The 72,089-nt window shown below is 43.8% G+C and overlaps 2 protein-coding genes across 4 annotated transcripts in view; one reads left to right on the top strand and one right to left on the bottom strand.

The window, feature by feature from the left end:
- The window catches only part of LOC111974855 (endoplasmic reticulum mannosyl-oligosaccharide 1,2-alpha-mannosidase), a 26,889-nt gene extending 23,793 nt beyond the window's left edge, over positions 1-3,096 (top strand). Inside the window, 5 exon segments of the mRNA XM_070446875.1 lie at positions 488-678; positions 1,710-1,830; positions 2,139-2,333; positions 2,501-2,632; positions 2,890-3,096. Of these exon segments, the coding sequence (XP_070302976.1) occupies positions 488-678; positions 1,710-1,830; positions 2,139-2,333; positions 2,501-2,632; positions 2,890-3,096 (846 nt within the window).
- A 9,777-nt stretch (positions 3,097-12,873) lies between these two features.
- Positions 12,874-62,462, bottom strand: notch1b (notch receptor 1b). 3 transcript variants are annotated; one of them, XM_070446958.1, is made up of 35 exons: positions 62,205-62,461; positions 57,942-58,023; positions 45,998-46,260; positions 45,432-45,770; positions 38,708-38,830; positions 38,195-38,428; positions 37,767-37,922; positions 37,017-37,202; positions 36,715-36,828; positions 34,811-34,924; positions 34,237-34,470; positions 33,984-34,094; positions 33,037-33,229; positions 32,711-32,856; positions 32,483-32,596; positions 31,434-31,553; positions 31,115-31,267; positions 30,599-30,827; positions 30,104-30,305; positions 29,686-29,839; positions 28,574-28,758; positions 28,004-28,136; positions 27,187-27,444; positions 26,532-26,644; positions 25,797-26,368; positions 25,109-25,540; positions 24,673-24,821; positions 23,387-23,600; positions 22,926-23,016; positions 22,756-22,761; positions 18,905-19,070; positions 17,288-17,586; positions 17,001-17,148; positions 16,624-16,721; positions 12,874-15,733 (listed from the first exon to the last, which is right to left on the bottom strand). In XM_070446958.1, the coding sequence occupies exons 1-35, from the start codon at positions 62,260-62,262 to the stop codon at positions 14,345-14,347; spliced, it is 7,578 nt and encodes a 2,525-aa protein (XP_070303059.1). In that variant the 5' UTR covers positions 62,263-62,461; the 3' UTR covers positions 12,874-14,344. The 3 variants fall into 3 exon arrangements, with proteins under 3 accessions (XP_070303059.1, XP_023858654.1, XP_070303060.1); XM_024002886.2 differs by lacking the exons at positions 17,288-17,586; positions 18,905-19,070; positions 22,756-22,761 and adding exons at positions 20,729-21,027; positions 22,343-22,505 and having other exon boundaries at positions 62,205-62,462; XM_070446959.1 differs by lacking the exons at positions 17,288-17,586; positions 18,905-19,070; positions 22,756-22,761 and adding exons at positions 20,729-21,027; positions 22,343-22,508.
- Positions 62,463-72,089: the final 9,627 nt, after the last annotated feature.

Raw genomic sequence — 72,089 nt, 5'->3', positions numbered from 1 at the left:
ATTCATAAGCAATGTTCTAGTGAAAGGACTCGATTAATGTCAGCCTTTTGGACAACGTTTGATTCCACAGCACTTTATCAATAATCTCTGACAACACTTTAAGCTAGAATCCTTAGTTGCTACATAAATTTCTGGATTTATAGATTAATGATGTATACCTAATTTGATTATTGAAAAAGATAACTTATAAATGCCTCATGAGCTTAGTTCAGCTGTCTTAAATTACTCCATCAGAACCCCAAATATAAGCTTGTTTTACTCCAATGTTTGTACATAAAGAAAATGTAAACAAACGCTGTATATCCTCAACATGATTAAAACAATAATTCTCCTTGCATCCATAGCTCTGTCTATGAATTTGAGTGGTTACATTTCCCCAGGTGCATTCCTCAGCTTTGTACCAAAACAGAAGCAGGGTGACTGCTTTGTTAGTGTTTCATTTACTAGCTTTAACTTACATATCCCCCCCACCTCCTTTCTCATCCAGGCTGCAGTGGATGAGGTCATGCAAAAAGTCCACAAGCTGGAAGGGAAGCAGGACGGCCTCGTCCCCATGTTCATCAATACCAACAGCGGCCAGTTCACCCATCTGGGGGTCTTCACCCTGGGCGCACGAGCAGATAGCTACTACGAATACCTCCTTAAACAGTGGATACAGGGAGGCCAGAAGGAGACAGAGTGAGTTGGAGTGGGTTTTCTAAACACTTTTCCTGTCTACTTTTCTCAAGGCTGTCATGAGGTTGAGGCTGACACTAATTCACAGAGTCAGGTCTAGCCACTCGATTCCTACCCATCTTGTCTAGGCTCCCTGCTAAGTACTGGAGGCAGGCAGCAGAGTTGTCGCTGTTCTAGCTTGCTGTCATGTTTGACAGTCCTAAGCTTGATCTCCTCAGCTCCCTTGATGTAACTGACACGACTTAAACAGCCCGTCTCTCTGTTACCTGCAATTCTGTGTGGATGTGGCTGAATGGCTGTGTGCCATATCAGGCTGTGCACAAGACTATTCATGACTGTCTGGTAATATTTGCTTAACTTAATGCACAACTAGGTCTTTAGAGCTACTTTATAAAACATTTATCCTCAGTTGGAACAGCTCTCACAGACCCAGCGCAGCTTGAGGACTTTGATGCTTGAGGACAGATTTGGTTCTTGTGCTATTTTTAAAGTACTTGTTTGAAATTGTATTTTGATTTAATTGGCTCAGTGCTCTATCAGTTGGCGTTGACACTAGATTCTATGGGACACTTATCAAACAATAATAGTAAAAGTACCATTCAGCTGATGTTTCTCAGTATTTGTACAGTTATTAGCCATATTCCTTTGTCAAGCCAGTAGTGTTTTTATACAGAGCAGTACACATGGTGGAGGTACTGTTCTCCAGTGTTTGGCTGTAACGCTGTGTCTGCACGTGTGTGTTTGGCTGTAATGCTGTGTCTGTACGTGTGTTTGGCTGTAATGCTGTGTCTGCACGTGTGTGTTTGGCTGTAATGCTGTGTCTGTACGTGTGTTTGGCTGTAATGCTGTGTCTGTACGTGTGTTCTCCAGTGTTTGGCTGTAATGCTGTGTCTGTACGTGTGTTTGGCTGTAATGTTGTGTCTGTACGTGTGTTTGGCTGTAATGCTGTGTCTGTACGTGTGTTTGGCTGTAATGTTGTGTCTGTACGTGTGTTCTCCAGTGCTTGGCTGTAAAGCTGTGACTGTGTTCTTCAGATTGCTGGACGATTACCTGCAGGCCCTAGAGGGAGTGAAGAAGAACCTGCTTAAGAAGTCTTCTCCTAACAGCCTGACCTTCGTAGGGGAGCTGTCCCATGGTCAGTTCAGCCCCAAAATGGTTAGTATACGAACTATGCACACCAGATGAGTGTGGGTGAAAGAGCTGATGTTTTCTCTAAATCAAAGGAAGCTCAAGATTTTCTTTGAGGGAGGTTTGCACCCTGTTTAAGGTTGGGCATTTGAAGCCCAGTTTCACCCAATACTTAAATGTTTCCAATATCTCATGTATTGCTTTGATGAGTCAGACAAGGGTGTCAACCCCTAACCAGCTGTAGTTCCAGTCTTTTCCATTAAAAGATTGTGCTCTCTATTCTGCAACATGGACATTCTATTGCTCCAATGACTCCCCAACCCTCTGTCTGTCAGGACCACCTGGTGTGTTTCCTCCCTGGGACCCTGGCTCTAGGGGCCCACCACGGCCTGCCAGCCGAACACATGGAGCTGGCCAAGCAGCTGATGGAGACCTGCTACCAGATGTATGCCCAGATGGAGACTGGCCTGAGCCCTGAGATTGTCCACTTTAACATGCACGAGGGCAGCATCGGAGATGTAGACGTGAAGGTAGGGATGTGCTCTGAACAACACTCACAGCAGAGATATGGTTGTGATCAATACCCAACTGAAGTGCTATTTGGTTCCTGACTATTTATTTCACTGTTGTGAAGTGTATGTGTTTTTTTTTCATGCAATTGATATGATTGTTTCTCGTGTGTGTGTCATTGCTTCAGCTTGCAGACAGACACAACCTCCTGCGCCCTGAGACGGTGGAGAGCTTGTTCTATCTGTACAGGTTCACTAAAGACCGGAAGTACAGGGACTGGGGCTGGGAGATCCTCCAGAACTTTAACAAGTATACCAAGGTGAGCGAGCACAGTCACTAACTAACCAGTCTAGGCTACTGTAAATACTGTAAGTAAATGAACCCGCCTGGTCCCAGATCTGTTTGGCATGACAATAGGAGTCATCTGGAACCAGGCTACTGAGAAATGCATTGTTAAAGTGAGTGATGAATCCGTATGTGTTAAGTGAGTTAGTATTCCTCAGACGTTACGCATCCTTCTTATAATAACGTGTGATAACAACATGTGATAACATAATAACATGTGTGTCTCACCAGGTTTCTACTGGTGGCTACACGTCCATCAACAACGTCCGGGACCCAGAGTACCCCAGCCCCCGGGACAAGATGGAGAGTTTCTTCCTGGGGGAGACTCTCAAATACTTCTACCTGCTGTTCTCAGATGACCCGGAGCTGCTCAGTCTGGACAAGTATGTGTTCAACACAGAGGCTCACCCCCTGCCCATCTGGCCCACTGCACAGTGAGAGATACACAGGGCAAGTCAACATGAAGCACACATACAGTAATACATCACAGCTCAGGGCTTGGCTATCACCAATATATCTTGTTATACCTTATTGTATATCTCAGTGACTCAAATTTGGGTTGGTTTACCCTCTCCTAAATTGAAAACTCTGGGAGAAATGCCTATTTTTAAAAGCCAGAATTCATTGTTTCTTTAAAAAGTGAGGGGGGGGGGGTAGCAGCAGTGTTGGGGTGAGATTGAAGCATAGTAGCTTTGATATATATTTTGTTATCTTTGTCTGTTCTCGCCACATTGCTGCTGAGGGGGCCTGTCTATCCTCTGATAATGACAGTTGTTTACTCTGAAGGAAGAGTGGAAAACATGAGGCAGCCAAGCTATGTCCTTGGCTCATCATGGTCATTTTGTACACCAACACTAGAGAAAGATATGAGCGTGACTGGACTCCAAGCTGTGCCTAAATTGGAGGCAGCAGCAGCCTGAGAGGAAGTGCTAGTTTGACAGAATACAGCACTGAGTGACAAGTGACACCCCCTATCATGGACTTCCCACATGAAGAAAGTCTATAGTATACTATGGTATAAATCACTGTAGTGTATACTGTAGTATTTACAGTTAACTATATTATAAACACTGCAGTAAAGGAGAACAGTAGTATTTACTAGAACATTCTATAGTAAGTACTACACATAGTTGAGGGATACTACAGTGTATAGTATACTACCGCTTACTATGGAATTCTATAGTACGTACTGTAGTATTCATAAAAAATTTAAAAAAATGTATGTGGGTTTACAGTAAATGACCAAGTATTGTGATAAAACATTCTGTGTCCCTGGATCCTCTCACTCTCCGGTCTCTTGATCGCATTCTTAAGAAATGGTTTATACCGTCATGTCAGGCATAGAATAGTCTGATTTTAATTGCATACTGTGAACCTTTTTGTGTATGGGGACTGCAAGCACTTATTGTTTAATTTCCTTGTGTTTTGAATTTGACTGACTCAGCTGCTATTATATTTAATGAATGTTACGTTTTACTTATTTGTCATGCTTTCCTTTGTTGTGGGGTCAAACTAGTGTAAGTTGGAGTGGACATTTAGGTAGTTTTAGTTATACAAATGTTTGTGAGATTTAAGATGAATTTTGTTAGTATCATTTGAATTAATTTGTAGTGTATTGTGGTATACTACAGTGCCTTCAGAAAGTATTCATACCACTTGACTTATTCCACAATTTGTTGTTGCAGTCTGAATTCAAAATTAAATAAATGTATTCTCTCACCCATCTACACAAAATACCTCATAATGACAAAGTGAAAACCATGTTTTTAGCAAATTTATAAAGAAATGTAATACGTAAGTATTCACACCCCTGAGTCAATACATGTTAGAATCACCTTTAGCAGCGATTACAGCTGTGAGTCTTTCTGGTTAAGTCTTTAAGAGCTTTGCACACCTGGGTTGTACAATATTTGCACATTATTATTTTCAAAATTCTTCAAGCTCTCAAGTTGGTTGTTGAACATTGCTAGACATCCATTTTCAAGTCTTGCCATAGACTTTCAAGCTGATTTTAAGTCAAAACTGTAACTTGGCCACTCAGGAACATTCAATGTAATCTTGCTAAGCAACTCCAGTGTGTATTTAGCTACACTTGCAATAACATCTGCTGAACACATGTATGTGACCAATAAAATTTGATTTATTTGGCCTTGTTTTAGGTTATTGTCCTGCTTAAAGGTGAATTTGTCTCCCAGTGTCTGTTAGAAAGCAGACTGAACCAGGTTTTCCACTAGGATTTTGCCTGTGTTAGCTCTATTCTGTTTTTTTGATCATTAACTCCCTAGTTCTTGCCAATGACAAGCATACCCATAACATGACGCAGCCACCATCATGCTTGAAAATATGAAGTGTATCTTTGTTTTGACTGGGTGTTTTTGTATACCATTTATAGTGTAATCACTTCACCATGCTCAAAGAGATATTCAATGTCTGTTTTTTTACCCATCTATCAATAGGTGCCCTTCTTTGCACAGCATTGGAAAACCTCTAGTCTTTGTGGTTGAATCTGTTTGAAATTCACTGTTCCACTGAGGGACCTTACAGATAATTGCATGTGTGGGGTACAGAGATGAGGTAATCATGTTAAACAATTATTGCACACAAAGTGAGTCCATGCAACTTATGTGACTTGTTAAGCAAATGTTTACCCCTGAACTTATTCAGGCTTGCCATAACAAAGGGGTTGAATACTTGACTCGACATTTTAAACTGTAAACCAACAAAATGTGGGGAAAGTCGGAGTGTGACTACTTTCTGAAGGCACTGTATATCTGGATAGGCTGTAACTCCCATACTTCACCATCATTCCTGTAAATATCTATTGGGAATGTAATATGAATGTAATCGTGATTCTATTTGTAGTGGTATTTTATTTAAACGTTTTTGAGACGCAATTCAACATCCTAGGTGTATAGTGTGAGATTTTAGTTTTCTTCCCAATTTGATTGTTCAGCGCTCTCCTCCTTCACTGTTGTTTCACTTGTGCCTTCAACGTTGCTCTGGTTAACCTTATGAAACTATTTTGACATCATTCATAAATTGCTGTTTTGTTATGGAAATGTGGGTAGATTTTGTTTTACATATTCATGGTGTGGAATAAGGAATGTCATTTTCCAACAGTCTTTCAACCATTTGCTGGATGAACTTCCGTAACTTTCAAACTGCATGCACTTATAGTACATAGCACGGATAAGGGCTCTGCTTGCTATCCCTCTTTCACATTTCTGATCAGTTGATATACTGCTGGTTGGATTTCAGATTCCTTTTTTAGAACTGTTATGTTTCTCAAAATGGATTCTAAACTTTTATAAACCAAAGATATCCTGGTTATTACAATATCTGGAATGAATCTACACATCATTCTGTGAGGATTGACAAAATAAGCCATTTCCCTAAGCCATGTTTTATAACAATGTAAACTAAGGACTATTGGAGTTTTTGATACAGCATCTGAAGTCAGCTGCTGCCTGCTGACAGCTGTTAGCTAACCAAGGTCAACAGCATTTTAATACTGTCTTTGTTAATCACGTCTGCTGCTGTTCTGATTCCCTCAAGCTGTGGAGGACCATTTTATTTCAAACTGCTAATGCCATATACCCACCTGGGACCTCAAGGCAAAATAAGAAATATAAGTTATTGTATTTTTCTTGCATATTGTAAACATTTGCAGTCAATGTTACACATTGGTCAGAATCTCTCCATTTCAATTCAACTATGCGCCTATGACATTTGCAACACTGTATTTTAGAACAGCCCGTGTGATGAGACTGCAACACCAGTGACTCAGATGGAAAGTAGTACACCCATGTCTTGATTTACATCTCTTTCAACTTGGGCATGAACATGCTAAACCAAGGGCTGGGAGCTAATGGGAGCAGTGTTTCTGGGTCTGTGAACGGTTTTTAAGTCATGACCTTTCAAAATGTGTTATGAACCATGTCACTTAGTTTTATTAAACCATGGACCAGCTTTAATTTTGTATAAATGTCAACATTAAAACACTTTATAGAACATGTGTCACAATTCTGTCACTTGATCATTACAATCCATGTCGAAGTCATTTCATCAGTATCTCTCCCCCCTCCATTTTCACCCACTGGGCGATGGTATCTGACTCCATCTTACAGGCCTTTATAACAGATGCCGGATCAGCGTCATTGGCCTCTCTGGGAAGTAAGATCGCATGGGATAATATTAGCATTGAATTGAAACCATGCCAGTGGTGGTAGCTTATAAGATACTAAATTAATATTCTAGAGTAAATAATTGTATACTGTTTGAATTTACAGTAGTTGATTGTGGAATGGAAGAAATTTTGAATGATTTTGAATGACAAGTTCTCTCACCTCAAATCCAAATGAGCCCCCTCTGCAATCAGTGATGAGCTTAAGGACTTTCTCACCTTTCTCATTCATATCGTACCATTCCATTTGCCCATGGGTCCAGATCTCCATTGGAGAAAATAATGTTGCTGGCTGTGGAGAGGGCTGATCAAGGCATCAAAGAACAGAAACATAAAGAACAAAACATCACTGAAGAAACCATACTATGGAAAAATCAAGCAGACTAGGGTGACATTACAGCCAAGTGTTCTAGAAGCAAGCCATGTGTACTGCATGGGAATTTCAGAAGATGTTGAAATGAGCAAGGCAGCAGGGTCATTCCACCAAACAGTTGCCATCTCAAGAATTTAAAAAAGACTATAGTAAGTGCCTATTATGTGCCAAATAAAGTAACAGGGTTGATGACTTAAAATGCTCAGTCTGATCGTGTGGGCGTGCTGATACAAATTTAAATAGATTTACATACACAGCTCGGATTAGCGGATAGGATCGTCTAAGCTCTATAGCCTACCCTGCTTACTCATTTAAAGAAGGAGGTTACATATGCAAATAAAAGATAAGTGGTCATTGGTCAGAATAATCAGATTGTGATGTCATGCTGTGGGCCAGAAAATCCATCCCACCTGAACAGGCTGAAATTCCAGGGGGGGTTTTTTCTTCAAAAAGGGTGTTATCATTTTCACAATTTCAGAGTGTTAATTCAACCTCATAGTGTGGAAATATATATATTTTTAAAGAACTAACATCCCATTTTTGACTGCACTGCCCCTTTAAAACGAGGGACAGGGTTTTTGGACCTTAAATTGATTACTAATCTCATCAAATAAATAATGATCTTCAGAAATGACGTTGTCAAAGCAACAAAATAACCAAAGCTTTAAAATGGTGAAAACTTGGAGAATAGTTGGGATTTTGTGGGTTAAAATCTTCCTAGAAGTCACAGAGGATGCTTAGAGAGAGGATAATAGTGAACATATCACAACTATGAAATAACATATGGAATCTTAAAAAGTGTTAAACAAATCAAAATATATTTAATATTTGAGAGTCTTCAAAGTAGCCACCTTTTGCCTTGATAACAGCTTTGCACAGTCTTGGCATTCTCTCTCAACCAGCTTCACCTGGAATGCTTTTCCAACAGTTTTGAAGGAGTTCCCACATATGCTGAATGCTTGTTGGCTCCTTTTCCTTCACTCTGCGGTCGAACTCCTCCCAAACCACTCAATTGGGTTGAGGTTGGGTGATTGGGTGATTGTGGCGGCCAGGGGCCTCATTTATAAAAATACTAGAACTTAGTTGTGAGATCATTTCCGACAGTGTGCTTACGTTCGATTTATAAAAGATACTGAGCATAAAAAACCTTGCTTACACAGGTTATAAGAAGCCCATTTGTAACTTACGCACCTGTGATCATATAAATCTCAAATTAACTTGAAATTGACGGCACCTGAACGTACCTTACAGTCAGCGATTTCCCCTTATAGAATGCTAGCACAAATGAGGATTTAGTCAGGAATAGCCATGGACCAAAAGAGAAAAGCAAACTTTTTGGAAGACGAGACCACGGCGATGGTAGAGGAGATTGAAGACAGGCAACATGTATTTTTCAGTGAATTAAATAGTGGGTTAACAAAGAAAGCCAAAACAGGTAGCTTGGGAGTGTGTCGCCGCTGCAGTGAACGAGGTGGGGCAGCACGACAGAACTGTAGCTGATGTGAAAAATAAATGGTCTGACCTTAAACTGCAAGGGAAAAAAAGAATAGCCATACATAACCAGCAGGAAAATCACTCACGTCAGGTCGAGACTTGGCATAGAGATAAGATCGTTTCCACGTCAAAGTAATGTTTTATAAATAACTACCTATACGTAGTTTTCTGCGTAAGTCATACTTAAGATCAAAATGGATCGTAAGTCAGTTTTATAAATGAGGCCCTAGGTCATCTGATGCAGCACTCCATCACTCGCCTTCTTAGTCAAATAGTCCTTACACAGCCTGGAAGTGCGTTGGGTCAATATCCTGATGAAAAACAAATGATAGTCACACTAAGGGCAAACCAGATGGGATGGAGTATTGCTGCAGAATGCTGTGGTAGCCATGCTGCGTAACTGTGCCTTGAATTCTAAATAAATCACAGACAGTGTCACCAGCAAAGCACCATCACACCTCCTCCTCCATGCTTCACAGAAGGAACCACACATGCGGAGATCATCCGTTCACCTACTCTGCGTCTCACAAAGACACGGCGGTTGGAACCAAAAATCTCACATTTGGACTCATCAGACCAAAGGACAGATTTCCACCGGTCTATTGATCATTGCTCATGTTTCTTGGCCCAAGCAAGTCTCTTTTTCTTATTGGTGTTCTTTAGTAGTGGTTTCTTTGCAGCAATTCGACCATGAAGGCCTGATTCCCGCAGTATCCTCTGAACAGTTGAAGTTGAGATGTGTCTGTTACTTGTGAACTCTGTGAAGCATTTATTTGGGCTGCAATCTGAGGTGCAGTTAACTCTAATGAACTTATCCTCTGCAGCAGAGGTAACTCTGAGGTCTTCCTCTCCTGTGGCGGTCCTCATGAGAGCCAGTTTCATCATATCGCTTGATGGTTTTTGCGACTGCACTTGAAGAAACTTTCAAAGATCTTGAAATGTTCCGGATTGACTGACCTTCATGTCTTATTGTAATGATGGACTGTCGTTTCTCTTTGCTTATTTGAGCTGTTCTTGCCATAATATGGACTTGGTCTATGGACCATAATATGGACTCAGAAGTACGAGATGGGGACTGGGGTAGGTTGACCTCAGATCTCCCCACTGGAAGCCCAAGGTAGGGGGTGCGGGGGAATCTATCAAATAGCACACCTCTAACTTTGTACAGTACTAATGCAATTAGTAAAATCAGTCACACTACGAAATTCTACCAAATAAACCACAATTCATTCATAATACTGTGAATACAGTTGAAGTCGGAAGTTTAAATACACCTTAGCCAAATACATTTAAACTCAGGTTTTCACAATTCCTGACATTTAATCATAGTAAAGAATTCCCTGTCTTAGGTCAGTTAGGGTCACCACTTTATTTTAAGAAGGGTGAAATGTCAGAATAATAGTAGAGAGAATGATTTATTTCAGCTTTTATTTCTTTCAGTGGGTCAGAAGTTTACATACACTCAATTAGTTTTTATTAGCATTGCCTTTAAATTGTTTAACTTGGGTCAAACGTTTCGGGTAGCCTTCCACAAGCTTCCCACAATACATTGGGTGAATTTTGGCCCATTCCTCCTGACGGAGCTGGTGTAACTGAGTCAGGTTTGTAGGCCTTGCTCGCACACGCTTTTTCAGTTCTGCCCACAAATTTTCTATAGGATTGAGGTCAGGGCTTTGGGAATGCCACTCCAATACCTTGACTTTGTTGTCCATAAGCCATTTTGCCACAACTTTGGAAGTATGCTTGGGGTCATTGTCCATTTGGAAGGCCCATTTGCCACCAAGCTTTAACTTCCTGACTGATGTCTTGAGATGTTGCTTCAATATATCCACATAATTGTCATTCCTCATGATGCCATCTATTTTGTGAAGTGCACCAGTCCCTCCTGCAGCAAAGCACCCCCAGAACATGATGCTGCTACCCCCGTGCTTCATAGTTGGGATGGTGTTCTTCGGCTTGTAAGCCTCCCCCTTTTTCCTCCAAACATAACGTTGGTCATTATGGCCAAACAGTTCTATTGTTGTTTCATCAGACCAGAGGCTTCTTCCTTGCTGAGCGGCCTTTCAGCTTATGTCGATATAGGACTCATTTTACTGTGGCTATAGATACTTTTGTACCTATTTCCTCCAGCATCTTCACAAGGTCCATTGCTGTTGTTTTGGGATTGATTTACACTTTTCACACCCAAGTACGTTCATCTCTAGGAGACAGAATGCGTCTCCTTCTTGAGCGGTATGATGGCTGCGTGGTCCCATGGTGTTTATACTTGCATACTATTGTTTGTACAGATGAACGTGGTACCTTCATTTGGAAATTGCTCCCAAGGATGAACCAGACTTGTGGAGGTCTACAATTTTGGGGAGCTGATTTCTTTTGATTTTCCCAAAAGGCACTGAGTTTGAAGGTACACCTCCAATTGACTCAAATTATGTCAATTAGCCAGAAGCTTCTAAAGCCATGATATCATTTTCTGAAGTTTTTCAAGCTGTTTAAAGGCACAGTCAACTTAGTGTTTGTAAACTTCCGACCCACTGGAATTATGATACAGTGAATTATAAGTGAAATAATCTGTCTGTAAATAATTGTTGGAAAAATAACTTGTGTCGTGCACAAAGTAGATGTTCTAACCGACTTGCCAAAACTATAGTTTGTTAACAAGAAATTTGTGGTTGAAAACCGAGTTTTAATGATTCCAACGTAAGAGTCACAGACATATTGTTGCATTTTTTTCTGGTTTGTGCGAAATTGTTATGAATAATATAAAACCAGTCTGCACACCACCAAGGTGAAATGGTTTAGTCTTGACTCTTGGTTGACAGTGTTTGGGGATGGGTAATGTATTGATGCTCGAGTGCCAAATCAACACAAATTTGTTTCCATTTGTCTTATTTTTGTATATATTTTTATATTTATATAGTTTTAAATGTTGTGATTATTTATTTTTGTTGTTCCAAATGTCTGAATAAAAATGTGTTAGTGCAGAATGGTCCCAGATGTCTCCCTCGTTGCCAGTGTAGAGGAAGATGTGTCCATAGCTTCTCTTCCAGTACTCATCTAGGACATAGAGCATGACAATAGTCAAGTGGGCATGCAGGTTGGACAGAATAAGATAGGCCAGTACAAAGTGTACGAAATGTCAATTGATGGATGCTCATTGCTCACCTGTGAGTAGGTACCGCTGCTCATAGATGCCATTGCCCATGCTGTTGAAGTGGTCCAGTATTTGGGGAAAGTATTTATCTTTAAATTGGGGTTTTGGGTCAGTGCTGTGCTCATGATTCTTGACCTAATAAGTATGAGATATTCAGAGGAACAAATCTAATGTCTTACCTGAAAACGCCTGTACCTGAAAACGCATGTACCTGAAAACGCCCCTTGCGTCTTGGAGTAAAGGGAGAGCAAAACAATAATGTTAATAAAACAGAGTTGGCATCTTGAAAGGCCTGTTGGTGAAAGCCTCAGCAAATCATTCTTTTTATGAAATGTTCATTGTCTGAATCATATAACATAGGTGTGTTTATTGACCTCTGAACCCAGGCAACATATTGGGGCCTATGCATAGTGGGAGTTGTAGTTCTTTCAATCGACTCAGCTGTGAAGTCCTAAAAGGCCCTTTCACAAGGGAGACACTACTAAATATTGCCCCACTAAGGTATCCCATTATGGCAGCTACAGCATCCGCCTCATGCAGGAATAAATTACTTTTCAATACTTGACTAATTTGTCCAGATACTGTCAATAGATATCAATAAGATGTGAATGTTGGTGGGAAAAAAGTGTAGTCTCTGAAGACAATGTTAAAATCTCTGTCAATAAATAAAAAACGTAATTCATTAGAGATTGCTGTTGAGTGTGAAACCTCTACTAATAACATTAAGTATCAATTTGGAGAGGCATGTCTCTCGCTCACTGTCACTTTCTGTTTTTCTGTATCAGTATTATCAATTGAGTTTGATTGTGCTTGCATGGTTGCCGAGTCCATATCGGTAAACTACATTGAGTACTTGGTATATTTTACAAGGAGGAGTTATTACCTCCAGTCAATTGATCTTCAGAACGCAAAGATCAAAGACGCAATGATGTCTTTTATTATACGATTTTTTGTATATCTTTTTTTTTTTTTAAAGTCAGGTAGAGGAAGAAAAATACTTTTTATGCAAATTGCAACTTTGCAGGAAGGTAACATTTTATTGCAGATACTACAGCCTTTAATTAATAAAATTGAGAACGTATACCATTCAGAGTGTCTCACAAATTATCAGGGAAGGACACACTATAGAAACCAGACACCTCAGTCTTCCTTTTTACATAGAGTAAAAATTCATCCAACATTTGTCCAAATAGTAATCAGTGAATAATTTTGCATCACAGAAACAGTCAATAAATAAGTCCTCAATATTTCTGTTATTCTTTATCTGTAAGGGCTTAAAATATCTATATTTATGTTGTTTGCATACATCTTTCAGACCTCTTTTCCTCAGTGATACTGAGTCAAATATATGTTCTGTATGTATATATATTTTTTAATTACTGTGGATCATTGTGAAACCTCTTGTCCGAATGGCATGCTTAAGATTTTTGAAACAAAATCCTGTTTATAAGGGAAATGCATATTCATATTTACATTGAAACACCCTGCCACAGGCTCAAACAGTTGGAGGGCGAGGGTAAGTTAATTTCCAAATGATCCCTCAGAATAACATCTGAAACATTTTGACAACCCGGCCATTTCTTGAACGACTACAAGTAACAAGGGACACAGACTTACAGAGACTCGAGCCCAGTCTATTGACTGCCAATCTCAAAGCTTGGGTTATGCTGTACATTACCCCACCCTGCTCCCTACCCCCGACACATACACGCTCCACACACATACAAACAATCCAATCTAGAGGCTTACGCTCCATTGATCCAAGAACTACCTACACCTACTAGCACCTAATTTAGCTGATTCTTGGTTTTGGTCAGATGACCTGTTTGAAATGTTAACATGGAAACCAGCTAATGTAGTATATATAATATTCATACATACAGCATCCCTGACCACAGATGGGAAAAATAAGACTGACTTTTATGAATGTCGACAAATAAATGCAGTTCTTGAATTCGCAAGAGTATTTAACAAAACTCAAACACATTGAAATAACACTGGATTTAAGAATGTGCTCTATAGAATGACTTAAATCACGGTTGTTTTTACAAGATTATACCAACAAAACAAAAAAATCAACTATAAACAAGATTTTGATGAAAGATATTATGAAAATTATAAGGCAAAAGTTCTACAAAAATAAATACCCAGTGTACGTCAGAATAACTTGGTATACTGCAGACAAAAGCACTACATAAAAAAAATAAGCAAAGCTACAGTATGTCTATAAGTTTCACTTTCCCCTGACTATGGCCTGACACCTTGGATCCAACATTTCTGTAAGCACATGAAAAAAAGGTATAAATAAGACATTAATAAATAAAAACAGAATGAATAAAACATAGGTAATTCTTACTGTTAGTATAAAAGCATTTAAAAAGATCCTTCGGTCAAATCAGTTCATAGCTCTGTCTTTTTGTTCTGTTTTCTCAAGAGTGCCTTTTCATACAAAAATATCAAAATCAGTCCATCTTGTCATAACTCTCTACTTGAACTGGTCGGGGATATGTCCGATCTGAGACTGCATGCTGCTGGTTGGTGGACTCGAGATGCCCTCTGACCAGTCGGACATGTTAGAATGTGGGGAGGAGCTAGACCATTGGTCGGGAGACCCGGGGGAGGGGGTCAGAAAGGGGTGGTCGGGGACCTGTAGCTGGTGGTTCGGGGTGTTGTCCATGGGTCCGGAGTAGCTGTGCTGGGAGGGAGGGGTGAGGTACTGGGTGCTGGGCAGGTTCTGGCTCATGATCTGGGTCTCTTGGGGTAGGATGGTGTGGATAGGCATGGAGCCCTGGTTCCCTGTGCCCTGCTGGAGCTCTGAGCCACTCAGCTCGCTGCTGATGAAGTTCTGGCTGATGGAATGGCCACTGGTGCCAGTGTTAGAGTTCTGGTGCTGCAGCTGGATGCTCTGTTGCTGTTGCTGCTGCTGGAGCTGCTGCTGCAGGTTCTGTTGGTGCTGCATCTGCTGCTGCATCTGCTGCTGGGCCTGCTGCAGAAGGTGGGGCTGCGAGGCCAGCCGGGTGTTCTGCAGGCCCTGGTAGCTCATCATCTGGGACAGGCTGGTGGTGGGGAGCCCGTTGTGGAGGATCATGCCTTGCTGCCCGCCCCCCTGGTGCAGACCGCCCTGCCCACCGACAGGACCAACCCTCATGGGATTGAACTGGCTGGGCTGGCCCATGCTGGCGTGCATCCTGGAGAGCCAATCACACTGGCCATTCATGCCCCCCGAGCCGTTGGAACCTGACACAGGAAGGTGGGTGAGACGGGGCGGGAGTGGGTCGAACTGCATGTGTGCCAGCTCCTGCTTGTTGGGCATGCCCATGTGGTTGACCCCCATGTGGGGGTCGGACATCCCCTGGAGGTGGTTGAGCGACATGGACGGGGACTGCTGGAAGGGGGACGTCATCATGGGAGGGGATGCCACGTCAGAGATATACCCGTGTGGAGACTCCAGGGAGTCCACCGGGGACAGAACAGCTGAGCTATCCAGCACACTCCCTCCCTTCCCATCCTGGGAGGCTTTCTTCTTGTTCTTCATGTCCTTGCCATCCTTGCAGCCGATGCCCTTGGCGCTGGGCTTGCGGGCCTTCTTGCCCTGGACCTTCATGCTGCCCAGGTAGCCATTGGGGGAGCAGAGAGGGGGGGACAAGGTCGTGCCCATGGAGCCTCCATGGCCATGGCTGTGCACGGGTGCACTGCGGACCAGGTTGTACTCATCCATGAGACGGACAATGTCGTGGTGCATCCTCTCTTGCGCAATGTCTCGGGGCAGCCGGTCCATGTGATCAGTTATCTCGCGGTTAGCAAAGTGCTCCAGCAGAACCTTGGCGGTCTCGTAGCTTCCTTCCCTGGCAGCAAGGAACAGAGGGGTCTCCTCCTGAGGAAGACACACAGTGAGAAACATGTTTACAGTGGGTCACAGACAGACAGCTCTCTCGCAAAATTGATTGTATCTCAGTAACCACGTTTATATCCTTAGTTTTTATGCGCGCAAAGTCACCATATTTTTAAGAAATCACGACAGCTGTGATGGAAGTTTCAGGACAATTTGATAAACGCTGACAGATAATTTATTCGTTCGACATGGTGGGATGTTTTTGTGTCGGTAAAAGTAATTATGCGAGAAATGGCGGTGGAAACACCAGAATAACCCTTATATAGAAGTAAACTCGTAGTCACGCGATGATATGGTTTATGGTCCTCCCACTACGACCCGGGAAAGCCTGCAGTTTATTAGGCTACAGATGAAATCAGTTCTGATGAACTTTACAGGGTGGTGAACGTGCACGGTGATGAGCTTGATGCTCCTTTCCAATATTCTCACTCTTATCCATAATAATCTCATCGTGTAGACTAGCCTACCCACACTGCATCTGTGAGCTGTTGGCTAGAGCACATGTGCCAAAACCAGATTAGGCACACTTGCTATTTAACGCAACAGTTTTTGTGACAGAACTATCGGTAGAGTTGAAAATGCAATGGAAACACACTGAACTTCCGATTTGTATCCGGTAGATGAAGAAGTACTGTACATTTGTGTGCACTACGTCATCACGCACAGATTTGGAAACACACCACTGGTGGGAAAACGCGCATCTTTTTTTTTTAAAGCATTTAAAAAATATATTTGCATGAAAATGTCACCAATTGGATGGAAACCTAGCTACTGAGAATAACCTGCATGAATAACGGTTCAATAAAAAAGCAATGTAGCTTATGGAGACAGCTTATCCTATGGTGTTTTATCAGGCGGCAGAGATGCCTTACCTTGTTGTTCTGCATGTCCTTGTTGGCGCCGTTCTTCAGTAGTACGATAGCTGCTTCCACGTTGTTCACTGCTGCTGCCCAGTGCAGAGCAGATTTGCCTGGTGAAAGAGAGCGGGAGAGACAAACGTTCAGGACACATCAAGCCATGCCTGTCTAAACTGACCTAAAGAAACCTGACTATCATTTATTTCCAAACCCCACATTATTTCAACATTTTGTAAAATAACATTTTTTATTTTATTCTGCCCATTTCCAATGACAAATGTAACGTTTGATTAAATTCATGGATCGAAAGTGCTCCACTTATAGCTCTGGTTGAAAGAGTACGATGAGGCCAAGGAGCCGATAGAGATACAACATTGACATAAGAGCCCTACCGAAGTCATCGATAGCGTTGACGTCAGCGTGGCAGTTGATGAGCTCCTCCACCATGCCCTCCACTGCCAGGCGGGCTGCCAGGATCAGAGGGGTGGTGCCATCGTGCATGCGGGCATCCAGGTCTGTGGCACGATTCCTGATCAAAATCTACAGGAAGACACGAGCTGGTTAACCTTGTATGAGATTATCTATAGAGATACTAAGGAAGAAAGGTCACATTGCCAATCCAATACAGTAGATCTCTTTGCTACTCAAAACCACAAATGAGTCTGCATTTGACCCCAACCTGGAAGACGCCCTGAGCGTCGGCAGCCACGGCAGCATGTAGCGGGGTCTTGCCCATGTTGTCCTGGATGTTGGCATCCGCACTGGCCTCCAGCAGACGCTTGGCAGCGTCGGATCGGGCGTAGCGGGCAGCGAGATGGAGGGCGGTCTCCCCCGTGCGGTCCGTCTGACTGTGGAGTTTGGCACCCTGGTAGATGAAATCATTGATCACGTTGGCAGAGGCATCTTCCTCCTCCTCGCTGTTGCCGGTTTCCAGACCTCCACCACTGCAGGAGGCGATCATCAGGGGGGTGAAGCCATCTGGGCAGAGGGAGGGAGGGAGAGACCATACTTTAGGACCAGGGGAGTTGACTATACCTCAGCATTGGCAGTCAGTGCACTAGTGCAGGGTCAGCATGAGACGGAGCCCAGTTCCTGGTACAAACGGTAAGAGTCAGTACTTCAAAGCACGGGGAAGATCAAAACAAAACAACAAACAAATCGAATGTGGATTTGATGCGTTTGCCTGGGTGAATCATCACAGCTCTTTTCGATAACGGATTCTGATCAAGCCCAGCATTGGGGAGCTTGGGGAAACGGGCCAGGCTATGTGAAACCTAGGCAGCTGGAAAACTGAGCATTATCATCTCTGAGGGGAGGCTCAGCCAGTCGACCTGGATGGGTTTCTCCTCTTCAAAAGAATAGCGAGCCCCAGATCTCACAGATTCAATTCAGGCTCATTGATCGGTTAGGGAGAGAAAACGTGTGTGTGCTGTGCTTTAGTTCGAGGAGCATGTTACTGTTGATTTTCTTAAAACACCCTTCAGGGGGTTTGACACTTAATAAAAGGGTGTTCTTGTATATTGGCCCGTTATTGGTTTGATTAATAAAGCATATGAAGAGATAGGCCTATTAGTGGTCCAATGATGAATGTAAGCAGGAATCAGGAAGGGAGTTTTCCCCTGGGCTCAGGGCTTCTAGCCGCATGCTTTGATCTGGATCCCCTTACCCTGAGGACACAGGGCTTTAGCTACTCCTACACACACACACACACACACACACACACATCTGAGGCAGAAAAATACCTTAAAATATGACCATAAGTTTAGTTTGACGTCTATACAAAGCAAGATTTTAAGGTAATATAATTCAGTTGAATAGGAATACATATTTTGTGAGTAATACAAATTATTAGAATGATCATATTTAAATACTTTGTTATTTTTTTCTTCAATATTTGTATCCACATTTTTCCTGCCACTTCTGTTGACATCATTATGAAGACCTCTCATCTCTCCTTTTCTAACACCAGTACTGACAACTGAAATGTGACTCAAAAAAACTACTTGGTACATGACCTCTGCACCGTAAATATAAGAGTAGCTGGGGCAAAATACAACAATTCCATACAACAGTATTACTGAAGTCCTACACACCTGATACACACCAAATTAAATACATACATTCTATATTCACCAAAAAAATTATACAATTTCATGAAATGTAATAATCAACTCAATCCTTGTCAGTAGACATTGAGGTAAAAAAAAGAAGAAAAAATCTCCCCAAAATCAGTCAAATCCACAGCTAAAATCTGTCTTAATTTCCCTAACGATGAAACAAGTGACTGTGAACACACCTGGTCCCCGTACGTTGACGTCCATGCAGTCGTTCTCGATCTCCCCCTGAGGGGGTGTGGGGGCGATGGAGGGGATACGGAGATCAGCCGCATCCAGGTGCTGCTGGGTCCACTGGCGGTGGTCCGTCTGGTCATCCAGGTCCAGCATCACCTGCTCCTCAAACTGCTGGAACCAGACCAAGGGGTGGACGGACAATCAATTAGCTCACACCGCATCCAAAGCATTTCATCTCAAACCTATTTGAAAACTAAGGTTTAAATAACCGACTTTTATATATTAAAATGCTGACATTCTGGACAATAAAACCAAAAGCCAATAGAAATGAGACTACATTTTCAATATCTTAATATTAAATTAAAGCTAATTAAATTCAATAGCTTATGTAAATGTATACATCTTGAAACGAAACTGAAATCAAGGGATATTTGAAGGCTATTATCAATGATGAAAAAGAGAAAATCCCTGACTGAAGATATTTTCTTTAGGTATTTCTTAAGAAGTCCACGTTCTACTCGTATTCCTGTCTTTCTCTCCAACAGTAGGTCCCAATGCCAGTATGTGGTGTCCTTAGACTTCTTACCCTAAAGCGCTTGGCGTCTGAAGGCTCTTCTTCTCCCCATTCATTCTGCTTGTTGTCCATCAGTGATATGTCCAAGGAATTTTTCAGTGGCCTGTGGTCAGACAGAAATCCCATTGAAAATCCGGATGCAGCACGTGAGCTAGCCAACTATCCCAGCTGAGCCCTCTTCCTCAGTGGCAGTGCACCAACACCGAAACAAAAGCATTGATTGAGCCCCCCCACCCTGTCCCGTCCCACCACTATCGCCCAGACAAGTCAATTAATACGCCCGTTACCTAAACCTGCTGCAACATTATCATTAATGATCCGAGCGAACACCGTTCCCCCCTCTTTCTAATTGCCAACTACACCCCTCAGCCCCAAAAACTCTCGTTACCGCTCCACACCCTGCTACGACCAAATCCACGAAAAAACAAACTGTGACCCATGGTGGGAAAACAATGTGGTGCCGCATGGAAACCCGGGAAACTTACTTCAATCCCACCGAATCCTCCCCGACGGGCTCTCTCCTCTTCTTCTTGTTGGGCTCACTGGTCTTGAAGCCCTCCGGCAACCACAATTGGCCGTGCTCGCGACGACGCTTCCGTGAGGCGACCATCCCCACACCCACAAAAGCCAGGAGGGCCAGCCCGGCCAAAACGTAACACAAAAGGAGGAACTAAAATGGCAGTTGATGAGCTCCTCCACCATGCCCTCCACTGCCAGGCGGGCTGCCAGGATCAGAGGGGTGGTGCCATCGTGCATGCGGGCATCCAGGTCTGTGGCACGATTCCTGATCAAAATCTACAGAAAGATACAATGAGTTGGTTAACCTTGTATGACAGGATTACCCAACTTGAGGCCCGCTGTGGTTTTATTTGGACCAACAGGTTATCTGAGCAACAAAAAAAAAGTCTGTAAAAACACCAGGAAATCAGTGATTTTAATTTTGGAAATCTGTTCCCAAGTATTCCCATGCATAATAGAGATAAACATGATCGTATACAAATGCAAGGAAATCTTGAAATTATTATGTTTTATTCAAATAATGTATCTGTTTGGGCTTCTTGCGGTCAATTTGCAATCCACAAATGATTAGGAATTATGTTCCGGCCCCCCGACTGCTCCAGAAATCTAGTTGATGATCCCTGTCGTATGAGATTATCTTTAGAGATACTAAGGAAGCAAGGGCACATTACCAATCCAATACAGTAGATCTCTTTGCTACACAAGAACAAAAATGTATCTGCATTTGACCCCCTACCTGGAAGACGCCCTGCGCATCAGCGGCCACGGCAGCGTGTAACGGGGTCTTGCCCATGTTGTCCTGGATGTTGGCATCTGCACTGGCCTCCAGAAGACGCTTGGCAGCATCAGAGCGGGCGTAGCGGGCAGCGAGATGAAGGGCGGTCTCCCCTGTGCGGTCTGTCTGACTGTGGAGGTTAGCACCCTGGTAAATGAAATCACTGATCACGTTGGCAGAGGCGTCTTCCTCCTCCTCGCTGTTTCCTGTTTCCAGACCTCCACCGCTACAGGAGGCGATCATCAGGGGGGTGAAGCCATCTGGATGGAGAGGAGGGAGGGAGGGAGAGACCATACTTTATTACCAGGGGAGTTGACCACACCTCAGCATTGACAGTCCAGTGCACTAGCGCAGGGTCAGCATAAGACTAAACAAAGCAACAAACAAATCTAATGAGAATTTGATGCTTTTGTCTGGGTGAATCATCACAGCTCTCTTTTCGATAACGGATTCTGATCAAGCTAGGCATTGGGGAGCTGCAGGAAGACACAGAGCTTTGGTAAACCTAGGCAGATGGAAAACTGAGCATTATCATCTCTGAGAGGAGGCTCAGACAGTCGACTTGGATGGGTTTCTCCTCTTCAAAAGAATAGCAAGCCCCCAGATCTCACAGATTTGGTTGATTCAGGCTCATTGATTGGTGAAGGAGAGAAACAGTCTGTGTGTTGTGCTCTACTGTTGAAGAGTGCCTTTCTTTAGATTTCTTAAACAGTCTTCAGGGGGTTTGCCTCTCAATAAAAGTGTGTTCTTTATTTTTGTTCTGTTATTGGTTTTATTAATAAAGCATATGACAAGAAAGACCTATTAATGGTCCAATGATGGATGTAAGCATTAATCTGGAAGGGAGTTTTCCCCTGGGTTCAGGGCTTCTAGCTGCATGCTTTGATCTGGATCCCCTTACCCTGAGGACACAAGGCTTTAGCTGCTCCCACACACTGCTCCCACACACATGCTCTCTCTGTCTCGCCCCCTTGCTATTGCTCACTCAGATAAGGTGTAAATCAAACAACTAATATTTGAGGAGGCAGAAAAATACCTTAAAACATGATGTTAAGACAGTTTTGTTTAACTTCTTTACAAAGCAAGATTTTAGGTAATACAATGAAATAGGAATAACTATGTTAATTACTTAATTTAATGAGTAATTAAAAGTATGAGTTATGCTAATATGTGAATCATTATAAAATAATTGTTTATCTTTTTATCTAAATGTACACTGCCACTTCCAATGACTCAAAATTATGTACACCTCTCATCTTTCTAACTCTACACCAGTATTGACAACTGAAATGTGCCATTCAAAAATATTTAGTCTTGACCTGTGCACTGCAGCTGGGGCAGAATTCACCAATTCCACATAACCATTTTACAAGTCCTACACACCAGGCAACTGATTAAATGGTACAATATTCTACAAGTTAAATGGTCAAACATTCTGTATTCACCACAAATATTGTCATGTAATTTCATGACATTTAATAATACATCTCAGAAGGGAAATAGGAGGGGTATGAAGTTCACGGTTAAAATCTGTCCTAAATTCCCTAACAATGAACCGAGTGGTTGTGTACACACCTGGTCCCCGTACGTTGACGTCCATGCAGTCATTCTCGATCTCGCCCTGAGGGGGTGTGGGGGCGATGGAGGGGATACGGAGATCAGCTGCGTCCAGGTGCTGCTGGGTCCACTGGCGGTGGTCTGTCTGGCCATCCAGGTCCAGTATCGCCTGCTCCTCAAACTGCTGGAACCAGATCAGGGGCAGATGGACAGTCAATTAGCTCAAACCGCAACCAAAGCATTTCAGCTCAAAGCTATTTGCAACCTAACGTTTAACTAACCAACTTTTACTTACTAAAATGCTGACATTCAGGACAATAAAACCAAAAACCAACACAAAGGAGACTATATTTTCTATCTAAACATTGGTGGATATTAAATTAAAGCTAATTAAATAGCCTATGTAAATGCACAAATATTTAAACAAAAACTTGAATCTAGTGATATTTGAAGACTATTATAATGATGATAAAGAGAAAATCTCTGACTGAAGATCTTTTCTTATTATTTCTCTATAGGTATTTCTTTATAAATCCATGTTCTACTCTTATTCCCGCCTTTCTCTCCAAATGCCAGTATGTGATGTAGTTAGACTTCTTACCCTAAAGCGCTTGGTGTCCGAAGGCTCCTCTTCTCCCCATTCATTCTGGTTGTCGTCCATCAGTGATATGTCCGAGAGGTTTTTCAGTGGCCTGTGATCCGAGAGAAATCCCATTGAAAATCCTGATACAGCAAAAGTGAGCTAGCTAACTATCCCAGCTGAGCACTCTTCCTCAGTGGTAGTGCACCAACACCGAAATAAAAGCATTGATTGACCCCCCCCCCAACCCCTATCGCTCCGATAAGTCAATTAATGCACACGTTACCTATACCTGATATATTATTATCATTAATGATCCAAACAAACCCCGTCCCCCCTCTTTCTCATCGCCAGCTACATCCCTCAGTCCCATAAACTCTCTTCACCGTTCCACACCCTGCTATGACCAAACCCACGACAAGCAAACTATGACCCATGGTGGGAAAACAATGTGGTGGCGCATGGAAACCTGGAACACTTACTTCAATCCCACTGAATCCTCCCCCACCGGCTCCCTCCTCTTCTTCTTGTTGGGCTCACTGATCTTGAAGCCCTCCGGGAACCACAACTGGCCGTGCTCGCGACGACGCTTCCGTGAGGCGACCATCCCCACACCCACAAAAGCCAGGAGGGCCAGCCCGGCCAGGACCGCGTAGATGGGGTAAAGCTCAGACGGAGGCTGGGGGTCAACCTCACCTGGAGGGGAAAGGGACAACATGGTAAGGCGGACAGCAGCGGAGCCTGAGAAGCCAGGTAGGCAGGCAGGCAGGCGTTGGGTTGGTCGCAGGACTGCTAGTCCAGCTCCTCTAGTCTAGTGAAACCCCCTCCTGGAGCCTGGTCCTAGTTGTCCATGGCCAGAGCTACAACGGGAATGAGGAGCGCCGTTTGTAAAACAAGGTTGGTCCTATTCTGTAATCATCAGAATTGCTAACCATCAAATAGAGCTAGAGATACAATAAAATATACAAAAAAAACACCACCTCCTCTCCCCTCTCAGCCCAGGGTACCAGGAGACAACTCTACCATTTCTTCTTTAAGGGGRAAAAAAGGGAGGGATTAATGAACTTCAAATTACTGCACGCGCTTTAAGCTGTAAAGACGAAGGATTTATTAGGATTTTCAAGATAACAAAGACTCCCAACTTCTAGCACACTCCCGATCAATTTTTCCCCTTCGCTTTTTTTCCACTAACGATTTTGAAATGATAACTCTCCCAACCCAAACCCTTAGAGATGCATAAGTCCTGGTATTACATTCAGCGAGGTGAAGGTTGCAGCAGCTCACACTGGTGGGTGAAGTGTGTGTGTGTGTGTGTGTGTGTGTGTGTGTGTGTGTGTGTGTGTGTGTGTGTGTTGTGTGTGTTGTGTGTGTTGTGTGTGTGTGTGTGTGTGTGTGTGTGTGTGTGTGTGTGTGTGTGTGTGTGTGTGTGTGTGTGCTAGAATCGTATGTGGATGGGGTAGGGGGGTGGATGAGTTGATTTACGGCAATTAACCATTTTGGAGCCTGAAGCCATTGGATTTAAACACAGACTGCTGCATTGATTGTTTAGTACATGTGATTCAAAAGTACATTTGTTTCATTGTTGAATACCAAATACACAATCAAAGAACACCCCATCATCACAGTGTGGTGTTGGAGGGTTAAGACCTAGGGGAAGAAAACCTTCACCGTGTGTGTGTGTGTGTGTGTGTTAGGGGTACAGTCCCGGGCTGTTTCAGCAGTACTCTTGGCCTGGTGACTGTTAGAATGGAAGAAGATAGAAACTCACTGTGAACAGCCTCTATGATGTAGGGAACGTTGAGGTTCCCACTGGAGGCCAGGGCCCCTAGGAAGGCTGCTACGTCAGTGGCACTCTGGAAGCACTCCGTGGACTGCTGGACGCACTGGCGGTTGTCAATCTCCAGGTACACTATGGAGCTGTGGAGGACAGAGTCATGTGACACACGTTAGACCTGATCTAAAAACCTCAGAGAGACGAAAGGATAGCTCAGTGGTTCCTGTTCAGGGAACTAGCAGCAGTTCTTCAAAAGACAGACACCAGTTTTCCATCACAATGGATGATTATACAACACATCGCTACCAAATACGTGGAAGGGCAGTTCACACAGAAACTAGCTCGACTTCCACGTAAATGGGAGGTTTGCATGAAAATTCCATTGAAATCCAGATTCCAAATGACGATTGTTCCCGAACATTTGTCTCACCCTTTGATCTGCATGGGGTCCAGCTCCCTGCGTCTGCGTCTGCTTCCATTGGCTATAGTATACATGCTGTTCTTCATGGAGCTGAGAACGGTGTCAGGGATCTCTGTCCAGCCCACCGAGCGCTTCATGTTGTGTTTCTTCAGCTCCTGCTCACTGCCGTAATACGGGTAGATCATCGTCTGTCCCTTAGCGTCCTGCTGGAACACCACATTGGTGTGGATCACGCGGCTCAGCTCGCGCAGGAAGCCAAGCGAGTTGTTCCGGAGCTGGTCGGGCATGATGTGGACCACGATGACCAGGCGGCCCACCGCCAGCTTCTCTGGCATGTTGTTGGCACAGTCCAGACCGTCCCACTCACACTCTGCGTTGTTGCAGCCCTGGTCACAGTGGCCGTCCGCATAGTGGTCTTTACAGTACTGGTCGTACAGAGGACTGGAGGGACAAGAGGAAATAGTATTATTCACTATGGCTTTTAATGGGATGTATATTGTTTAAATAGAAAGCTCAGACTGTTGTTCAGGCCTTGAACTGCTACTCAGACTTGATGTATTATCTACAGCATTAGCTGAATCAAGTGAGTTATAGTAGGTCTGGAGCAGAACCCTGCATAGCCAGTAGGTCTCAAGGTGGATTGGCCTCCCCTTATCGAGTATTGTATTCAGCCCCTGATGGCAAGCGTCTCACTCACTTGCACTGGCCCTCCAGGTTCTGACAGTCAAAGCCATCGTAGAGACACCCGGCGTTGTTGCACTGCTCGTCACACTTCCCGTCGTTGAAGTAGCGCCAGCACTGCAGGGACGACGTGCAGTTCTTCCACGGGTCGTTGAAGTTGAGCGAGCAGTCGCCCCCGTCCCAGCCACACGCGTGGTTGTTGCACAACATATCACAGAACTTGTTCCCCTTCGTTTCCTCACACTGGGGGATCTCACAGCTCACCTCCACCTCCGGCGGGGGGGTGATGTCACGGCCGAACCCACCCAGGAAGCTGTAGTCCAGGATGTGACATAGCAGGCCGTTGAAGTTGGTGGGGCAGACGCAGTGGTAGTACGGAGCCTCTGAGCTGTACTCACAGGTTCCCCCGTTGTAGCAAGGGTTGGTGTTACAAGGGTTGTCTGTGGGGTATTCACACTCTGGCCCCGTGAACGAGGAGGTACAGAGACACTTGGGGTTCTTGTGTCCGGAGACGCAGGTGCCACCGTTACGACAGTGAAGATTGCCACAGGAGTGGGCATCGTACTCACAGGTGGAGCCAGTGTAGCCCTGTAGAGGGGAAGGAGAGGAAACGTGTCAATGTAGTAATACTATTAAATGTATTACAGGATGTTGAATGAATGAAAACACAGTGCAACACATCTGCTGAATGTCTCTTATACGGTGTCTTTGGCAGAACTACGGCAGCAGCCGTGCTTGTGTGTGAACTTACAGGTGGACACTTGCAGATGAAGCCGTGAGGAGTGTTGCTGGCTACGGCACATGTCCCTCCGTTACGACAGGGTTTGCCCTTACAGCCGTCAAACACCGTGTCACAACGCTCTCCTGTAGGGTCACAGAGAGAGATGGTTACATCAAGGATATGAAACGTTCCCTTATCAATAAGACAATCACAGGTTAACGGTTAATGCCATGGAGCAGGAGTCTCCAACCCTGTTCCTGGAGAGTTACCCTCCTGTAGGTTTTCACTCCAACCCCAGGTGTAACTAAGCCGATTCAGCTTATCAACCAGTTAATTATTGGAATCGGGTCTACTAGAGTAGGGTTGGAGCGAAAACCTACAGGAAGGTAGCTCTCCAGGAACAGCATTAGAGAGTCCTGTCATATAGGGTAAATACTTATCATTTGGGACTATAGAAAAAATTTTAAGGTATTTTTTGGGGGGGACATTTCTCCTGCAGGTCCAAGGTGATTCGTCTCGAAAAAGACTATATAAAAAAAGTCTACATTATTGTCCCCTAGTCTTTGCTTTCCCATACTCAACCCCATGAAATAACTGTAATTAACATGAAACTAAACCCAACCCTGCGCTGCAGTCACTCTCCAGCCAGATCCATCACATCACCCTCCTGCACATTAAATGTTACCTGTGTATCCAGTACGGCAATCGCAGCGGTAGTTGTTGGTGAGCTGGACGCAGTTGTGTGTCCCGCGCAGGTCACATGGGTTGGACAGGCACTCGTTGACGTCCCCCTCACAGCGCTCCCCTACGTAGCCGGCGGGACAGATACAGTGGTAACCTCCCACCCTGTCAACACACTTCCCCTTGTTGAAGCACTTGGGCTCATTGGTGACGGGGTCTGTGAAGGGGTTGCAGTCATCTATGTTGATCTCACAGTGAACGCCTGAGAGGTAAAGGTCAGGAGGGAGGGAGGAAGAGGGGAGGAACAGTCAGCCTAAACACTCAGACGGGACACCATCAAGGCATCATAGGAGGATCCTACGACCTACAATGGTTCGATACACATTTTAATTTACCGTTTTGTGATGTTTGCTCTTGTTTGCTCCCTATATAACCACACTTTTGGGGGGGCAACATTCATTTCAACAGTACTTCAGCTGACCTACAAGAAACACACCCTTTATGTCCAGGAGATAAATCAATCCTGCATTTGACGGGGAGGAGAGTTTCAGACATGTGCTGGACGCTGTTAAGCCCTAATTAATGAAGTGTGGTGGATTGAGAGAGGTAGGTAGAGAGCGAGAGAGAGAGAGAGAGACAAAGAGTGGGAGTACGGAGAGGAACAGAGGAGTGAGGGATAGAGAGTAAGAGAGAGTGGGAGGGTGGAGAAGAGCAGAGGAGAGGAGAGAGGGATAGAGAAAGAGGGAGAAGACACCAGAGGAGAGGATGGACGGATAGAAGTGGGAGATGGTGTGTGTGGAGGTGGGTGGTGGGGCTCTGACCTTGGGTTCCCCTGGGACAGGAGCATTTGTAGGTATTGATCAGGTCAATGCAGGTGCCCCCATTCTGGCACGGCTGGGAGAAACACTCATTGATCTCGTTGGAGCAATTCGTCCCGACGTATCCTGCCACGCACTGAGAGAGGAGAAAAAGCCAAATCAACGACTGACATGAAACAAGGCCGTTTCTGTTTACCTGGCTGTTTTTGCTAGTTTTCCACACAGGTCAGCAAATTCTCCATCAGAGATCTCCACAAATGAGCAGTGTGTGTGTCTGTTTATAAACATCCTTCACCAGTCTAGACAGTGGGGGTTTAATAGGGAGAATCACTTAGAAAGGGCACCAACACACTTATTTACACGACCCAAAAACGTGATGATCATTTCAAAGTGAGAATGTCTGACAATGTTTCTACCAGACCAAGACCAGGAAACACTTCAAAATAAACATTTCTGGCGTAGAATCACTGTTCAGCCTAGGTATCGTTTCACCATCAGGTCACATTTGTTATGCGTTTCACCCAGGGCCTGAGAAATAAGTGGATAGTGCTGTGTTCCCAGTGAGCAGCCTACCTTGCAGGAGTACCCTCCTAGGAAGTCAGTGCAGGTGGCTCCATTCTGACAGGGGTTGGGGGTGCACTCATCCACCTGCTCCTCACAGTAGCTGCCAGTGTAGCCCGCCTGGCAGTGGCAGTAGTGGGTGTTCCCAGCGTCCAGACACTGGCCTGAGTTTCGACACAGAGCAACTACCTCCACACCTGGAGGCGGGAGGGCAGAGAGAGGAAGAACATGTAGTCAAGTGTTTATGTTACAGGTGTGAGATTGATACTAACACAACAAAAAAACACATCCAACCTCATACATGCAGGCGTTCACACACACACACACACCACACACACAAACTACCAACAACACCCACATTCACACAGGGCACACCATCAGCACACCATCAACAACCACAACAGCACACACACACACAACCACAAGCACGCAACAACTTCGACACACACGATCACAAACGACAAGTCTTGTACAGGCTAACCTTGTGGGGAACATACAATTCAAGTCCAATTCAAAATCCTAATTACCACAGAGTACTGAGTGTTAATACACATATTTGATTAGTAGTAACCAACGACAGAATCACACCGCTCACATTCCTAACCATCCATAACCCTAACCCTTAAAAAACCTAAGCGTCTGAAAACACACACGCTCACACCAACGTTCCAACGCTGGATTTTGGACGGGCTATGTTCTGAACCGCTCAATATTGCTGAAACGCACGTTTACTTCTGGTAGGCGACCTTAGCCCTAAAACCCTAACCCTAACAAAAACCTAAACTTTATCCTAACCACCTAAAACCCTAACACCTAAGCTCCTAACCCTACAACTAACCCTAGCCTAACTTAATATTTAACTTAATTCTAACCCTAACACTAATTCTACCTTAACCCTAAACCCCCTAGAAATAGCATTTGACCTTGTGGGGACTAACAAAATGTCCCAGTTGGTCAATTTTTACTTTGTTTACTATTCTTGTAGAGCCTTCTGGTCCCCACAAGAATAGTTAAACACGTCCACACACACAACACACACACACACACACACACACCACACACACACACACACACACAACACACACACACACACACACACACACACACACACCCAGTGTTAACGCCTCTTTGTTTGGCTGCCACCTCGCAGGAGACGCTTGGCACATCGCAGTAGAGCCCTGTCCAGCCGGTCTGGCACTCACAGCTGTAAGTGGTGCCAGTCTGCCAACAGGTGCCCCCGTTCTTACAGGGAGACGAGTCACACCAGCGTACCAGATTCTGAGGAGAAACAGACACACCATAGACACAGTTAGTCACTAGGTGAGTAGACAGGTGAAAGTGACTGGAAATGTACACGGTTGTTTCGCAGCTACAAACATCATTATAGCGAACGTTTGTAGTGCGCGTTAACTTAAATGTATTCATACCACCTTTGTTTAGCCAAGTATTTGATTCCTAAAAGCACATTTTATTTGACAATAGCAACATGGTATATTGCCTACAGCCAGTATAAAGTCACATTTTACTGGGCCTACACTGTACCTGGCAGTTGAGTCCAGTGTAGCCCTGGAGACAGATGCACTTGTAGGTGCCATAGCTGTCCTGGCAGGTGCCTCCGTTCAGGCAGGGCCTGGAGTCACACTCGTTGATGTCGTGTTGGCAGTAGCTGCCAGTGAAGCCAGGTGGGCACAGGCAGGTGTAGGTGTTGATGCCGTCCAGACAAGTCCCACCGTTGAAACAAGAGCTGGGGATAAAAGACCATCAAAACATCAATAAATCAATACCAGACGTATCATGTTAAAGCCGGATTCAATGTTTTTATTAGTCCAATTAGTAAAGTGACTTAATAAGTGTGAACATCTTGGGCTATAACAGGATAGTCATTTAGTGTTATTAAACTTTCTGCCACAGGGGGCAGAAGTGGACAGGAGAAAAAAAGAGTTTGGTCAAAGCTATATTCATCGTTTGTGACAGAGACGCAACAGGCCATGTGAGGAAGATAAAACAGAAAGAAATAGGAGTCCGAGCTCTCTTCACCTCTCAGTGCAGTCAGGTGTGTTGTTCTCACAGTGTATCCCACTGAAGCCAGAGGGACAGGTGCAGGTGTAGCTGTTGACACAGTCGGTACAGTTGGCTCCATTCTTACATGGGTTACTGTCACACTCGTTGATGTCCTCCTCACACTTAGTGCCACGGAAACCAGGCAGGCAGGTGCACACAAAGTTGTCCACTTCGTCCCGGCAGAAACCTCCATTGCTGCAGGGGTCTAAGGACGAGAGCGAGGAGGGAGAAAAGTTAGCTGATAGCTTAGCACACTGGCTGCGGCTCAATAGTCTCGATTAGCTTCCTTTCTTGTATTTTTTTTTCTCCCCCCACTGATCACAAGGCAGATGTTATAGAGATATTTTAGAGGCCTATCGAGTTTTTAACCTATCAGTCATAAAAAAAGAGCCCAGGAGAGGGAGCAACTTCACAGAATTGAGACATGGCCACTGTCTCATATCCACCTGTTTTCATGAGGAAGTCATGAAGATGAGAGGAAAGGAGACTTACTGGGCTTGCAGTCGTCAATGTTGGTCTCGCAGTTGCGACCAGCGTAGCCGGCCTTGCAGCCACAGCGGTAGTTGCCTTTGGTGTTCTCGCAGGTGGCCCCATTGAGACAGGGGTTCTTCACACACTCGTTAATGTCCACCTCACAGGTCTGGCCTATAGACGGTAGGGGAGATGAGGGAGGGGCGAGGATTACTACACATACATCACTGAGATCGTTTGCCCATTTTTCTTCTTTTTTTTTGATATTTTGTCTATTTTCATATGTGTATATAAATGCATAAGAATGACACAATCTACTATTAAGATATTGCTCCCTCACCTTGCCAGCCCTCTGGACACACACAGGAGAAGTTCTCGTAGTCCTCAGACTCCTGACACACACCTGCGTTCTTGCAGGGTTTGGTGCTGCAGGGTGCCAGCAGGGTCTCACAGTTCTCACCTATCACACACACACACACACACACACACACACACACACACACACACACACACACACACACACACACACACACACACACACACACAAACAGACATTCCTGTCTCTTATACACATCTAGATGTGTATAAGAGACAGCACACACACACACACACACACACACACACAAACAGACATTAACTATGCTCAATATTAAAATGCTCATATTATTATCATGTCTAATACTATTGTTTGTCGGAACCAGAGTATCATGACAGGAAGTAGTGGGTGTCTGGATAGACCGCCCTATGTAGATAATGCTTTCATTGGACATTTAAACACTTCATTCAGGAGGATATCAGGAGGCTTCTTGCCCACAGTGTAAAGCTCTGTGAGTGTTCGAGAGCAGAGCTGTTTGGGCCTGCAGAGACAATTCCCTTTCTGTTTTCACGACACCCAGCGCGGACAGGAAGCAGGCTGACGTTTCCTGCTATTGTCAAGGCATTTGCTGTTCTGTGAGACAGGAAGTCTGCAAACAGGAAATGTGTCAAGCAGCCGGGTCGTTCGTTCCCAACCCCTATTATTTCAGGTCCCAACGCTGTGTGAATTTTTCCAAAAAGGCTGGGAATAAATAACAAATGTGCTTGCCCAAAGGCAGTCCATCATTATCTGTTTTTTCAAATAATACAACAAGGGAGGAAAGGAAAGGACGTGATAAAATATTGTGTTGTTATCAGGGACACTTGCAAAGTTGTCATGGAGGGCCAACGTCAACACAGCAGACGCTGGAGTCTTTTAGCCAAGAGGAAGGATTGCTGCTGAACTTTCATCGACAGCTTGGTCTTCCAGAGCGTGTTTTTCCTGTATGTCCAATGCCGTAGAGAAGCAACAACGTAGAGCCCCACAGCAAGGGAATACAAAACAGCACACTTAGACAGACACTCAGACAATACCGGTATATGGGAGTAGGCAGTTGCACTTGTAGCCAGCGACATCATCGATGCAGGTCCCTTGGTTCAGACATGGATTGGAGGCACATTCGTTGATGTTCGTCTGACAACTTGGACCTGGAATCAAAAGGTCAAAGTCCAGGTCAAATAGATAAAAACAGTACAATGTATTGATGGTGGGAGTGCGATCTAGAGGACCACACACACAAAGACACACACACACTAACTCACCAGTGAAGCCCACTCTACATGAGCAGACGTATCCGCTGGTCATATCCTTGCAGGTGCCTCCGTTCATGCAGGGGTTGGACTCGCACTCGTTGTTGTTGATGTCACAGTTCTTGCCACTCCAGCCATTGTCACACAGACAGTTGTAACTAAGGACAAGATGGAAAAGCTCAGTATTATAGAAACATACATTATCTTTCACTTTGATACTGTATATTCATAGTTCCATACCATACATGTAGGGAAGATTTCTAGATGTAAATTAAACACAATTAAGTAGTTTCCTTCGGAGGAGGAGCCATGGAGACAGATGAAAGAGGCAGACTCACCCGTTGACTTTGTCTTGACAGTGGCCATGGATACAGGGGTTGCTAAGGCACTCGTTGACCTGGAAGAGGCAGGTGGTGTCATGGTAACCCTCTGGGCACAAACAGGTGAAGCTGTTGATGCCATCGATGCAGGTGCCACCATTGTGACACGGGTTGAGGTCACACTCATCAATGTTGATGTTGCACATGGTCCCTGTGAAGCAGAACCCGTGAACATGTTTACTTCTCCGACCCCTCGTATAGTAGCGCCTCAACTTTATACCACTAGGAACGTTTGTGGTTTACAAACGCATGGAATTGGTTTAACAAAAATGATACAAATGAATAATGCTTTATGGTTAGACCTAACATAATATTATTTTGTAGTCTTTGGAGTTTGGACTTTGGTTAGATTTCTATGAAGATATAATTTTGAAGTAAAACACAAAGCACAACCCATACTACACCAGACAATGGACCACACAATGGGCTCTATGTCCCCAAAGTAAATGCATCCATCTCGAGAAACATGGGGTTTTTAAGTCTGCTTTTGTCGGCCAATTGAAGCACCGCAGCCATTCAGCATAGACCAACTTCTCCCCTTTTAAAAGATCAACTTTCAGGAATCTTTCAGGGGATCTTTTCTCCTGTGAAATCCCCGGTGGGTGTTGGTCCTTTCAGGGCCTGGCGAGAGAGGCCAGCTTGTGTGTCTAGGCAGCAGGTTGGGGACAGGGAGGGGCTGGAAAGTGACACCGCCACGGAAGGCCTCAAAAGGAGTGCGTTTGCTCACCATCTGTTACCCCTCCCTCTCTTCCATCCCTTCATGCTGCCCTCTACGCCCTTGTTGTCCTCCCCTCGCCTGAGGTCTGAATAGGAGACGCACACGCACAGCGGTAGGAGTACCCACTTCAAGTCTCCACCTGGGTTGCCACAGTCGGACAAACTGGTCCCCTACAGTATCTACTTACCGCTGTAGCCGGGCTCACAGGCACACTCGTAGCCGTTGATCTTGTCGAGGCATGTCCCGTAGTCACATGGCTTGCTCTTGCAGTCGTCCAGGTTGACTTCACAGTTTATACCTAGGGGCAAAGAAATTAGCATCAAAGTTTCTATCATTACATTTTCACAGGTGAAAGTACATCTGGATGATTTTATTGTGAAGGACAATTTAGAGTTAAGAGGAGAAGTATTTGTGTGTGTGTGTGTGTGTGTGTGTCTGACCTGTGGTGCCCTTGGGACAGGTGCAGATGTAGGAGTTCTCGCGGTCCTGGCAGATGCCTCCGTTCCGACAGGGCTGACTCAGACACTCGTTAATGTTGGTCTCACACAGCCGGCCCGTGTAACCAAGGCGGCAGTAGCAGGTGAAGGAGGCCAGGCCATCCTTACAAGTACCATAGTGACAGGGGTCCGAGAAACACTCATTGATGTCAGTCTCACAGTGTTGCCCCGTGTAACCTGGTAGAAAGACATGGAGTTGGTCACTTTAGTCTAATTTCTCTCCATTCTATTCAGGAGCCAGAAAACATTCAATCAGTTTTAGTTTCTTTTGAAATCTATGTTTGTTGTTTTATTGTTGTTTTTATGAGTAAAAAGACGAAACGCGCACACTGCTCCTGCTAGTATCACTGCTCTTTATTAAGCTTACATATCAGCCCCAAGGCCTCATCAGAGCTTTTGTGAGTGTTTTTAATTTGCACCATTGCTCCACTCACATCTGTTCAATATATTGAACGGGATTGGAGTCGAGGGAAAATAAACGTGTGTTACCAAATATAACAACGTTCTGTTTTTATACCTTCAGTGCATTCACAGGTGTACTTATTGGGGCCATCCGTGCACTTGGCGCCATTCTTGCAAGGCGTGCTGGAGCACTCATCAATATCTATCTGGCAAAGGTTCCCAGCAAAGCCTGGAAAAACAAGAAGATGTAGGGAGTGAGTGAGTGGTTCATTAGAGTGATCTTACCAAGCCCAAACTATGCCCACTCTATCCCTGGAAGCCTACATACATTATGATGAGAGCCCTCAATGACAGAGATGGCTGCATATGAATCAAAATGCCTGTCGTACTACAGCTTACTGTGTTCTTTCCTTCTACTCCTTTTCACCACTGCTCCCAAAAAGGGGGGGGGGGGGTGGCTTCCAAGGCCTCATGACCAGGGGTGAGAGACAAAGGGAGGACTGTCCGCTCTATGCAACGCGAAGCCGAGCCGGTTGCCTCTTTTGTCCACCAAAACTTTTCCATCACAATGTGCATTCTCCCGTCCTGGTCTCGCCCCTTTCCCCGCCTGCTTCTCCCAACAGGGCTAGCTTGACCTCTGAACTCAGCTATTCAAATCCCTCGTCATTCAAAATCAACCAGCAGGCTCCCATTTTTTCTCTAGTTATTCTAATCTGTTTTAGTTTGTTTCTTCTTACAACTTCTGTTGCTGGAGCACATTAACATTCTAAGCGGTAAGAAGATGGATTCTGTTTGATAAAGAGATTAAGAGACCCCCCCCCCCCCCTATTGGAACACAGGGGTCTAAGCCAAGCAGCCAGCCAGACATCCCAGTGGTCACTAACCCAGATAGGAAGTAGCTACATGTCTAGCTGTTTGCTCCGCTCCCAGTGGATTTTCACATTCACAACACAGAGTCCCTTTTGCTTTAGACTGCCCATGCTAACGTTACCTCACACACAACACAGAGAGGAGATTTAGCCCAGGCTCCTGGAATCAGACATTTCAAACTGCCCCAGTGGGGTTTCCATGGAGATGGTGTGTACAGAAATGAAAGGAGAGGACCCTACCCTACCCCAGCCTGGGCTTACACAGGAACAAATTTACATCTCAAGAAGGCAATTCCCCTCTCGCCCCCCCTTAGAGCATAACCGTCTATGTGTCTCAGTCCCCTCCAGTACCCCAACACCGCCTCCTACCCCTTCCACTTTCACCACTGTCTCATTCAGGCCTCTCTCCTGTCCTGTCCCATATACATGGGGTGGCTTTTCAGAAGCTAAGCTCTTGTGTTCTCTGCTGTACCTCCCTACAATTAATTCCTCAGCTTCCTAACTGCACTTTCTCAACACAAGGAGCCTCCTGCCTTTCTCTCTGAACGGTCTTTGATCCGAACCGACTGAGAACTGCACTATTTTCCTCCAGAAATCCGTCCAGCCCAGTAGCTCTGGTGAAAGAATGGAAACCAAAACGCATTTTAGAGGGTGAGAAACCTTCCTCTGTGTCGGTCGGCCTCGCGTTTATCCATCAGAGCATTCCTCTGCCCACAAAACCCTCAATGTCTCTCGTCACATAGTCTGACCCCACTGGAACCCCTGGAGAAATACCTCATAAAATCATCGAAATTCAAAACTTTACTACACACAAAACTGAAAGCTCACAACAGCTTCTCCAACTATACAGAAATTCAATACGTGGAAACACAACACTATTTCAGCTGCTATTCTTAGTCCTTCTTTCCTTAGTTCTCAATTAACGTTCTTGTGGCTAGCTACATCCAAACCAAGTTGAACTGCACACTCATCAGAGTTGAGAGTAAAAACTTGTTCAAAGTGTCAACTTCCTCATGGATTTTCCTCCTCGTCGGGAGCTGGCCTGGTAAAGCCTGCCTGAGGCAAGGATTAGAGTCCGCCTCCCGCGCCCGTCCTGTCCGGGGGGGGTGATCGACCCCCCCTCCTCCCGCTGCGACGCACCGGGGCTCACCTGTGGGGCACTGGCAGTGGAAGGTGTTGATCTTATCGATACACTTCCCATTGTTCAGGCAGGGGTTGTTGGCGCACTCGTCCGTATTGATCTGGCAGAACAGTCCCTCGTAGCCTTTAACCAATTAGCAAGGGAAACAAGGCACGGTTAGTTAGTCAGTGTACAGTAACTTTGCCAAATTTCCTGACTTTATTAGGTTTAAAGTGTGGTCACCCTTTGATTAAAAAGGTGTCTTTAAACTTGCGAGCAAGAAGAACTTATACTGATGTTGGTAATTAACTGTGTGTGTGTATGTGTGTTACCTGGCATACAGATGCAGTGGAAGCCTCCTATCTGGTCGAGGCAGGTGGCTTCGTTCTGGCAGGGGTTGGAGAGGCACTCGTTGATGTCGTGTTCACAGCGAGCTCCAGAGAAGCCGGGCTGACACTTACACTGGAACGATCCCTTGGTGTTCAGGCACTTCCCTCCGTGCTCACAGGGGTTGCCACCTAGACAGAGCGAGAGAGACATGGAGTGTACCTTAACGAACGCATTGCAGGGCGTGCTCCTTCGTGCTGCTGTGTGCTACCTGTCTGTGTCTCTGCCCTCTCTGGTGTTGAGCGATTCACATTTCTAGTTCAAACTAACCAAACCTATTCCTGTAGTGATCTAATGTGTGTTCAGATCAAATCACATTTTATTGGTCACATACACATGGTTAGCAGATGTTAATGCGAGTGTAGCGAAATGCTTGTGCTTCTAGTTCCGACCGTGCAGTAATATCTAACAAGTAATCTAACAGTTTCACAACAACTACCTAATACACACAAATGTAAATAGATGGTATAAGATACAGTATATACATATGAGATGAGTGATGTAAGATATGTAAACATGATTAAAGTGGCATTTTTTTAAAGTGATTATAGATCCATGTATTAACGTGGCCAATGATTTGAGTCTGTATGTAGGCAGCAGCCTCTCTGTGTTAGTGATTACTGTTTAACAGTCTGATGGCCTTGAGATAGAAGCTGTTTATGAAAAGCATCCGTCACTGGTCTGAGTCTACTTACCCAGCGAGCACTCGTCAACATCCTGGTCACAGGCGGCGCCAAAGTAGCCCAGGGGACAGGTGCAGATGGCCTTGCCGTTGACGGGGTTGGTGTCACAGTTGGATCCTTTCTGACAGGGGTTACTGATACAGGCGTCATCCAGGTGACACAGCAGACCTGGCACAGCACAAGAACAACAGGAGACGTTGATTGGTTTAGTCGTTGCAGGTATTTACTTCGTTAAAGTTATTTATGTAGCTGTTGCTTTTCAACCATGTAGTAACTATCTGTGCTGTGAAACACTGGACGAGGAAACACTACCTATTTAGTATCCCTAGTGACCACAAGAGATTTAGCATTAAGTAGTAGATATACAAGTGTGCAAAGCTCAGGGTCAGATAAATGGAAAATCTATGAGAAATGAAGAAGACCAAAGTCCATCGGCTCACCTGTGCGACCATGGGGACACTCGCAAAAGAAGGACGCCACACGGTCGTGGCAGACGGCCCCCTGATAGCAGGCTGCATTTGCGCAGTCGTCAATATTCTCTCCGCAGTCATCCCCCGTCCACCCGTTGACACACACACACTGGTAGGCACCGTAGATGTTGTGGCACGTTCCACCATTCTGGCATGCGTTGGGCATCAGTTGGCACTCGTCAACGTCCTCTGTACAGAACTGGCCTATAGGGGAGAACATGGGGTAAATGCCCTTATCAACAAGCCCCAGTGCACACACACAAGTCAAAAGAGTCAAAGAGAGACAAAGATGAGTACTAATCATACGAGTTAAAAGAAAGGAGGCTTCCATTATAGAGATCGGAGTAGGGTAAAAGTTACACCATAATCACTGATGCAAGGACAGATATGTTTGAGGGTCAGTAATCTGATCCTAGATCTGTATTTATGACAAACTTCTACTGTGAGTGTAGAAATTAGTGAGCGGGGGGTATGTATAGTTACCTGTGAATTCAGGTTTGCATTGGCAGTTATAGGTGTTAACTCCGTCCACACAGGTTCCTCCATTCTGACACTCGTGTCTTGGACAGTCATCAATGTTGGCGTCACAGTTCTGACCTGAGAAGCCTAGAGAGCACAGGACATAAGTACACACATATTAGACAGTGTAGTTTTTAAATAAGTCCCATCTCAACAGAAGGGGTCATGTTACATTTCCTTGGCTTCAAGTACCTTGGTGTCCTCATCACGAAGGACCTATCCTGGTTCAAACATACCAACACTGTCATGAAAAGGACACAACAACTCGTCTCATGAGGGTGAAAAGATTTGGCATGGGCCCTCAGATCCTCAAAAAGTTCTACAGCTGCACCATTGAGAGCATCTTGACTGGTTGCATCACCGCTTGGTACGGCACCTGCTCGGCATCCGACCGCAAGGCGCTACAGAGGGTAGTACGTACAACCCAGAACATCACTGGGGCCAGGAAAGCCCTAAAAATTGTCAAAGACTCCAGCTACCCAAGTCATAGACTGTTCTCTCTGCTACCGCACGGCAAGTGGTACCGGAACACCAAGTCTGGGACCAAAAGGCTCTTTAACAGCTTCTACCCCCAAGCCATAAGAGTGCTGAACAGTTAATCAAATGGCCACCTGGACTATTTCAATTTACCCCCTTATTTTATTCTTATTTTTTGCTCAAACTCTTTTGCACAGGCTCGATGTACACTCACTGGACTCTAACCACACACACACACACACAACACACACACACCACACACACACACACACACACACACAACACACACACACACACACACACACACACACACACACACACACACACACACACACACACACACACACACACACACGCATATTGACACCACACACACACATTCCTTTGAATTACCTGGATTTCCTCATAAATTGGTCAGCAAATTTGTTCTGATCTTCATCTAAGTCACAACAATAGACAGACATAGTGTGCTGTGCCTGACACACAAATTATTGTATTTCTCTTGTGTATATTGAATACATAATTTAAACATTCACAGTGTAGGTTGGGAAAAGTATGTGAAACCCTAGGCTAATGGCTTCTCCAAAACCTAATTGGAGTCAGGAGTCAACTAACCTGGAGTCCAATCAATGAGACGAGATTGGAGATGTTGGTTAGAGCTGCCCTGCCCTATAAAGAACACTCACACAATTTGAGTGTGCTATTCACAAGAAGCATTGCCTGCTGTGAACCATGCCTCTAACAAAATAGATCTCAGAAGACTTAAGATTAAGAATTGTTGACTTGCATAAAGCTGGAAAGGGTTACAAAAGTATCTCTAAAAGCCTTGATGTTCATCAGTCCACGGTAAGACAAATTGTCTATAAATGGAGAAAGTTCAGCACTGTTGCTACTCTCCCTAGGAGTGGCTGTCCTGCAAAGATGACTGCAAGAGCACAGCGCATAATGCTCATTGAGGTTAAGAAGAATCCTAGAGTGTCAGCTAAAGACTTACAGAAATCTCTGGAACACGCTAACATCTCTGTTTATGAGACTACGATACGTAAAACACTAAACAAGAATAGTATTCATGGAAGGACACCACGGAAGAAGCCACTGCTGTCCAAAAAAACATTGCTGCACGTCTGAAGTTTGCAAAGTGCACCTGGATGTTCCACAGCACGACTGGCAAAATATTCTGTGGACAGATTAAACTACAGTTGAGTTGTTTGGAAGGAACACACAACACTATGTGTGGAGAAAAAAAGGCACAGCACACCAACATCAAAACCTCATCCCAACTGTAAACTATGGTGGAGGGAGCATCATGGTTTGGGGCTATTTTGCTGCCTCAGGGCCTGGACAGCTTGCCATCATCAACAGAAAAATGAATTCCCAAGTTTATCAAGACATTTTGCAGGAGAATGTAAGGCTATCTGTCCGCCAATTGAAGCTCAACAGAAGTTGGTGATGCAACAGGACAATGACCCAAAACACAGAAGTAAATCAACAACAAAATGGCTTCAACAGAAGAAAATACGCCTTCTGGAGTGGCCTGACCTCAACCCAAATGAGATACTGTGGCATGACCTCAAGAGAGCAGTTCACACCAGACATCCCAAGAATATCGCTGAACTGAAACAGTTTTGTAAAGAGGAATGGTCCAAAATTCCTCCTGACCGTTGTGCAGGTCTGATCCGCATCTACAGAAAACATTTGATTGAGGTTATTGCTGCCAAAGGAGGGTTAACCTGTTATTAAATCCAAGGGTTCACATACTTTTTCCACTCTGCACTGTGAATGTTTACACGGTGTGTTCAATAAAGACATGAAAATGTAGAATTGTCCGTATGTTATTAGTTTAAGCAGACTGTGTTTGTCTATTGTTGTGACCTAGATGAAGATCAGATCAAATGTTATGACCAATTTATGCAGAAATCCAGGTCATTCCAAAGGGTTCACATACTTTTTCTTGCCACTGTATCTCAATTACCTCGACTAACCCATACCCCTGCACATTGACTCGGTACCGTTACCCCTTGTATATAGCCTCGTTATTGCTATTATATTGTGTTATTATTTTTCCTTTAGTTCATAAAGCAAATTTTTTGTACTTAAAAAAAAAAACACTGCATTGTTGGTTAAGGGCTCGTTAGTAAGTATTTCATGGTAAGGTCTGTTGAATACCTATTGTATTCGGCACATGTGACAAATGCAATTTGATTTGATATCAAGGAAGCGTATTGTATATCTGAGTATATTTGTCTCTTTGCATCCCTCTCTCACACAGCCCCGCCAAAATTGCTTTGTTTTTCCTAGTTTCAAAATTGCCAGGTTGGTTCCTTTCAAAACAAGGGGAAACTATTTTACAGTTGAAGCAGTCAACGGCCTCCTTTTTCAGAGGGGAATGAATGGCAGCGGTGGCAACCCTCCTTTGGTCTGTGTCAGTCAGAACAAACAGCCAGCCAGACCACAGCTTCCCTTCATATAACAGAAACCATCCTGCTCTGGTATTACACAACACACCACCACAGTATTGTCTGGCACCTTGGCTGCATAAGAAAAGAAGAGGGACATTCAGGAGGTTATACTGCCAATTTCACGTAGGTAGAATCTGAGCACCATTGGATTGTTGACAATTCTAGTACTTCTCTTGATTCACAATTATTTCTCTTTGACAGTGGCGTTTCGGTGCGAGCCATGTTTCACGGCCAGAACAGTGTGAGAGGCACAGAGAAAGTGGCGTGGTGCTTACTGGGAGCTCAGTGGAAGTCTAGCTCAGCCTGGCTTTGGAGCAGGGCAGGGTGGAAGTGGTGACCTGTGGGGAGTAGGGAGAGGACGACCAGTCGCGGTAACCCTGTCTACAGGTCTAGCAGGCTCTGTTCCGAGGATGTTATAATTCAGCCATTTCCTCACGATAAGGCCCAATGCTATCCTGCTCACCTCTGTTCACACAACACACACATAATGCACTGTGGAGACACTACACACTGCTCACTAGGGCTGGGCGATATAACAAATCAATTTGAATATTTTTTTTTGCGCCATATTCCAAATGCCTGTATTGCAAAAAAAATATGTTTTATGAGCATTTATGTCCACTTGTTCTCATGTTGTCTTTTTGGTCTTGTCTCCTTCGCTCCTTCTGTAGCGTGTGCAATGACTGTAGGCTGTGTGCACCTTCCTATTTACACATGCACACCAAGCCCCTACGCCTGCCACTCAAAACAACAAGCATGACAACTTCTTCCCCTCTGGCAAGCGGATTCAACTCGCTATTTGCATTTGAGGTTTGGTTCAACAGAATGGGTCATATGGACACCGAAACACATTGAGACATTATTTTACTGTAATAAAGGAGACGTTAACCCTTCTAACGACACCTTTTTGTGTTTCAACTCTTCAAATTGCGCGCAGAGCAGACACTACTAAAACAGGATAATCAATGAACATTGATTCTGGAAAATGGATCCTCAGTTTGTTGAGTGCGGCATTGCGGCACCACGTACCGCTAGAAGCATTTTAGCCAAGGACTGTTACACTAGCTGTCTAGTCTGTGTTTTATAAATGTGCAATAAGCCTAAAACACAATTACATACGGAATTTGCAACCCATTCTTATTCTGAAAAATAAGGTAGGCCATTTGATTTCAACATCATAACAAAGTGGACAGGCTAACATGCTGTTCAAACAGTTGGAGACGGACTTAAGGTTGTGTTCCTAACAATTCAACTGTTCTACCTTTGCCAATAGATCCAAGTTGGCTAAACTTGAAATATAAAGATTAGCTGGCTAGTCACTAGCATGTGGGCTTGTACTTGAGAGAGAGTTTATGAGACCTGTGTTCATCTTCTATAATACCCATTATAAGAAGTTGGTCATTATTAGTGAATGTGCATTAAGCATGGTTCTGGTTAAATTTGTAACAAAAAGGGCATTTTCATTGACAGACTTGAAAGCCAGATCGGTGATTATTGCAAAAAAGCAGGTTAAACTATTTTGATAAAATAATACTTGATCTTTAATTGTACAACAAAGCTTATTTAGAGAAAACATATATCGTGAATCGATGGTAAGTAAAAAATAATAATAATAAAGATATGATTTTTAGGCCATATCGCCCTACAGCTCACACACACACACACACACACACACACACACACACACACACACACACTACACAAGTCATCATGACCAGCCACTAGACAACAGTACCGCTAGTTCATTTCACAGCTGTTTTAGATGTTTGACTTATGATGGATAGACTGGTGGACAAAACACTTAAGCAGCCCCTAAGTGGAAATGGATTGCACAACTTGAAAGTTCATATAGGGTCAAATCCTAACTTAATATATAAAATATCACACATAACTCAACATTCCTCATAGTTGAATGGCCTGATTGTTAATAATTCTGGATACAATCATCTGCTTAATGACCAAAACGTAATGTACAGTGCCTTCAGAAAGTATTCTGGACTTATTCCACATGTTGTTGTGTTACAACCTGAACTCAAAATGGATTCAATATATGTGTTTTCTCACCCATCTACACACAATACCCCATAATGACTATGTGAAAACACGTTGAAAATTAAATACAGAAATATCTCATTTGCACAAGTATTCACACCCATGAGTCAATACTTTGTAGAAGCACCTTAGGCAGCGATTACAGCTGTGAGTCTTTCTGGGTAAGTCTTTCCACATCTGGATTGTGCAACATTTGCCCATTATTCTTTTCAATATTCTTCAAGCTCTGTCAAATTGGTTGTTGATCATCGCTAGACAACTAGTTTCAGGTCTTGCCATAGATTTTCAAGTAGATTTAAGTCGAGAAAAAAGAAGGAACCCACACACTGCTCTTGCTAGTATCACTGTTCTTTAATTATCTTTACGTATCGGCCTCAAGGACTTCCTCAAGCTCTGACGAAGGCCTCGAGGTCGATACGTAAAGCTAATTAAAGAACAGTGATACTAGCAAGAGCAGTGTGTGGGTTCCTTCTTTTTTCTCATCTTATTTAACTGTTACCATGCACCTGCAACAAAGATAGCTCAGATGTGCGAGTGCCTTTTGAATTTTGAAGTAAATTTAAGTCAAAACTGTAACTCAGCCACTCAGTAACATTCACTGTCTTCTTGGTAAGCAACTCCAGTGTAGCCTTGTGTTTTAGGTTATTGTCCTGCTGAAAGGTGAATTCATCTCCCAGGGTCTGGTGGAAAGCAGACTGAACCAGGTTTTCCTCTAAGATTTTGCCTGTACTTAGCTCCATTCCGTTTCTTTTTTATTCTGAATAACTCCCCAGTCCTTAACGATTACAAGCATACACATAACATGATGCAGCCACCACTGTGCTTGAAAATATGGAGAGTGCTACTCAGTAATGTGTTGTATTGGATTTGCCCCAAACTTAACACTGTATTCAGGACAAAAAGTAAATTGTTTTGCCACATTTTTTAGCATTACTTTAGTGCCTTGTTGCAAACAGGGTGCTTGTTTTGGAATATATTTTTGATTCTGTACAGGTGTCCTTCTTTTAACTCTGTCATTTAGATTAGTATTGTGGAGTAACTACAATGTTATCAATCCATCCTTAGTTTTCTCCTATCACAGCCATTCAACTCTGTAACTGTTTTAAAGTCACCATTGGTGAAATCCCTAGGCGGTTTCCTTCCTCTCCGGCAACTGTGTTAGGAGGGACGCCTGCATCTTTGTAGTGACTGGGTATATTGATACACCATCCAAAGTGTAATTAATAACTTCGCTATGCTCAAAGTAATATTCAATGTCTGTTTTTTTATTTGTACCCATCTACCAATCTTTGTGAGGCATTGGAAAACCTTCCTGGTCTTTGTGGTTCAATTTGTGTATGTGTGGGGTACAGAGATGAGGTAGCCATTCAAAAATCATGTTAAACACTATTATTGCACACAGAGTGAGTCCATGCAACTTATTACGTGACTTGAACGTATTTAGGCTTGCCATAACAAAGAGATTGAATACTTATTGACTCAAAAAATTTCTGCTTTTCATTTTTAATTAAATGTAAATCCACTTTAACATTATGGGGTATTGTGTTTAGGCCAGTGACCAAAAATCTCAATTGAATCCATTTTAAATTCAGGCTGTAAAATAACATTTTGAAAAGGGGTATAAATACTTTCTGAAGGCTCTGTAAATGTAGGTTTGGGCCCATAGGGGATCAGATGGGACAACATTAACAGAGCAGTACCTGGCACACAGGAGCATTCGTAGGTGGTGTCTCCCTTCTGGACGCAGGTGGCCCCGTTGTGGCAGGGGGAGGGGTTGCACGGTAGGTAGCGGGTATCGCAGTGCTTGCCCGTATACTCCTGGGGACACTGGCAGCGGTAGGTGCCCACCTCGTTCACACACACGCCTCCATTCTTGCAGGGTGAGGGGTTTTGGGCACACTCGTTGACGTCCTGCTTGCAGGTCTGGCCATAGAAGAAGGGGGTGCAGGAGCAGATGTAGTGGGACTCGAAGGGGGTGCACTGCCCGCCGTTGGCACAGGGATTAGAGGCACAGGGGTCTGCCTGCTGGCACTGCTTACCTGAAAGAGACACACATCTTGTAAATGAAAATCAGGATTTTGATCTTTATTTACATACATAGCACCTTGTTTCTTATCATGTGCTACAATTAGCTGTAACCATGGTCAGTTTGAATATTTTAAAGAACATAAGACCGGTTAGTAATGTTATTTATTACTACTAGACAATGCAGCTTTCCCTCCAGTATTCTGACTACAGTGTGAGTAGTAAATATGACAGTGTTTACCAGACCAGCCAGGAGGACATCTACACTTGTACTCTTTGAGGTTGACCAGGTCGCAAGTGCCACCGTTACGGCAGGGTAAACTGAGACAGGCGTTGTCGATGGGCGTCAGACATAGGCGGTCCGTGAAGCCTGGCCGGCAGAAACACGTGAATTCCACTGAATTCCCACGGGGCACCATGCGACACGAGCCGCCATTTTTACATGAAGAGTAAGTGCAGGGGTCCTGGTGCTGACACCTGTTCCCCACGTATCCATCCCGACATCTGGAAAGAGAGAGAGAGGCAGGTTGAGTCAGAAAAATAATAATAGCACTAAGGGTTAAAGAAAAGTTGTATTCAACAGGTGCACTAAAAAAAAATGTTTTTTAAGTTAACACGAGTCAAGCATGTGTGGCCTGTACAATGCAACATGTCTTTGTCTTGTTTTAATAGATGGAAGATATGGAAACACAGCAAGAGTGAAAGCAAATACCTACTAGTTGGCATCCACTTTCTTACTTTCACCTCTGATGTTTTCAGAGGTCAGTGCAAACAAGGAGAGGAAGCCACTGAGATGTTCCTATTGTGTGCTCATCAATATAGACCTTCAGCAGCCTGGGAAACAGGCTCAGTCTGACACTAACTTAAGTAACTAACTAGTCCCTGCTCTCTGTGAAAGATGCTCTGAGGGCTCAGTCAGGATGTTCTCTCTCTGTCCTGCCCACTGTTACTACACGGCAACGCAGCCATGAGAAACTATGCAGCTAAACAGCACATTTGCCTTGTCACTGTCGTCCTTTTAGACAACGTGTTTTAGGCCATAAAACCCTGACTGCAGGATATGGGGGGCAAGGGGGTGGGACAGGGGGCATCATCCACCCCTGTGATGTTTCTCACAGGTCCTCTTAGAGTCATAAAGTGGCCCCCAGCAAACGGTTCCCAGAGAGAATGAGTGAAGTGAAATTCCAGTGTGCCATCACAGCAGCAAGATTTGTGACCTGTTGCCACAAGAAAACGGGCAACCAGTGAAGAACAAACACCATTGTAAATACAACCCATATTTATGTTTATTTATTTCCCCTTTTGTACTATTTGCACTCTTTTACAACACTGTACATAGCCATAATATCAAATTTGAAATGTCTATTCTTTTCACATTTTTGTGAGTGTAATGTTTACTGTTCCTTTCTGATTGTTTATTTCACTTTTGTTTCTTATCTATTTAACTTGCTTGGGGAATGTAAACATATGTTTCCTACGCCAATGAAGCCATTCGAATCGAAATTGAATTGAGAGGGAGAGAGAGAGAGGGAACGAGAGAAGGAGAGAGGAAGAGAGCAGAGGTCGGCGGGGATGGATTCGCACATTTACTATTACAATGACAGGGCTTGGAGAGTCCCCCGAGGCAACACAAGGTCAACTCCCAACAAAGGGCCACACACACACACAGAGAGAGAGAGGTGGTCAGAGAGGTTTGTGAGATCAGTGAGGTGGCCAGGGTCAGTGGAAAGAGATAACCCACCACTCTGTCTAGGACCTCACTGCTACCAAATGCTCCCATTTGTCATCCAGGAGGTTTCTGTACTGTTTTCCAAATGGTTGGATGGTGAGGGTTGGTCATTGTGGATAGACTGACTCCATTCATCAACACTACACAACAACATTGAGCTGGACTCTGACGAGCTGACGGAATTCTTGTACATAATCCGGTCTCATTTTTGACAAAGGTAGCCCCATGGCCCCCAACAACAGCTCTCAGCAAGAAATATGCTCCACTCCACTCCTTTTTTTCAGCGCTCATTCATTCAAAGGACAAGGCAGTGTCTATGCCCCTCTTTGAACTCAGAGCTAACATTATGGAGAGTTCAAAGCAGTGTTCCTCCACCTCAATGCCCTGTATTCTTCTACTGTATAGAGTCTTTCTCTCTCTCGCTCTCTGACAGCCAGAGACAAGGGATATAGAGAGATAGCGAACTCTAGAGCCACACAGACACTTTTGGTATCAGTTATCCTCCTAATTAAACTTTCGCTAATTCATTGTCAAAGGCAAAACATAAAGAAAAATGTAACACAAAAACAATGTTTTAAGTGAGAAGTAGGGATTGGTCTGAAGCCGAAAAATGAAGGAAATTCACATGAAAGTGAATCCCCAAAAAGCTGATTCCTTTCCATTGGAGGCTGTTGTTTTTTTTGTTCTCCAGTTGCAACTAGTATTGTATTCATTTACATCGTTAATAGTTGTTGATTATAGCTACTGTGTCTCATTCTGGGGGATTCCATAATGTAACAATGTCTCAACAACCTTTAAATACCGTTAAAAGTTCTGTCACTCCAAGATACTATCACATAGTTGTCTATAAGTCTATTACTATTAGCCCTAAGGGGGCTAACTAAATCACCTCCCCAAACATTCCCAGGGGGCCGTTGGTTGTGTGAGCAGGGCTGGGGGCCCGGGGCCAAGCAGAGGCCCCCTGTGGGGACAGACGTGTGTTTAGACAAGGTCTCTCTCTCACGGGATTAGGGTGGCCAGGGAAAGAAAACATCACATGCTTGGCTGGGCACTAGCTACACAAACATGAAGGGCCTGATGGCATGTCACACTGCTTTAATGCTAGGCTAGGCTACCTCTGGTTTCCAATCACTGGGAAATACTAGAGAATCATCCGTCTTGGGTTACAGGGAGCATGCTTGTCAGGATGGTTTGTTCTAGAGAGATATAGAGTGCGAAGGAGGAGAAAAGGCCATCTACCAAAGTCCCAACATTGCCATATGCTATGTGAGGACTATTCTAAATCTAAACATGATCAAATGTATTTTCCTGTGGTGAGAAGAACACATGCTCAGTTCATCCTTGTTCTCCAGAGTTTCACTACAAGCCCTTTAATTGTTCAGATAATTCGCTATCTTTTTTAATTATGACAGAGATGTAGAAGCATTCTGCCCGCTAGCATTCATAGCAATGCAGTTCTGAAATAGTGGGGGTCTATAAGCCAACCCAGGTCTCCCGGAGAGGGGCACAGCGCAGACATAGCGGGAGCCTGGTGCTGGGGTCGTGAGGCGGGACATGCGTCACACTCTGAGCCATCGTTCCCAAAAGGCTGCAGCGACTGAGCAGGTGCGCATGTAAATGAGGGGACGGCAGCTGCTGCCTGGCCAGCGCTCCCTCCATCCCCCCATTTATGTGCCCTCCATGTCCCTCTTCATCCCTCCATCCCCAGGAGAATAGCTGGGGCCTGGGCTTCAGGCGTCTGAATGCCCCCCCCCCCCCCCCCACACACACATCAGCAGTGGAGGGGGTAGGATGAGTGGCTCCATTGTTTCTCCTCCCCATTCAGATCTAACCACAGGCAGGCCAGGCCGGGAGCCTCCAAGCTGAGAGTGTGCATTCAGCTGGTAAACCTTCTCCTCTCTGTTCCTTCTTCCCTCTGTCCACAAACAAGTTTTTCCTCTCCTCTCCTCTCCTCTCCTCTCCTCTCCTCTCCTCTCTCCATCGGGCTCATCCCTGGTCTCTCTCTCTCTCCATCTGGCTCATCCCTGGCCTCTTTCTCTCTCTCTCTTTTTGGTCCTTAATTCAGTCTTCTTTTCACTTCCTCTTTATGGAGCCTTCGTACGGCTGACCGTCCTTTACTCCCCCCTCCTCAATATACCTTCTTTTGCTCTCGTTCCCGCCAACTGTTTCCCCCCACTCTCTCTTTTCATGGCGTCCATAGGGTTGTCTGCTTTTGTAAGCCACCATATAAGGATTTATGACTCTCTCTCAACTGGGCCTTGGCTCCAAAAACCTCAAAGTCTGGGCCTGGGTGTTACTTTTCACTGGTCAACCCAAACATACTTAAACGATGCAGAGAGAGACACAAACAAAGCTGTCTGAAAGAAAGGAAATTGAACTGGTTTTGGAGGAGGGGGTGGGATGGAGAGTTAGTGGGAAGCCAGTGAACAGAGGAGGTTGCTGGTTTGGAAGGAATGTTGGTGTTTACTCTAAAAAAAGCCTCCCCCCCCAGTCTCCTGTCCCTATCCCTGAACCACAGTCCTCAATGGAGGCTCTTGGCAGCCTCACTTTACAGGGCTCTGCAAAAACTCACACCAGCTTTTTAAACCAGGCCCAGACCTGCCTGTTCATCACAAACAGCCCAATGTCTCACACTGGGGCCTCAAAGACAAATACATAAAGCACCCACTCCTCTGCCTCGGTCCACGTGGCCCCGCTGCTCAAACACACTCTGGCCTTGGCGTTTGAGCAGAGTCAACCTCAGCACGCGCTAGCCAAGAATGCTAACCGTTTGCTCTTTAACTTGGCGAGAAGTCGACGAATAGGCCGTCAGCACAAAATACGTTTCACAGGACACCCACAGCTAACCGTCTTAAATGGCTCACACAGACTATAAAAGGGGAAAACAAAAGACACACAACTACTCTTCTAATTTGAACCGTTCAAAACAAACAGTGAAAGGCAGCTGCTACAACAGACTCCTGGCCACGTCATCCAGAGTACGCTAATCTTGGCAGCAGGTAAACTATCTGCTAGAAAGTTAAATAAAGAACAGTTGAAAAGAGGAGAAGAATCAGAAGCTGTTCAAATATCAGGTGTGCGGCAGGCCGGAGTGATGTTGTATAACAGGGGAACCTCTGTAATCAGGCTGATACTGTTGTTGTTATCCTGTGACTGTCGTCCCTCCCTGCCTGCCCCAGTAGCCTCCATTGTCCTGCTGAGATTGCTTTTCTTCCTGGCCACCAGTAGCCCGTGGCAAAGGGTCTGTGTGTGTGCTCATGTGTGTGTTTGTGTGCGTCTGTGCTGCAGTGTGCAGCGGGCGGCTGAGGATCAGCCCAGGCGGAGAGCAGATGTTGTCATGACACCTGACCTCGGGAGCAGACACCACTCTGGGGGTTTCTCCACTGTTGGGCCAATCTGCCATCTGTCACTCTCGGAGGTCACCATGCACAGAAAGGCACTGTGCTTTGAAGACACACAGGCACGCAGGCGTACACATGAACACACACACGCATATATAGACACACACACAGAGACGTACAGGCTCCACTCTTCAATACAGCCTACACAGCCATTCAGCCTACCTATTTTCACCATTCATCTACAGTATTGTAGTGTAGTTTCTCTAAAAGGGTCAAACACACAGCGCTGACTAACTGTAATTAGCACCCGGTGGCCGTCCCATCGCATCTGACCACTGAACATCAGCCGTCATTTTCTATTCATTTCCTGACGATTCGGGGAATGTTGAATCGCAAAACTCAGCAGATGATTAACTGCAGACAAGGGATGTTTAGGTTGGTCTGTCTGCGCTATAAGACAAAAAGAACACTTGACTGTTCCAATTAAATGTTCACCACGACACCATGAATCATTTTGAGAATTTAACCTCTTCAACACAGTATCGAGAAAGTGACAAACTTGACCATTTTGGGCCTGGAGCTAATTAAGTTTTTGGTTTTTCACAGTCCGTCTCTCTTTTACATGCCTCCTCCACCTCTCTCTAAACTGCCTCCAGCCTGGAGTCAAACTGTTCTAGGAACACTTTTTCCCCCTGCCTTGTTTTTCTCCACTCTCATTTCCTGGCTGTTTGGTGTCTGTGCCTCTGCTAAGTATCCTTTAGTCTTGTCTGATCAGTTTGAAAGCACTCCCTCAGGGCTTGCTGTGGTGCTGTGCCTCAGCCCCTCTCTCTCTCTAATCGTAGCTTCCCAGCCCACATCTGGTAGTGTTCATTAGAGGCCTGTTTATTTGGCCCCATTACTGACAGAGCCCATGGGAAAGGAACCGCTCCCCCAGGGACACAACACAGAGCAAGGAGCAGGAGGAGAGGCAGGGGATGCAGGGAGAGGCAGAAAGGAGATAGGAGGTGCAGGGGAGTTATGGCGAGACAGGAACAGGAACAGGGAAGGAGGCTGCCTGGGGGATTTCTGACTCATGCTGCCTTCTCCTAATGACTGGTGGTGGTGTTGCTACTGCCTAGCCTGCTGCTTTACGAGACTGGGAACCTCTTAAGTGATTAAATGTGGCTGAAGGTGTGTGACACGGAAGCAGACCCTGACGAAGTAGTTACTGTACAGAGCTCAGTGTTGTGTTTGGTTGAGGTCTACCTATGAGAACATTTTATGAAGTTTAGGTGATTCAAACAGATGCTATTGGCTTTAGTTAAGACATCGTTTTACCCCATTCTTTTGCGTTTTTAAAGGACCTCCTTATCACTCCATCCAGAAGAAAGCCATTAACTTATGTTTTGTGTTTTCTTTGTGAAGAGTATCCTGTGTGAATTTGTGTGTGTGAAAGTTCATAGAACACCTGCCGCTGTGAGGCAGTCTTCTGTTTGGAGTTGAATGGAAAAACCACAAGTAATCATGGGTATTATAGAGTATGCTGCCCTGTGGGTAATGCAAGTCCCTTTTAGTTGTTCAGTTATGATCCACAGACAGACAGGTGGTCGGAATCAAATTCATCAAATGAGGAAATTCTCCTCTATTGTTGTTTTCTCTCCTGCCTCGCTGCACACGCGCACACGCACACGTGCACACACACGCACACGTGCACAAACACAGATGGCCTCGCTGTCAGTCATATTAGCAGGTGATCAAAATGTATGTGATTTTTCTTTGTTATGTGTCGCCCCTCAGACTCAAATATCTCTAATCCAGCGTTGAAGTTCCCCAACGTCAAGTCGCTTCAATCAGTCAGAAGTCAGAACAGTCAGCGGCTCAGTTCAGCCCCTCCTTCTCTCCACTGAGGTTTATGCCAAAGGGAAGCCGACCCGGGCCCGGCGGCCCATGAAAGCCCAGGGCCCTGTGTGATGATATGATCACATACAATACAGCACCTTTTCTTCCCCCGGTCCTTCGAGGCTGTTTCCTGCATCTGAATGAAAGGATGGGAGTGGGGGGTGGAGTGGTGGACTAAAATGCAGGGATTCATCTGCCTCGTAGCAAACAGAGGTTGCATTGAAGCATCACTGGCCAGGACAAGGGCTGGCTTTCATTCATGAGTTTCAAGTTCCTTGGTGTCTACATCACCAATGAACTATCATGGTCCAAACACACCAAGACAGTCGTAAAGAGGGCACGACAACACCTTTTCCCCCTCAGGAGACTGAAAAGATTTTGCATGGATCCCCAGATCCTCAAAAAGTTCTACAGCTGCACCATCGAGAGCATTCTAACCGGTTGCATCACTGCCTGGTATGGCAACTGCTCGGCATTTGACCGTAAGGCTCTACAGAGTAGTGTGTGCGGCCCAGTACATCACTGGGGCCAAGCTTCCTGCCATCCAGGACCTATATAATAAGCGGTGTCAAAGGAAGGCCCAAAAAACTGTTAAAGACTCCAGACTGTTCTCTCTGCTACCGTACGGCAAGCGGTATCGTAGCGCCAAGTCTAGTACCAAAAGGCTCCTTAACAGCTTCTACCCCCAAGCCATAAGACTGCTGAACAATTAATCAAATGGCCAGCCGGACTACCGACTACCGGTCACCACCACACCACACATGCCAGGGAATGAATGGGCCTGCTTCTTATTTCACTTCAGTCAGAGAGTTTTAACACACACGTAGCTAGGCCATCTAGCTAGCTATCCAAAGGGGAATTCATTAAAGCCTGGACAAACACTTGAGAGAATGATTATCCGAGGTTATATCAGTTCCAGCTCTTTGAATACAGTGCCTGCAGATTAGAACCTGTCATGGAAACCTTCGCTTCAGGCGCTAACTGGGCTATTTATGTCTTTCTGAAGGAGGGGAGACTGGCTGTTACTGCAGAAGACTTATTTCTCCAGGCAAGCAGGCTCACAGACAGGCAGCACAGGGGACATCTATGCTAAGGTTTGACTCTTCAAATACTGAGGCCTCAGCATGCATCATCACATCAAAGACTTCTCATCAGGCAAAATGTATGCACTACATAGAGAATAGGGCCCCATTTTGGACACAATCTGAGTACAGGACAGGTTGATGAGTGACAGACAGACAGCAATATTGCTCAAAATACCCTGGCTCAGTCTCATTCATACCACATCACCTCCAAATCTCCCTTCTCCAGTGGGGGACTAAGCCCTCCTCTGAAGCACAAGAGGTCACGTGACTCACTGTATCAATTGCCGGTCCCCAAAAAATACAGATATTTTGAGGAGTCTCTACTGTTTTCCTGCCGACTGAGGCACAGTATGTGAACCCTGGGCACAGCAGCCCTCTCCAGACAGTGCATCTCTCATCTCCCTGGCTGAGGCTCTGAAGCTAAGCCCCTTGATTCTAGCCATCCTAGAGTGTGGATCATATCTCTCTCTTGGGTTCTTATTGGCCCTACACTGCACTGCTTTCTGTTACTGTCATGTCAGCTTACTAGATGAGAGGCCTCCTTCAGATAAACTACCCTGGCCTGCCCTGATCCCAGTAGCTCTCATTCACCAGTCCAGATATGAGGGAGGACCTCAGTATTCATGGCATGGAATGTAAAGTAGGCATCCTACAGTACTACACTGAACAAAAATATAACCGCATATAAGAAAATCAGTCAATTGAAATAAATGAATTTGGCCCTAATCTATGGATTTCACATGACTGGGAATACAGATATGCATCTGTTGGTCACAGATACCTTAAAAAAAAAGGTAGGGGCATGGATCAGAAAACCAGCCCTTTGCCTCATGCAGCGTGACACATGTCCTTCACATAGAGTTGATCAGGCTGTTGATTGTGCCCTGTGGAATGTTGTCCCACACCTGTGTAATGATCATGCTGTTTAATCAGCTTCTTGATATGCCACACCTGTCAAGTAGATGATCTTGGCAAATGAGAAATGCTCACTAACAGGGTTGTAAACAAATATGTGCACAAAAGTTCCAGAGAAATAAGCTTGTTGTGCGTATGGAACATTTCTGGGATCTTTTATTTCAGCTCATGAAACATGGGACCAACACTTTACATGTTGTGTTTATATTTTTGTTCAGTGTATATAAAACTGACGCATTGGATGGCACTTTACCTGGGAATACCACTTGTCTCGACTTCAGAGCGGCATTGTTTTAATTGAGATGAAGGAAGGTTGTGATCCTGTCAGGAATGGGAACATGGCCGTGGAAATACACTTTCTGTATGCTCAGGGAAGGAATTTCATGGAGACCATCAAAACATATAACGTAGCCTATATTATTCAGACAGGTTTCAACACAGACAGACGCCACCAGACCTCACCAACCTGCTCTCTTCCGCTCTCTCTCAATTCAAAGGGATTTATTGGCAAGGGAAACATATTTTTACATTGCCAAAGCAAGTGAAATAAACAATCAAAAATGAACAGTAAACATTACACTCACAAAAGTTCCAAAGGAATGGAGACATTTCAAATGTCTTAATATGGCTATATACAGTGTTGTAACAATGTGCAAATACTTAAAGTACAAAAGGGAAAATCAACATAAATATGGGTTGTATTTACAGTGTTGTTTGTTCTTCACTCGTTGCCCTTTTCTTGTTGCAACAGGTCACACATCTTGCTGCTGTGATGCACACTGTGGTATTTCACCCAATAGATATGGGAGTTTATCAAAATTGGATGTGTTCGAGAATATTTTGTGGGTCTGTGTAATGTAAAGGAAATATGTGTCTCTAATATGGTCATACAGTTGGTAGGAGGTTAGGAAGTGCAGCTCAGTTTCCACCTCATTTTGTGGCGGTGTGCACATAGTCTTCTCTTGAGAGTTAGGTCTGCCTACGGCGGCCTCTCTCAGTAGCAATTCTCTCTCTCTCTCTTCTCATCCTCTCTCTTCCTCGATCTCTTCCTCTCTATCCCCCCTCTACTCTGCTTCTCTCTCTCCTCTCTCTCTCTCTCTCTTCTCCTCTTCCTTCTTCCTCCTCTCTCCCCTCTCTCTCTCCTCCCCCTCTCTCTCTCCTCTCTTCTCTCTCTCTCTCTCTCTCTCTCTCTCTCTCTCTCTCTCTCTCTCTCTCTCTCTCTCTTCTCTTTCTCTCTTCTCTCTCTCTCTCTTCTCTCTCTCTCTCTCCTCTCTCTCTCTCTCTCCTCTCTCTCTCTCTCCTCTCTCTCATCTCTCTTCCTCTTCTCCTTCTCTCTCTTCTCTCTCTTCTCTCTCTTCCTCTCTCTCTCTTCTCTCCTCTCCTCTTCTCTCTCCTCTCTCTCTCTCTCTCTCTCTCTCTCTCTCCTCTCCCTCTCTCTCTTCTCCTCCCTCTCTCTTATATATAGTCAAACTCCCGGCCAAATGTGCTCGGTCTACTGTGTCTTATGGGTTCATGGGTCTTCATTAGGCCTAATTTATAACCTGAAAAGACTGAAGGGATCATGCCAATTAACCCACCTGGATGTGGTGAGTCCTCCAGGCATTAACTTATGTTGTCAACAATTCAGTAGGACCTGCCACACAATTCTTTGATTTTGAAAAGACAAAGCAAGCCAGTTTAGCCTACATGGTGAGAAACGCTTGAACATTCAGTGGAAGATTGTGGAAAGAAACTAGCAGCATTGTTGACATTAGGCCACGGTATTAGAATTGGATTAATCTGATAGGGTGCACTTAGCTTGCTCTGTTGAATGTTCCCATTTTAGTCATCATTTCTCACATCACAGCCCTGTTTAAAGTTTGTCCAAACATACTGTATACCCATAAACAAACATTTCCAACATTGAACACTAGAGAAGACACAACACAACCTCTGCCCTCTGCCTGTACATTCCAGACACATTGTGGGATTGTCAACTCTTGTTACCGTGGGATAATACAAAAAATGAAGGCATAGTAAAAGATACACAAAAGGAAGGCGTAGTAAAGAGAAAATATCAGCCCTCTCCAAAAAATGTGGTGCTCTAGTCTAGCAGGCCACTAATCACAATCTCCATGTTTAATTAGGAGAGTCTGAGGACAGTGACAGGCACAATGATGGCTTTGTGGCCCAACAAGGGGGGCGAAACACTGCCAGACACAATTAAGATGTGGCCCAGAGCCAAAATGGCTGCCTGGGCCTGCAGGAGCCAAGAGCCGACCTGCCCTGATTGAGCCTCTGCGCCAGCCCAGTTTCATCCCACTCCAATGCAGCTCAGTAAGGCAACACTGGCACTCAAATAACAGGCTGGAAACAGAGCCAATGTTCAGGTAGCCTTTGTGCAACAGGGGGTAAGAGGGGTCAGGGGACAATAGAAGTTCTACATGTCGTTGATGTAGAAGAGCTACTGAACGCTTTGTATTGACCTGCTCATTTCACTTTAAAAATGGAGAACAGCAACAACAACCTCAGATATGCATTACAACTTGTTTACTAATTTACAGTCTATTTATGTATCTGTTCACAATTATGAAACCATCCAGTCTAATTACCCTCTACTTCCATCTGTCCTTCAGATGAAAATCTCTCAGAGAGAGAAAGCCCATTCAACAATCAACAGGGGGACAAAACCCCTTGAGCAGGGGGCGGGGGGAAGGACAGGGGCTGCAGCCAGAACTCACTGGGAAGCATCACCCAGATTAGTCACACAGAATTAATCTGACTGGAGAACAATGGCCACCGAGCTTCTGGCAAAGCCCAGCTGTCGCTCCGTGAAAGAAAAGAGAAACAAGATTTAGGACTAAGAGTGAGTGTCTCCAACAGAGACTTCTGCCGGAGAGAGGGGAGAGGGAGCCTGCATTCAGTAGCAGTGGGCTGGGCTGAGCAGGCTGCGAGACACACAGACACAGCGACCCCCCCGGTGCAGTCCTCTTCAAAACCCACACATCTCATTCATTCGCTGGCCCAGGCCTAGGTTGTAATTGTCTTCCAAGAATAGGCATGTGCTACTCTCTTAGACAACTGAAAATGCCTTCAGAGGCCCAAGCTAAGCCTCAACTCAACATGATAAAATTAAACAACTTCATGTTCTTGGATATGTCATTTACTAAATGCTCTCTGGAATGTATAATATGTGTTTTATGCAGGTGTTTGCTGTGCATATTTATCTCATGTAAAATAAAGGGATTTGAAACTTACTTGCACTCTCCATTTCCATCAGCCGTGGCCTCACACCTCCCCAGGTTCAAACACGACTCGGTGGACATAGAGCATCTTAGGCCTGCAAACAGAATGAGTCAATACACCACACACACAACCTCTTAATTCTTTTCACAATTGAGAAGATTTTGATATACAGTCATCAATGGATGGTTTTGGAAAAGCAACAAGACGTGAACAAAATAACATCCAAATGCTTGAGTATTAAACAACAGAAATATCCTTCATGATGATGATTGTGTGGACTAGGTGTGACTACTGCCACCTTGAAGTGCAGTTTGTGGTGAATGGGACTTGACACACCGGTAGGCACATTCTTCCCTTTGCAGCTGTCCCAAAGAATGTACAATATTTGGGGAGTAACATAGCGCTGCAAAATGGTTCTGTGTAACTCAACTCAAACCTGCCTCAATGGTTAAGGCTCGAGTTTTCATATTCCTGTGAAGTTATGGGCTGAACAGTGAACTTTCTTGCAAACGCAGAGCGAATGGCGCAAGCCGCATCTGTGAGCCGAGAGCACAACGGTTAGTGCTATCCAGGATCCTATGATGACAATACAATATCCTGCCTGGCTATCTGTAAATACAAGATAAATGTGAAGGTGCAATATGCAGAAATTGCTCCACCATTTCCTGGTTGTAAAAATTCTAATTGTTTGCCTAATTTCAGTTTATGTGACAAAACAAGAATGTATAGTGTACAAAATCATTGTACCACCTAAAGCGCTGCGAAATATATTTTCAATAACCAAAAATATTGTATTTTCAGCTGTTTGAAGCTGGTGTACAAAACCGAAAGTAAAATGCAAAAACTAAACTTAAGAACTGTAATTATAGAAATAGCGCACATAGAAGAGATCTACCCGTCTTAGACTTGCTTTCATTGAGAATGACAGATCTATAACTCACATTTCTATGTCAATTTGGTGGGGTCACCCACAAAGTTACATATCCTCCTGAGATCCATAATTTCTGTCCTCTAGTGGACATCAGACCTTGGTCCGTACCTGAGGCCATACAAGCCACTTTATTGAGTCCTGTTGTCCCCTTGAGAGGACATCCTTGCCAACTTTATCTTCCTGGTTCTTAAAATAACGTCTGCTTCACATTTTATGGAAATTTAAAAAGTGTGTGTAATTATAATTTATCCCATTTCCTTGATGACAGCTTTGCACACTCTTGGTATTCTCTCAACCAGCTTCATGAGGAATGCTTTTCCAACTGCCTTGAATGAGTTCCCACATATGCTGAGCACTTGTTGGCTGCTTTTCCTTCACTCTGCGGTCAAACTCATCCCAAATCATCTCAATTGGGTTGAGGTCGGGTGATTGTGGATGGCAGGTCATCTGATGTGGCACTCCATCATTCTCCTTCTTGGTCAAATAGCTGTTACACAGCCTGGAGGTGTGTTGGGTCATTGTCCTGTTGAAAAACAAATTATAGTCCCACTAAGCACAAACCAGATGAGATGGCGAATCAAGGCATAATGCTGTGGTAGCCATGCTGGTTAAGTGTGCCTTGAATTATAAATAAATCACAGACAGTGTCACCAGCAAAAGCACCCCACACCATCACACCTCCTCCTCCATGCTTCACGGTGGGAACCACACATGCGGAGATCATCCGTTCACCTACTTTGCGTTCACAAAGACACGGCGGTTGGAACCAAAAATCTCAAATTTGGACTCATCAGACCAAAGGACAGATTTCCACCGGTCTAATGTCCGTTGGTCGTGTTTCTTAGCCCAAGCAAGTCTCTTCCTATTATTGGTGTCCTTTAGTAGTGGTTTCTTTACAGCAATTCGACCATGAAGGCCTGACTCACACAGTCTCCTATGAACAGCTGATGTTGAGATGTGTCTGTTACTTGCACTCTGAGGCATTTATTTGGGCTGCAATCTGAGGTGCATTTAACTCTAATGAACGTATTCCCTGCAGCAAAGGTAACTCTGGGTCTTCCTTTCCTGTGGCGGCCCTCATGAGAGCCTGTTTCATCATAGCACTTGATGGTTCTTGCGAATGCACTTGAAGAAACTTTCAAAGTTCTCGAAATTTTCAGGATTGACTAACCTTCGTGTCTTAAAGTAATGACGGACTGTCATTTCTCTTTGCTTATTTGAGCTGTTCTTGCCATAATATGGCCTTGGTCTTTTACCAAATAGGGATATCATCTGTATACCACCCCCACCTTGTCAAAACACAACTGATTGGCTCAAACGCATTAAGGAAAGAAATTCCACAAATTAACTTTTAACAAGGCACAATTGTCAATTGAAATGCATTCCAGGTGACTACCTCATGAAGCTGGTTGAGAGAATGCCAAGAGTGTGCAAAGCTGTCATCAAGGCAAAGGGTGGCTACTAATAATCTCAAATATAAAATATATTTTGATTTGTTTAACACTTTTTTGGTTACTACTTGATTCCTTATGTGTTATTTCATAGTTTAGTGTTGATGTCTTCAATATTATTCTACAATGTAGAAAATAGTAAATATGAAGAATAACCCTTGAATGAGTAGTTGTGTCCAAACTTTTGACTGGTACTGATATATATATATATATATACAGTTGAAGTCGGAAGTTTACATACACTTAGGTTGGAGTCATTAAAACTTGTTTTTCAACAAATCCACACATTTCTTGTTAACAAACTATAGATTTTGCAAGTCGGTTAGGACATCTACTTTGTGCATGACACAAGTAATTTTCCCAACAATTGTTTACAGACAGATTATTTCACTTATAATTCACTGTATCACAATTCCAGTGGGTCAGAAGTTTACATACACTAAGTTAACTGTGCCTTTAAACAGAGATGAATGTACTTTGGTGCGAAACGTGCAAATCAATCCCAGAACAACAGCAAAGGACCTTGTGAAGATGCTGGAGGAAACAGATACAAAAGTATCTATATCCACAATAAAACGAGTTCTATATCGACATAACCTGAAAGGCCGCTCAGCAAGGAAGAAGCCACTGCTCCAAAACCGCCATAAAAAAAGCCAGACTACGGTTTGCAACTGCACATGGGGACAAAGATCGTACTTTGGGAGAAATGTCCTCTGGTCTGATTAAACAAAAATAGAACTGTTTGGCCATAATGATCATTGTTATGTTTGGAGGAAAAAGGGGTAAGTTTGCAAGCCGAAGAACACCATCCCAACCGTAAAGCACGAGGGTGGCAGAATCATGTTGTGGGGGTGCTTTGCTGCAGGAGGGACTGGTGCACTTCACAAAATACATGGCATCATGAGGGAGGAAAATTATGTGGATATATTGAAGCAACATCTCAAGACATCAGTCAGGAAGTTAAAGCTTGGTCGAAAATGGGTCTTTCAAATGGACAATGACCCCAAGCATACTTCCAAAGTTGTGGCAAAATGGCTTAAGGACAACAAAGTCAAGGTATTGGAGTGGCCATCACAAAGCCCTGACCTCAATCCTATAGAAAATGTGCGGGCAGAACTGAAAAAGCATGTGCGAGCAAGGAGGCCTACAAACCTGACTCAGTTACACCAGCTCCGTCAGGAGGAATGGGACAAAATTCACCCAACTTATTGTGGGAAGCTTGTGGAAGGCTACCTGAAACGTTTGACCCAAGTAAAACAATTTATTAAAGGCAATGCTACCAAATACTAAGTTAGTGTATGTAAACTTCTGACCCACTGGGAATGTGATGAAAGAAATAAAAGCTGAAATTAATAATTCTCTCAACTATTATTCTGACATTTCACATTCTTAAAATAAAGTGGTGATCCTAACTGACCTAAAACAGGAACTTTTTACTTGGGTTAAATGTCAGGAATTGTGAAAAACTGAGTTTAAATGTATTTGGCTAAGGTGTATGTAAACTTCCGACTTCAACTGTGATATATATATATATATATTTGTATATATATAATCGGGTCTCATGAGCATATTGCAAAGAATGAAAACTGATGCTGGAATATATTCTTAACTGTCACATTTTAAGACGCAATTTTAAGTAATACCCTCAAAAATAAGATGCCTTTGAAGTTCGAATGCAACAAGTGCAACATTCTGAGATCGTTCTACAATCAATGTCACTTCTTCCCATTTGTTCTTCCCTGCACATCAGCATTTACTGTGCACTAATACGATTTTATATGAGTGAATTCATGGAAAACATCTACGTAATAAAAGTACAATTTCACTTATTTCATGAAATTGTATCCACTGTGTATCGAACAAAACACGGTTGAATATTGTTATTGCGCTTACCTCGTGTTAGAGCAATAAGCGACAACAGGAAAGTTAGTTTCACAAAGAAATGATGCATTCCTTCTTTTCTGATTTAAAATTGATGTATAATTCCAATTGGAGTTATCATAGATCCTGTTAATTTTCCTCTTCGACAGTTAAAAAAACTTCCAATTCATCATTTCATAGATCCAAAAAAGTAAACGTTTTCGGCGTGTCTCTAAACTTCGTACACGCGATGTTTTCACTCCAGCTTCGGAGTTGTAAATGACTCAATTCCCGTAACCACATATAGGGGCGTTATGGTTCCGCGCCACTAGGTCTACTTCGCCCACGACAGCTATTCATTATTTTATTTAATCTAGAAATGTTCTGAGGAGGAGTGGGAAAATACGCCCACCCTGTAAAACTATAAAAGTATCACATTTAAAAAATATATATATATATATCCCAGGCGTTTCCTGTTGGTAGATTTAGCAATCACTGACAAAACAGATACTTTAAAGCGACAGTATATAGAATTTCCAGTAAATCTAGGCTAATTTCTATTAATAAAAACATAAATATAACAGAATGAATCTTCAATTAAACCAGGTTAAAACAGTTAACCCTTAGTTTGGAAGAATATGTAGTTTGTGTTATGTATGTCTTATGTCATAACCAATTTATAACCAAATTAAGGACATATTCCTACATTGTTTATATTTTTGTTGGTGGCCCACACTTTTATTGTATGCTCATTTTACAGTGTGGCTTTCACATCACTAAAATACAGATGTAGAAGCGAGTCTTATCTTTAAGCAGCCCAAGTGAAGGTGTTCTCTGGTTACTATCATTTCCACATACTCAACATACAGACAAAATCATTCTGTTTTGCTCTCATAATTTTGGGAAATGTGTTTGTTTTTCACAGAGGTATTCATGATTAACATATGTTATCTAGCATGTGAACCATGATAACAGATCTAATCCTCCATAGCTGGCAAGTAAACGCTGACAGTAGGCCTGAAACAGATAAATACATTCTGGTTGTGCTTAAATCAGCAAACACAGAGCAGGTCAGATTTCAAATTTATTCCATCCAATAACACGTTGACATAATCCTTTGTATCTTTTTTAAAATCCTTTGTTACGGATATGGGCTTTGCAATGTCTAAATATCATGGGTAAAAATCAAGAAGGCCCTTAATGAGAATGTTTTAGTAGTTTTATGGTGACTTTGGTTTCTTAGGCTGGTATGTGTATCCTAAATGGGTCAGATCACAATCAGATCGTCAGTACAAATGTCAACTTCCATTCCCAAACAACATTCATTCATTTCTAAATTTAGCAATAATTAATTTGGAACTAATCATAACCAAAAAGAAGGGAAATATTTGCAACTGGTGTTTTTTATGCCTGCAGGGCTTAATTTGTTCAGTGGTGAATCCATATTTCTGTTTGACATTTAAAGGAGCTGCATACGCAACAGGACCTCCAGGTAGAACATCAACCCGGAGTGTGGCATGAGGAAGACTGAAGCAAACGTTGTGGCCCTGGGGCCTGAGAATGGGGAGAAGGGTTGGAAGAGGAGATCATGGAGAGAATGGTAAAGGAGTGAAGGGTTGTGGGAGAATAGGATGGAGAGAAGGTAAAGTGGTTGATGAGGTGGCGATGGTGACAAAAAACAAAAATAACAACCTGTTTTTCTAACTTTTACAGAAAAACATAGATAAAAGCAATGCAAATTATATAATCGGTTATGGCTTTATCTCCAATGTGATACAAATTTACATTTGTATTGTGTCACATTCCAAGGCTGAGTGTAAACAGCATTTGGGTTGCCATTTCAATGGCCTCCATTCCAGTAGCTATTACAGATGCAGGACCATAATATTCCACTTAGAAAATGGTTTTATCCAAAGCAATTTACAGTTCAGTGAGTACACATATTTTTATTTCAAGTTTAAATACGTAAATGGGGAAACAGTGCCACGGATTGTTTTGTTGATGAAACGGAGGAGAGGAGTGACCGGCAGCATAAAAAACAATCAAATGGCAGTACATATTCTGCTTTTCTATCGCGTGTGTAATGATGTCTGAGGGGGAAAAAACTGTGTTTGTTGTTTGAAGTGACATCTTTGTTGTTATAATATCCCAAACGTACGTGGCGGTTTCACCAAGTATGGATTCCATCTTTAAGTATATGTGATCCCTATGGGGATTGAAAGCACTACCTTGAGTTTCCTAGAGCCACGCTCTTACCAACTATCAACTCAAGCCACTGAAAACACAGTGTAGAATCTCACTATTTTGATCACTCCCTGGAAATGAATTGTGTTTTTCTACCTGTTTGTGCCTGTCCTGTCTTGACTTGCCTAGTTAAATAAAGGTTAAATAAAAAAAAATATACATGTAAAAGTTGGCTTTGTTAGCACTCCAAATTGAGTTTATCACCGTTGGGAGAGGCACTAGTTTCAGTTTGTTTTAGGTTGAGATTGACTATTTCTGAGTTAATCTCAGAGCAATCACTGGTTGACTAAACATTGACATGGTTTATCTAAACAACGTGGTCTCAGGGCAATTCGTTTATTCTGTAATTAAATCTGTGGCACTCATTAGGTTACATTGTGAATGGAAGCGGTCATACATACAATATTATCCAAACTATAGAATGTATAGTATCATACGTTTTACCCGGTCGTACAATAGCATATGAATCGGATGACGAAATGTATCATACGTCTTGGTAGCCAGCAGGACCGACACTTTAGGCTTGCTGCAGTCATTCAATCTTCTCAGTGTAACAGTTGGGATAATGGGACAATTCGGAGTACAAAGCACTTCTCATCCCTGGATTGAGGTATGTTTTCAGAGCCTTATCTCGCGGTGGCTCTGTGGTGTCTTACTTTAAGCAAACATCCTCTCCGACCCAGTAGTACAGCTGTAAGCAAGCCGAAGGTGTCGGATCTGCTGGGTAACATCTTGGAGGACGTATATTATTCTGCATGTTTCTCTGAGACCAGGTTGCTTGTTGCACCATAACAACAAAGGAGAATTATGGGGAGAATTTACGTTGGCGGATAATTTACATAGAAAGTTAGGAGAAGTAAAACGTCAAAGGGCAGGTGAATTTACGTAGCAGGTTAGGTGAATTGGGTTACGTTTAGAATAAGGGGAAGGGTTAGCTAAAATGCTACAGTTGTCACCAGACCTGACTCGAACATGCAAACTTTGGATTGCCAGACAATCACGGATTACACCCCCCATCCGTATTATGCCCACCCATCCTCACCGACCAACCTCCTTACTTTTGTTTCTGTCAAAAGTAACTAGATCATTAGTAGGTATCATACATCTTGGAGGTGCTGAGAAATACACTACATGACCAAAGGTGAACACCTTCTTGTCGAACATCTCATTCCAAAATCATGGGCATTAATATGGAGTTGGTCCCCCCTTTGCTGCTATAACAGCCTCCGATCTCAACCATTTCTGTATGGACCTCGCTTTGTGCTTTGGGATCCTGAGTGGCGCAGCGGTCTAAGGCACTGCATTGCAGTGCTAGAGGCGACACTAGAGACCCGGGTTCGATCCTGGGCAGTATCACAACCAACAGGGTCGGTAGTCCCATAGGGCAACGCACAATTGGCCTAGCGTCGTTAGGGGAGGGTTTGGCCGGGGTAGGCCGTCAATACTGACTTACCTGGTTAAATAAAAAATAAATGTGCACAGGGGCATTGTCATTCCTCAAACTGTTGCCACAAAGCACAGAATTGTTTAGAATGTCATTGCATGCTGTAGCGTTAAGATTTCCCTTCAATGGAATTAAGGGGCCTAGCCCAAACCATGAAAAACAGCACAGACCATTATTCATCCTCCAACAAACTTCACATTTGACACTGCACATTCGGGCAGGTAGCATTCTCCTGGTATCCACCAAACCCAGATTTGACCGTCGGACTGCCAGATGGTGAAGCAAGATTCATCACTCCAGAGAACGTGTTTCCACTGCTCCAGAGTCCAATGGCAGCAAGCTTTACACCACTCCAGCTGAAGCTTGACATTACACATGGTGGTCTTAGGCATGGGTGCGGCTGCTCGGCCATGGAAATCTATTTCATAAACCTCCCGACGAACAGTTCTTGTGCTGACATTGCTTCCAGAGGCAGTTTGGAACGCGGTAGTGAGTGTTGCAACCAAGGACAGATGATTTTCACGCGCTTCAGCACTCAGCAATCCAGTTCTGTGAGCTTGTGTGGCCTACAACTTCGCTGTTGTTGCTCCTAGACGTTTCCACTTCTCATTAACAGCACTTACAGTTGACCTGGGCAGCTCTAGCAGGGCAGAAATTTGATGAACTTACTTGTTGGAAAGGTGGCATCCTATGCCGATGCCACGTTGAAAGTCACTGTTATTCTCACAGAATGGGACCGCCGAGTGCTGAAGCACGTAACGTGTAAAAATTCTCTGTCTGAGGTTGCAACACTATCGAGTTCCAAACTGCCACTTGAAGCAACATCAGCACAAGAACTCTTCGTCGGAAGCTTCATGGAAGCCAAATATCACCATACACAGTGCCAAGTGACGACTGGAGTGGTGTAAAGCTCACTGCCATTGGAATGAGATGTTCGACGAGCAGGTGTCCACATACTTTTAGATATGTAGTGTATGTACAATGTACAATACCAGTCAAAAGTTTGGACACACCTACTCCTTCAAGGGTTTTTCTATATTTTTACTATATTCTACATTGTAGAATAATAGTGAAGACATCAAAACTATGAAATAACACATTAATTCATTTATTTTTTAAATTGAACGTTTAAAGAGGAGCTGGTTTGGAGAGACCTATGTTGCCATCTACTGTAGTAACAACAGATCCTGATAAATAAGAATACACAATTTTCCCATTTATCTCAGCACATGGACCAAGAAGGCCATTTTCGAATGTTGAATTGTACTTACATGGTGAAAAATACACATTCATTTCATTGTATATCCCACCAGGATTGTTTTTAGATTGACTTCAAGCTTTATTAGCTCAAATCCAGACAGGAGCCATTATTTTAGAAAAAGATGTTCATATGATAGCGAAGATATTCAAAACCTTGCCGAGTGCCTATCCAACTGAAAATCTCTTAGAAAAAATAAACTGTTGGAACCAAGACTTAAAAGAACTCAAATGTACGCTTAATCCAGTATACTGTAAACTAATGTATAGAATTTATTATACAAGAGACAAAATTCACAAAGTCTACAGCACAATTGCAGTCTTGTCTTAAGTGTAAAACGAATAATGACTCAATAATCCATGCTTTCTTTTTATAAAAGATAAAGTAAATGTCTTTTTTATTATTTTAAATTCCTCCATTATAAAAGCTTCAAGTCTTTCTCTCTCTCTCATTACTTGTTACTTAGATGAATGCGTCTTTTCCTAAAACCAGAGTGCCATCCATCCCAGTTCAACAATCCTAAACTAGTCCAATATGATCCATATTTCTAGATCTATTGTTGTTGAGATGAAGTGTGCAGTTAGTCCAACCCACCCAGACCATGCAGCACTTTGAGCTGCAGAGAAACATACAGTGATTGTTTGGAAGAAGTGATCAAAAGTGACTTTTTGGGCCTGAATGCCATAATTGGCGATAAAAGGTTCAAAAACAAATGTATCCCCATAAATGATCAAATAGTTTGACAACCCTGTTTGTAAGCTTTTAAGATATCAACCTCAACCCTTTATCTTTTCCAGTGTCTTTTCCATTTCTTGTTATTCTTAACATTTTGGTTAATGTGTATATTGTTGTTGTATTGCTAGATATTGCTGCACCGTTGGAGCTAGAAACATAAGCATTTCGCTGCACCTGTGATAACATCTATATAACTGTGTACATGACCAATAAACAAAACAAAAAATATATTATTGTATAGTGGGGTATGCAATATGGGTCAACTTTGAGCACCTGTATCTCTTGAATGTTTTGGCATGCAGGTCCAAAAAGTAACTTTCTGAGAATTTCTACAATTAACAAAGGTTTTGTTCAAATCAAAAGGGTTGCTGTCAAAAAGTGATTGAAATCAAATGCATTTACCTGTATGATTTACTGTACATGTAATTGGTTCCAGTGTTGACTCATGGCACTCCACTGGATTATATAGCAATGTGGTGAAGTGTGAACAAAATAGCAACTTGTCACGCCCTGACCTTAGAGATCCTTTTAATTCTGTATTTGGTTAGGTCCTGGTGTGACTAGGGTGGGCAATCTATGTTTTCTATTTCTTTGTTGGCTTGGTATGGTTCCCAATCAGAGGCAGCTGTCTATTGTTGTCTCTGATTGGGGATCATATTTAGGCAGCCTTTTCCCACCTGTTGTTTGTGGGATCATGTTTTTGTGTAGCTGCCTGTGAGCAGCCCAGAACGTCACGTTTCGTTTTCTTCTGTATTATTTTGGTACTGTGCTGTTTAGCCCTACTAAACTTTACGTTTCGTTTGTGTTATAATTTTTTTGTCGGTGTTCATTGAATAAAGTAAGATGTACGCCTACCACGCTGCACATTGGTCCACTCATTCCAACAACGAGCGTAACACAACTAGCAAAGTTTGCTGAAGTGTGAAAAATGAACAACTTTCTCTCCTGCTACTCTCCTCATCTTCGTCCATCACACACACACACACAGGTGTGAGTATTTATTTTACACTATTTGTTGAAACACCTTCTGTGTAGCAAAATGCTTGTGCAAGGAACACAAGCATTTCACTACACCTGCAATAACATCTTCTAAATATGTTTATACAACCAATTCAGTTTGATTTGATGTGTCACATTTCCCATTGACAGTAAAATGACTCTAAAAGGCAATTGATCTATCTAATCCTTTGAACGATCAACTGGTCAGTTTCCTCTTGTGACCATGGGCGCTGATATCCACACCAGTCGTGTTGTGTCAACTTCTCTCACCTGTTTTTCTCTGAGCTGCCCTGTTACACCAAGAGGAAACATTTAAGCTGTGGGGGCAGGTAGGGCCAGGAGACTCTGTCGCCTCGGTTACACCACACAAAGTGCAAAACCTTCCAACCCAAACACCCAACTCCCCACAGAACACCTCAAAGGGCTCCAAGGGATCCAATGAGGCTGTTTCAGGGGTTGTTTGGTTTGGCGGTTCCCACCTAATGACAGCCCTACCAACCTTTTGTCCTGCGTCTTGTCTTGGGGACACTGATGGTTAGGTTAGCCTGGCAATTACCATGTTGAGTGCGCACCAACCTCCTGTAAGAGGCTATAGGATCTAATCAAATCAAATCAAACTTTATTTGTCACATGCTCCGAATACAACAAGTGTAGACTTTACCTGTGAAATGCTTACTTACAAGCCCTTAACCAACAGTGCAGTTCAAGAAGAGTTAAGAAAATATTTACCAAGTAGACTCAAATAAAAAGTAGTAATAAAAAGTAACACAACAAGAATAACAATAACGAGGCTATATACAGGAGGCACCGGTACCGAGTCAGTGTGCAGGGGTACAGGTTAGTTGAGGTAATTTGTATATGTGGGTGGGGGTGAAATGACTATGCATAGATAATAAACAGCGAATGTAAATTGTCCGGTGGCGATTGTATTAATTGTTCAGCAGTCTGAAGGCTTGGGGGTAGAAGCTGTTGAGGAGCCTTTTAATCCTAGACTTGGCGCTCCGGTACCGCTTGCTGTGCGGTAGCAGAGAAAACAGTCTATAACTTCGGTGACCGGAGTCTTTGACAATTTTAATGGCTTTGCTCTGACACCGCCTATTGTATAGGTCCTGGATGGTAGGAAGCTTAACCCAAGTGATGTACTGGGCCGTTCGCACTACCCTCTGTAGTGCCTTATGGTCAGATGCAGAGCAGTTGCCATACCAGGCGGTGATGCAACTGGTCAGGATGCTCTCGATGGTGCAGCTGTAGAACCTTTTGAGGATCTGGGGACCCATGCCAAATCTTTTCAGTCTCCTGAGGGGTAAAAGGTTTTGTCGTGCCCTCTTCACGACTTTCTTGATATGTTTGGACCATGATAGTTTGTTGGTGATGTGGACACCAAGGAACTTGAAACTCTCAACCCACTCCTCTACAGCCCCGTCAATGTTAATGGGGGCCTGTTCGGCCCGCCTTTTCCTGTAGTCCACGATCAGCTCCTTTGTCTTGCTCACATTGAGGGAGAGGTTGTTGTCCTAGCACCATACTGCCAGTTCTCTGACCTCCCTATAGGCCGTCTCATCTTTGTCGGTGATCAGGCCTACCACTGTTGTGTCGTCAGCAAACTTAATGATGGCGTTGGAGTCGTGTTTGGCCATGCAGTCGTGGGTGAACAGCGAATACAGGAGGGGACTAAGTACACACCCCTGAGGCGCCCCAGTGTTAAGGAGCAGCGTGGCAGATGTGTTGTTGCCTACTCTTACCACCTGGGCGCGGCCCATCAGGAAGTCCAGGATCCAGTTGCAGAGGGAGGTGTTTAGTCCCAGAGTCCTTAGCTTAGTGAAGAGCTTTGTGGGCACTATGGTGTTGAATGCTGAGCTGTAGTCAATGAACAGCATTCTCACATAGGTGATCCTTTTGTCCAGGTGAGAAAGGGCAATGTGGATTGCGATTGAGATTACGTCATCTGTGGATCCTAATCAATGTAACATATGACATGACTGTTATACCACCTCCAGGCCACCGAGCTTCTGAATCATCCAACCTGAGAAAATATGAACATCTAATTGATCATCTTGCTTATAATAAAACAGGGAGTTACAGGCCATGGACAGTGAAATCAGAATAAGGGAGATAATCAACATGATTACTATTACATTGATTTGGGAGTTATATCAGCACATATAGGATAGTGGACCCTACGTGGTCTTGTCAAAGGGTGTGAAGAATCAAAAGTCATATGGAATCAGGTGATAAATTGTGGTATTTACTTAGAGGTGCAGAAGGTAAGCTGAAACTTTGGAATATGCAAGTATTGAATATAAGAAGTGGACGAACACTGACATGAACTTTCAAAATAATAAACAATAATCTAAGTGGCCAATTCACTGAACCTAGCTGCTTCTAAGGCAGATTGCCTTCAAACTAGGCAGAGCGCCTATAACTTTGACAGTGCCAATAATTCCTCACACAGCTGAGGTTAAGAGAGCCCTGTGACAATATGTCACTCCTGCCTAAGCTCTCCTGAAATGAACAACCTGAACAGGTTAAATGCCCAACCACTAACACTGGGATAATCCAAAATGCACCCTCCCAGTTAACAATTCTTGAGAGAGAAAACGTTTTTGTAATTTTACCCGTAATGTTCCCCTGATGTTTGAGTGTCCAGTTTTCCTTTAGTTATAGGAACATGATATGTATGTTAGCAAAAACCTCCTGAGAACCTATTTAGCATGTTTTGGCGTTCGAGTTAGGAGAACATTCCTTAAATGTCAAACAGAACGAACCCAGAACGGGGTTTCCATGTTCTCAGAATATCCCAAATGATTGTTCTAGACACTTTTCATGTGGCGTTGCAAGAACAGTAATGTGTCGAATGACGTTTAAAACATAGGAAGATTTGTCATGGTCCCCTAGAGGTTTTTTGAATTAGCGAAGGTACATAAAAAGGGCGTCCTCCATGCGCATAAAACAAAGGCCTTGTTTGCTAAGTTCAATGTATTGTACATTGCTCTTCGTTACCTCCATTAGCACAGTATACATTATCCCAACTGTGTACAACAAATCCCATTGTTAGGGCAGAGACATTCTTTTTATAATTTTGTATTATTATATATTTTTTTGATTGTGTTATTGACTGTATGTTTGTTTATTCCATGTGTAACTCTGTGTTATTGTTTGTGTCGCACTGCTTTGCTTTATCTTGTCCAGGTCGCAGTTGTAAATGAGAATTTGTTCTCAACTAGCCTACCTGGTTAAA

Source organism: Salvelinus sp. IW2-2015, linkage group LG15 (genome assembly GCF_002910315.2).
Source record: "Salvelinus sp. IW2-2015 linkage group LG15, ASM291031v2, whole genome shotgun sequence".
Lineage (NCBI taxonomy): Eukaryota > Metazoa > Chordata > Actinopteri > Salmoniformes > Salmonidae > Salvelinus > Salvelinus sp. IW2-2015.
The sequence above is the reverse complement of the archived record's forward strand: the minus strand, read 5'-3'. Positions and strand labels throughout refer to the sequence as shown.

Excerpts from the sequence above, each read along its gene's own strand:
- notch1b (XM_070446958.1), bottom strand. The coding sequence starts at position 62,262 with ATGCATCATTTCTTTGTGAAACTAACTTTCCTGTTGTCGCTTATTGCT. Across the intron at positions 31,554-32,482 it reads CTGCCTACTCCCATATACCG|GTGAGAACTGTGAGACCCTG; the intron begins GTATTGTCTGAG and ends TGTGTGTGATAG. Across the intron at positions 28,759-29,685 it reads GGTGGCAGCCAAACAAAGAG|GTGTGGAGGTAGTTGCTCTG; the intron begins GCGTTAACACTG and ends TCCCGCCTCCAG.